The sequence below is a fragment of the Nicotiana attenuata genome, unplaced genomic scaffold, assembly GCF_001879085.1.
Source record: "Nicotiana attenuata strain UT unplaced genomic scaffold, NIATTr2, whole genome shotgun sequence".
NCBI lineage: Eukaryota > Viridiplantae > Streptophyta > Magnoliopsida > Solanales > Solanaceae > Nicotiana > Nicotiana attenuata.
In genome coordinates this window covers 2,428-74,516 of record NW_017672696.1, presented here as the reverse complement: position 1 = coordinate 74,516, position 72,089 = coordinate 2,428, and the positions used below count along the sequence as shown (strand labels likewise).

Genomic DNA, 72,089 nt, shown 5'->3' with positions numbered 1-72,089 from the left:
TACGGTTATTCCTTATGAGTTAGTTGTGATTCTCTTGCTTTGTTCCTGTATATATTGTCATTTGTTGTGTGGTACTTGAGACTGTGACGCACGAGGTTTCTGCCGTGCGGCTGTTGATACTGTGATGCACCAGGTTTCTGCCGTGCAGCTGTTGGTACTGTGATGCACGAGGTCTCTGCCGTGCGGTTGTTGTTGAAGGGTTGCACAAGGTCTTTGCCGTGCTATTGTTGCTATTGATATTTTGCACATGCGGCGTGATAAGGCGGGATATGTTATATGCTTATATGTGGGTTGCGCATGTGGCGGAATAAGGTGGGAACATTATGATGCACGTGTGGCGAAATAAGGCAGCGCTTATTATGTTATTAATTGCACACGTGGCGAAATAAGGTGGGCTATGTCAGGGGTTGATTGTATTGAATTGTGACGGCTTGTGGAGGCATTTCTATTTGTTTAATATTGTAATTGTGGGTTGCTTACCTGTATGATCTTTACCGCTTGGAAGTTGTGAGGAAACATCGTACGTGCGGTCCGTTCTCCTTTTTATGTTCACTAGTTGGTAGAATTCTTGTTAAAAATACTTGCACAAGCATACACGTAGTTGGACACCCCATTAGAGGTGAATTCCTTCCGATTTTGCTAAGGGAGGAGATACGCCCTCATTTATCCATTATATATGTGAGAGTGGCCCTAGTTAGCCAGTTAGTTGTCAGCATGACCATGAGATTGATGGGGCACAGGATGCCAAGTGTTAGGTTTCAGATGCCGGGTCTTCGTGAGGTGGTTTGTCCGAGACTTGGTAAAAATTGTGGAAAGAGTTGAATAAGACCATATGTGAACATCATTGTAGGATATGAGTTATTGACTTATTTTTTCCCTTGCTGTGTTGTGACCTTAGGATTTGGATTGTGATTCTGCCGTCATTTTCGTATCATCATTTATTATATTCTCGTTGTTACTTGTTGTCCTTTTCCCTTATTGTGAGTTGTAGCATTTTTGGTCATTCATCCAGTCTTTACATATTTATATATCGGTTCCATTATTCCTATGATTATACTGTTTATTTGACCGGTAGGTGCCTTGAATGTTCCTCGTCACTACTCCACCGAGGTTAGTCTTGATACTTACTGGGCACCGCCGTGGTGTGCTCATGCTACTCTTCTGCATATTTTTGTTGTGCAGATACAGGTACTCCTACTCAGTTCTGTCAGCCTTGGAAGGAGGCGTATCGGTAGAGACTTCGAGGTATATCTGCTACCTCCGCAGACCGAGGAGTCCCTTTCCAGCTTTCTGTAATAAGTATAGCTCCTTCAGTATTTCTCCTTTGTATAGACATTCTTGAGTCAAAGCCTCTTTTGTATCCCTTAGCTTGTGATTTGTGAGTTTCCGGGTTTCGGGAATTTTGTTAGCTTCGAGAATTGATGTAGTATATGCACCTTAAACACCGTTTTATTTTACTAGTTCAGTTTTATTTACTTTCTTCCGCAATTATGGTTTATCTTCCGCATTGTTAGGCTTACCTAGTCGTAGGGACTAGGTGCCGTCACGACATGTTCACGGAGGGCGAACTGGGGTCATGACAGTCTTGTAGTCCCCAAATGTAAATATCATATCCAGTGGATCTCCCGGGTGTAGTCCCGTAGTCCAACTCGTAAATGTGCAGGGGGATCTCCCGGAATGCAATTCCGTAGTCCCAAAGTAAACATACAGGGGAGCTCTCGGGATACCGTCCAGTAGTCCCAAAGTAAATACGCAGCAACAACAAGAATTCAATCCAATCAATTGCATATCAAAGTGAAGCAGGTAATCCTAACCTATCATGGTTCACGTAATACAAATAAGGCAGTTAAGGCAAATAAAGAAATTTAGTCATGTAGACATGCTTCTCTAGGCTAACAGCAGGTTTAGTTTCCAAACAGTGTAAGCAAGAAAGGAAGAACACAATTCAAGGCTATTTTTAATGGAAAACTGGATTTCCAACAATTAGCACAAGTACGCGCTCGTCTCCTCACGTACGAGGCATTTCAGTTACCACAATATCAATCCTAAGGGGAAAGGTCCCCCACACAAGGCTAGACAAGCCACTTACCTCGAACAAGTGCAAGTCAACCCGAAACCACGCCTTTGCCACGAGTATCCGACTCCAAATGGCCCAAATCTATTCAATTAAATTTCATAATATAAATAACACTTCAAGTAACTGATTCTATAATTAAATTCTAAGCTAATACGCAAATTAGGAAAAAATGACCAAAATGCCCCTCAGGCCCACGTCTCGAAATCCGGTAAAATTTATATTTTCGGAATCCTCATACTCTCACGAGTTCGTACATACCAAGAACACTGAAATCGGAGTTCAATTGACCCCTCAAATACCCCTTTTTAGGTCTCTTAAACCAAGCCCTAATTACCCACTTTTTCACAAGTTTTCCACCACTAATTAGGTCTTTAATCACATAAAAGCGAGTTATGAAGTCAAAAATATTACCTCCAAGTGATTCCCCTAGAATCCCTCTTCAACCCACTTCAAAAAGCTTCAAAATCACCTAACAATGGAGGAAAATAGGCTAAAACTCGCGAAATAACCCTTTTAAAACATTCTGCCCAGGTATTTTAATTCCTTCTTCACGAACGCGGTCAACGCCTCGCGTTCGCGAAGCACAAAAATGTCGTTGACCAAAAGTCCTCTTACGCTAACGCGGCACTGCCCTTGCGAACGCGATGCTTCCACTGACCAACCCTCCGCGAACGCGTTGCACGTCTCGCGAACGCGAAGAACAATTCCACCTCGAACCCAGCTGACCACTTTCTTCTACGCGAACGCGATACCCTTCCCGAGAACGCGATGCTCAAACATTACCACCCTTCGCGAACGCGGAGCCTTCATCGCGAACGCGAAGGGTAAAATCCCTCTGCAACAGCTGAACCAAAAACCTGCAACTTTTAACAACTTAAAATGCTCCGTTGAACACCCGAGGCCCCCAGGACCTCAACCAAAGGCATCAACATATCCTAAAACCTTATTCAAACTTGTACCGATCTTCAAAACACTTCAAACAACATCAATTTCCCCAAAACACATCGGATTCAAGCCTAAGTTTCTAAAAATCTTCCGAATTCCGCTTTTGATCAAAAACCCAACCAAACCATCTCCGAATGACCTGAAATTTTGCACACACATCCCAAATGACATAACGGAACTACTGCAACTTCGGAATTCCATTCTGACCCTCAGATCAAAATCTCACTATCGAACCGGAAACTTCAAAATTCGACCTTTCGGCATTTCAAGCCTAAATTAGCTACGGACCTCCAAAACACAATCCGACCACGCCCCTAAACTCGAAATCACCTAACGGAGCTAACGGAATCATCAGATTTCCATTCCGAGGCCGTCTTCACACTGTTCCGACTACGGTCAACTTTCCAACACTTAAACTCTCATTTAGGGACTAAGTGTCCCAAAACTCTCCGAAACTCAAAATCGAACATCCCGGCAAATCAAAATAGAAGAAATAAACTTGGGGAAAGCAGTTAATAGGGGATCGGGGCGTAAATTCCGAAAATGACCGGCCGAGTCGTTACAGACGTGAGGGCCTAGGCCCAGAGCGGACAATATCACTGGCGGGTTGGGCTGTTTCAGCAAATTGCTCATTCCGTATACTAACAGGGTATATAGTTGTATGGGGTCGTTCGAACAATTGCGTATAACTATAAAAACTATTACATAATACACATAATCTATGTCCATCGGCACAAAAAAATTTCAGCACTGCAAATCATGTTCATATATTCACTTTAAAATGCAGCTAAAACAATCAAAAAAATGTCCAAACTACCATACGATACCAATATGGCATATAACTATACGAATATGGTATACAGTTTTACTGGTTAAATCCCGGCAACTATATGACTATACTACTATTACATAACACACATGCATAAAGTGAAAAATTAAAAAATAGTGTACCACATATTAATATAATAATTTATTTCAAGATATTGTACTATAATACTATTATATAAAACAAACGCATAAAGAAAAAATCAAAATGATTACTTAATACACATGCATAAAGGAAAATTTAAAAAATTCAAGATACTGTACTATTCTACTATTACTAAAGAAAAATCAAACAGTGCACCAATTAAATGTAGCTAATACAACCAAAAAAATATTTCAACTAACATATGATACGAGTATAGTATATAGCTATACCAACAGGGTATACAATTGTACGCAAAGAGTTTAAAAAAGATTTTTTTAATTCAATCATTAAACTGAAATAATATCAATTGTCAATAAAAATTTCAAAAATTCTAAAAAGACCTAATTGTATGAGTATACCATTACATTATATAGTATACTATAATAGTATATCATTCGAATGAACTGTATATCAAAATGGTATATAGTATATTATTTTGGTATACAATACAAACTCTTCTTCGTCAATTCAATGCAATAAATTATACACTATTCAATTGACCAAAATGGTTTGTAATATGTAATTTTGGTATATAGAGGATTGGTTCATTCCTTCAAAAAAAAATTAGTAGTATACTATTGTAGCTAATTATATACTCTTGAATTAATTATTGTATACTAATAGAGTATACAATATTCTATTTTGGTATACAGTACAAATATGTCTTTTTTGCTAGTTCAACTAAATTTCAACCCAAAATTTAAAAATCTACTCTAAAATCTCTACCAAATTGACTCAGAATACAGCCACTAGGGGTTTACATGGACCGGGTTGGTTCGGATTTTATCAAAACCAAATCAAACCAACTATATCGGTTTGGATTGGTACGGTTTTGTCGAGTTTTTCGGGTTTTCGGGTTTTTTTATTACATGAGTATTATTTCAATCTTACTTTGTTAAAATTATAGATAAAGCTTTGAGAAGTGAATATATGTTTAGTAAATATGGAAAAAAATTGACAAACATATGATCTATTAAAATATTTTTATGGGAGAATTTTTTTAGTAACACATGATAGTTATTTTCTTAGTCGTCTAACAATATTTTTTCGTTAATTTACGCTTTCAAGGTTAATACATGAGAGGATTCCAAATATTTCAACATTTTCTAAAGAAAATTCACTATAAAGTCTTAAAAATATAAATAAAATTTATATATTTATATGTCGGTTTGGTTCGGATTTTTTCACTCAATACCAAACCAAGTCAAACCAAACCTAGTCGGGTTTTTTAATCGGTTTGGTTTGGTTTTTCGGTTTGGTGCAGTTTTCCGGTTCGGTTTGAACACCCCTAACAACCACTTCCTCCGGCTAACATTTCGAACATACCCAGTCAGAATCGAATCTAAATAACCAGAAACTCAACAAATGCAATTTATGAGTTTCAAGCTTCAAGGTCCTCCAATGGCAGATTAATGTTTGTCTAAATCATCAAAAAATCATCATTAACACCAAAACTTGCCACAAAGAGTGTCGGCAATTAAATTTATTATTACATACATAACCTCACAAATTTGTAGCAAACTGAAATCTTAGAAATTTTTATTCTTTTTTGAAAGATCTTTCTTTTTTAGTTTTTTTTTTTTTTTTGCTGGGACAAATGATAAAGATAGGAGAGAGCGGTAGATAGATCATATATCTAATGAAAAATTGTAGGGCTATTGGCAAAAGCAAAGAAAGAGAAAGAGCAGAGAAAATGATAAGAGAAGAAAGCAAAATGGAGGAGAAAAATTAGCTTTAACAAGAACTAAACAGGAAGAAGGATTAACGGGGAATTCTTTTGGTTCCATAGGTATATATTGTAATTATTTTTAAAATAAGTAAAGGCGGGTAATTATTTTAGGCAGAATAGGTATATAGCACCATTTGCTCAATGTAATAGGTCAAGTTGGGCCTTGGCCTACCAGAAAATAACTCTTTATCTTCTCTAAGCTAGAATTATAGAAACATGAATTGTATATTTTCAAAATAAGGGAATTGTGCAGTGTAGTGTAGCTTTGGCTCGTCCAAGATGATGAAATAAACTAATTCTCAAGAGTAAACAATGCCATTTCTCCATCAGAACAGTTGTTTCATTTCATGTTGGAGCATCTTATTTGATCTAAAGGGTAAGCTCAAGTATATGATCGTATATAAATGTTTCAAAATCATCAATTTGCTTCACCTTTAATTAAGACATCTAACTATGAGATCCAATAGTTTAGAGTGCGTTACAAGAGCAATTTTCGTTAAATATTGTGCTAAAACAACACACGTAATTTAGTTAAAGGTAAATGCACATAATTGAGTAACACCGGAACCGATATCACTATAAGTCACTAGAACCCGGTTATTACCATTTGAAGTGGCTGTTCTAAAATTCCGTACTCATAAAATTAAAATTCTAGCTTCGACTCTACCACTCCTCCCTTTTCCCTCCATAATTAAGAAATAAAAAGAATTGTTTATGTAATCTAGATTCCTTGATTCCTAAGAATCTCAGAAGTTATAGTTAGTCGATTAGCTTGATGCGTGAAAAGATAACTTGCATTTAAAAGACAATGATTTTCTAAACGGTAGGAGGTGATACAATTAATAAAGACAAGAGACAACCACAAAAAACCAATAAACAACACTTCAATCAATTAATTAAGATAAGAAATGTTTCTTGATTCTTGAATGACTTCCAAACATATTTAAAAATTATCAGATACTTTAACACCATGCATTGTTGTCATGCTGTTTTCCTAGTATTCCATGCATTGCATGCATAAATACGCCAAAATTAAGATAGTGAATGATTGATTACATAATAATGAATCAAACGGTGCATAATTAATTCCACTGGTTATTATGTTTTTAATAGATCATGTCTGATCATGCAACATATGAAATGTAACTGTTATTTTCATGGTTTTGAGATGCGTATTCACTTGGGACTATGGGACGGCATTCCGGAAGATCCTTTACTTTGGGACTACGGAACGGTAAAGGGAGATCCCCTGCACATTTACTTTTGAGACTACGAGGCGGTATTTCGAAAATTTTCGCTGTACATTTACTTTTGACTACGAGATGGTATCTTGGGAGATCCCCCTCTATTTATCCTTGTCTGTTGTACTGTTACTTCTCTGTGAATTTTCTTTTTTTAAATTCCGGTCTTTTATTACATTACAATATTTTCTTTGCCTTAATTATTTTATATACGCCACTGGCTCTGACCTGACATTGTCACTACTCGACCGAGGTTAGGCTTGGCACTTACTGGGTACCATTGTGGTGTACTCTGCACTTGTTTTTGTGTGCACATCCAGGTACCTCCTACCAGTCCCGCTATTAGTTGCGTATTGCCGCTGCTTCGGAGACTTCAAGGTACATCTGCCCACGTCCGCAGACCTTGGAGTCCCCCCTTTATTCCTTTTATGTTGTTCCTCCTTTACTTCTCCTAGTTATTGATGTATAGAAACAGTTAGACAAATCTTAGAAGCTTTTGACTTATGGTGTTCCAGGTCTTGGGGAAATTCTGTTTATATTCGAGAGTCTGTTATTGTATATGTCGAGCGGCATTTCTATCAGTTATTTAATTACCTATTGCTGTTAGTTGTTAAGATTTATATTTTTATTTTTGGTTATTTCCGCAAATGTTAGGCTTACCTAGTCATAGAGGCTAGGTACCGTCACGACATCTCACGGAGGAGGGGGGAATTGGGTCGTAACAAGTTGGTATCAGAGCTCTAGGTTCATAGGTGTCGTGAGTCACAAGCAGGTTTAGTAGAGTCTCTCGGATCGGTACAGAGATGACTGTACGTATCTTCGGGAGGCTTTTCACTTCTTTTGATTCCTTGTCGTGCAAAATTGTTGACTTCAAAATTCTAATCTTCTGTCTTCTATTCTCTCACAGATGGTGAGGACAAGTACAGGCGGATTTGATGACCAGGCACCCGCGCCCCTACTAGAGCCGCGAGAGTCCGGGGCCGAGGTAAAGGTCGAGGACATCCATGTGGTGCAGCCAGAGCATCCACACGAGCTGCTATAGTGGAGCCACTGGTAGCTCCAGACGGAGCGCAGGCAACTGAGACGCCTACTACTACCAGGGGCGGATCCACCCTTATGGTAGGGGTGGTGTGGCACCCGCTCGGTTGGTAAAATTATCATATATTTATGTATAAAAAAACTTAAACTAGGTTAAATATATGATCCTGCTACCCCCATCCGCAAACTAGACAAAGGTGCCATGACCGGTAAACCTTTTTAAAAGCTTTTCTTGTGTGTAAAATTCAAGTTCAAATTTATCTTGAACCTTGTCTGACTTTTCCTTTTCGTTGTGTTTTTTAATTTATTTTTCTCCCAGTCATTTTCCTTTTTTGATACCCCCCAATTTCCTATTTGTCAGTTTATTATTTTTATTTTTTTTCCCTCTATTCTATTACTTTATCTGTGATATTTAGCAAGAACACTCAATAAAGAGCCTCCAAAATTTAAATTTTTTATAATATAAGCATTTCTCTTAATCTCAAATCTTTTAGTTTTCTTCTTTTCAAAATCAAAAAACTTGGGTCTTGATATTTATATTGAGATCAAAATTAATTTATATTTTTTTTTTATTATAACATAAAAATTTGTGTTATTTTATGATTGTTAAATATAATTTAAATCTCTTTAGTAATAAAATTATGATGAATATTCCGCAAGCATTAGATTTATGATTTTAAGTTTTGAGATCTTGTAGTTTATCTAATTCTGCATTTACTTATGGGTATAATTTATCTATTGAAAATGTTTTTATTTTTATTTTTCTTACTCTGACCGGTGGAGTTCCCTTATTAAAGATTTTATTTTACTTGTGCAAATTTATTTTTAGCATACAAAAAAATGTAGTTCCCTTATGAAAATATTGATTTTACTTGTATTATTAATAATAAAGTGTGATTCCTTATTTAAAATGTTAATTATATTTGCTTCTTAATGTCTGAGATGTAATTTTCATACGACAATAATAACATATATACCCAATGAAGTTCCATAAGTAGGGTCTGGAAAATTGATGTAATTTTTATATTTGCAAATAAAGTGCTTATTAAATTACCCAAATAAACTAAAAAAAATGAACCGGACAAACGTTCCAAACAAACTATATATTAGTAGTTATTATAAGGTGTACATTAAAGAAATATTTGGCACCCGCCACCTTTAAATTCTAGATCCGCCTCTGACTACTACACCAGCTCTTCAAGAGACCCTTGCACAGTTCTTGAGCATGTTTAGCACCTTGGCACAGGTTGGACTGATTCCACTTGCTCCTGCCACATCTCAGGACGGTGGAACTCCCGCCGCCCGTACCCTAGAGCAGCAGGTTTAGGTCGAACAGGTTCCAGAGATCACATCGCTGCAGCTGGCAGCTCCAGTTCGGCCCAAGGGTAGGGCAGCAACTTCTGAGGAGGAGGAGCTCAGGCTTGAGAGGTACAAGAAGTACCACCCTCCTACTTTTAGTGGATTGGAGACAGATGATGCCCAGGGTTTTCTAGAGGAGTGTCACCGTATACTTTGCACTATGGGTGGAGTGGAGTCGAGTGGGGTTTCTATTACTACATTCCACCTTAGAGGAGCAACCTATCAATGGTGGCGTGCTAATGAGTTGGGTAGTCCGGCTGAGGCAGCTTCACTTACATGGACTCAATTCTCGGACATGTTCTTGAGGGAGTATGTTCCTCAGAGTCTTAGAGACGCATGGCGCGCGGAGTTTGAGCAGTTGCGCCAGGGTGCTATGACTGTGTCAAAGTATGCAGTTCGCTTAAGTGATTTGGCCCGACATGCACCAGCTTTGGTTGCCACAGTTCGAGAGAGGGTTCGTCGGTTTATTGAGGGACTCCATCCCAGCATCAGGATTAGCATGGCCTGGGAGTTGGAGATGGATGTTTCCTACGGTCCTACCAGTAGGTTGTGGATATTGCTAGGAGAGTGGAGGGTATGCTTTCTCGGGAGAGAAAGGAGAGAGAGGCCAAGAGGTCTCAAGAGTCTGGCACTTATAGTGGTACTCGTGCCCAGCTGCAGTTCGTCATGGTAGGGGCTATGTGAGTCGCCCTGTTCATTCAGCACTTCCAGTAGCCAGTTGTGTTCCAACTACTCTTAGGCCCTAGGAGCCTTATTATGCACCACCAGTATCTAGTGTACCTCCTGTAGGGGGTGCTTCCAGCGGTCAGTCCAGCAGGACTGGCCCGAGCCAACCACAGCAGCCACGCCCTCCGAGAGCTTGTTTTGAGTGTGGCGACACTCACCATATGGTGAGGGATTGCCCCAGACTTAGGAGGGGTGCACCTCCACAGACTTCTCAGACATCGCGTGCTCCACCGGGTCCTCAAACTATGATTACAGCACCAGCTACCACCCCACCTGCTCAGTCAGCTTGAGGTGGAGGTCGGGGACGTAGAAGTCGCCCTAGAGGGGAGGCCAGGCCAGATATTATGCTCTTCCTACTCGTACAGAGGCAGTTGCTTCCAACTCTGTCATTACAGGTGTCACACCTCCTTTTTACACACCACCCTGAAGGATAGTGTATAAGGGAGTTTTTCCATTTTAAGTGACATTATTCGAAATGGGATTATTTATTTATTTTAGAGTCGCCACTTGGGATATGTTTGGCTTTTGGTGTCCCAAGTCACCGCTTTATTTTGAATCCCAAATTGAGGAAAATTTCGACTTTCCTTGTGAAATCTGCGAACCAGAAATTCTGAATAAGGAATTCTGTTAACCCGAGGGAGGGTGTTAGGCACCCCCGGATTCCGTGGTTCTAGCACGGTCGCTTAAGCTATCATAATTGGCTTATTATCTGATTTTAAAACCTGTTCATCCTATAGTGCAATTTTAAAAGTATTCACCGCTTTTAATTAATTTTAAGGAAATTGAACGCCGTTTAAAATATGTTTTTGGATCACGTCACATGAAATGCACCCGGATCCGCGACACATTTTATTCAACGTTTTGGGATTTGGATTTGGGTCACATGAAATGCACACCCGAATTTAGGAAGGTAAAATTATTAAAGAACGCGCCTAAAGTGACTAACGCGTTATTAACTTTGCAGGAGGCCATGAACATTCGCTAAACGGCACGTCCCGAGTTCTAAGGATTTTTAAATGATAATTATTGAGGGCCACGCAATTTGTGAATTTTGTTTGGCGCGGCGCACCTCGATTTATTTTAAAGGCCACCCTAAAAGATGAATTAAATTTTCTATTAAGGAAAGTTGCTAAAATCTAATTAATCAATTATTATTTAAGGTATTTAAGAAAATTCGGGTCTCAAGATCAGGTCCAAATTTAAACAACGGAAGTTTCCATTGCTGAAAATCCCTTAGTTCAAATCTGCTACCTAAATTGAAGGCCCAAAGCTTATATTTAAATTTAAACATGTAGCCTCAATTAAGGTTTTCAGCATCTTGGGCCTCGAAATTGGCCCTAAAATAGATTTAGCCAACTTATGAAAGGCTGATCAAATGTGGGCCTCTGCACAGGCCCAAACGAGAAGGCAGTCTAGAACTGGAACTGGGCCACGCGCCCACGAAATCAAGGCCCAAACCAATTGGAACAGGCTATCAAGCCTTAGCCTACCAGCAAGCCCAAACCAACCTATTTCAAAGCTGTAGTTATTGGTTCAAGTACAGGGGACAATTGAGCTTTCAAGCTACTGATCTTGTTTTCAAAATTAAACTCATCAAATAGGAAAATTGTAGATCTATTCAATTCAATAACTGCCAATTTAATTCCAGATTTTATGTTCTAATCATATCTAAGCTAACGAATTTCTACAAACACTTAGAGAATTCGATGATTAAAATAAACTGATTCACATCGACTTCAGGAAACCTACTACTGAAATGTTATTTTCTGATTTCAAAATCAAAATGCTGGAATTAAAACTAGAGTATAAAGTCATTGGCATATTTATTAGACTTAAAATTCCTATTGAAAACTTACTTAGCATTCAAAATTACAAGACCTATTTGCTTCATATAAGTATGAGCATACATGCTCATTTTAAATTTGCTTTCAATCAATACGTTAATCTAGCTTAAATTTCAAATTATCATAGTAGCCAAAACTGAAATTGACTAAACTACAGCTACTGTTCTACTCATACGATCCTGAAAAAGTCCATATAGTCCAATTAATACAAATAATGTAACGTTCAAATAACTACAACTATAACATGTGTTTGAACTAAAGTAAACTACTAAGAAATTCATAAAAAGGCAGATTGTATTTCATGTTCTCTTCCAATATTGATCGTACACTTGACTCAGGTTTCACATGTCATTTGAAGCTGAAAAAGTACCTGGAAATTGAAGCAAAATGTGATGAAATAAAAATCAGCTCAGCAGCAATGAACAGCAGCAGTGAAACCAGTTTTAAACCCCAAAAATGATATCAAGCAACCCAGGAATTGAATTCAGAGGAGCAGCACCAGTAAACAACCAAAAACAACTTGAATGAACCAAATTAAAACTCAGAAATCAAGCCAGGGACTCCTGAAACTTCAACTACCAAAACACAAGGAATATTCACGCCATTTTCAACCTTATGTAAGCTAGAAGGTTAACTCAGCAACTGGAACTTAAGATCACTCTAAGAATTTGAATTTGAATTGTCTTTTTTGGATTTTCTGATTTCTCTAAGCTCTAGGATTTGAATTTTGAACTTTTTCAGATTTGAAATTTTCTAAAACTTTCTCAGATTTTTCCCTCTCTAAACTTTTTCAGATTTTTAAACTTCTAAAACTTCTCAAAACCTCTTTCAGATTTTTTCCTCTCTAAAACCTGCCTTGCAAGGTAAGGGACTGCCCTTTTATAGGCCAAGTTAGGACAATTTTCAGATTGTTTACTTTTACACCCTTGCCCCCTCTTTAGCTAATTAGTCTCTCAATTCATGCCTTGTTGGCCAAGTAACACTGCCAAGTTCCTGAAATTTTAATTAAAACCCAAGCTAGAAGGTTCTAGGGGGTTCCAATTCAGTTACTGCAAGATTCTCTTTATTAGACTGCCCAATATACCCTAAATTCAACTCATGAATTGCTAACCTAGTGAAACTAACCCCCAGCCCTGTTAACTTGGTCAAAAATTGACCATGGTCAATTAACAAAGACCCTAGCATTTTCAGCAGTAATCAAACAACACGTCAATTAATCAAAAACTTCAAAAATTAAACTAAACCTAATTTTGATCCTAAATTAATCCCTAACAGTTCCAAATTAAACTACTATTGGGCAATTGTCAATAAACAGGAATTTAAGAGAATGAATTTAAACTGATTTAAGACGAACAAAAAGCAAACAACAAAATTTAAACTAACTAAACTAAAAAAAACCTAGAATACTGATTACTGCAGAAAAATAAAACATGGATTAACAGAAGAAAAAAAATAAACATAAAGAAAACAACATAAATGGATTAACAGAAGAAAGAAGATATAGCATAAAGAAAACATACAGAAAAAGAAGAGAAAACTATATTTAAACTAATTTTAACAGTAAAGGAATAAGAGGACTCACTTGTTGCAAGATTGAACAGGACTGGAATTCGATTCAAGTCCCAAAATGATGCTAGTCGTTTGTTCTTTGCCAAGAACAAACGGAAGCATCATTTTGTGACTCAAACCAACCTCTTGACTCAAAAGACTGGGAAGAAGTCGAACACCTTTGAGTCTCTAGGGTTCTGCGCATCTTCAATTTAAAATTTGAGGACTTTGGGCGATATTCGAAGGATACCAGTTAGGGGTTTAGGAAGAGGGAGGTGAGGAGAGTCTGTGATGTGATTTTGGGGAGGTTTGGGAGGTGGCGCCGCCATACACGGCGGAGGCGGCGCTAGGGTTTTGTAGATTCGACGAATTGGGGTGGGATTTGAAAGAAAATGAGGCTGGATTCGTAATGAGGAGGATGAGGAGCAGCTATGGTGTATTTTTGGGAGTATTTGGAGACTTGCCGCCGGCGGAGGCGATTTTCGGTCGGCGGTAGACGGCGGAGGACGGTGGAGGAACGGTGGTATGTATTAGGGTGTTAGAGACGATGGTTTGGGGTGGGGGGGGAGTCATTCAGACATTTTTATACCAAAAGATACCAGCTTCTGAGCCGTTAGATCATGTAACCTCGACGGCTCAGATTTAATGGAACCAAACGACGTCTTTGGCACTTGGGGGGGGGGGGGGNAATTTGAGGACTTTGGGCGAGATTCGAAGGATACCAGTTAGGGGTTTAGGAAGAGGGAGGTGAGGAGAGTCTGGGGTGTGATTTTGGGGAGGATTGGGAGGTGGCGCCGCCGTACACGGCGGAGGCGACGCTAGGGTTTTGTAGATTCGAAGGGATTGGTGGGGATTTGAGAAAAATGGAGGTTGGATTTGGAAAGAGGAGGAGGAGGGGGTGCTGTGGTATATTTTTGGGAGCATTTGGAGACTTGCCGCCGGCGGAGGCGATTTCCGGCCGGCGGCGGACGGTGAGGGAACGATGGTGCTAGGTGGTGTATTAGGGCTGTAAGAGAGATGACCGGATATGGGGGTGGGGTGGGATTTGGACATATATATATCAATAATTCATCAGTTCCTGACCGTTAGATTAAGAAACCTAGACGGTCGGGATTGAATTGGAATTGAAACGATGCTGTTTTGAGGAGTTAGGGGCTGGACCGGGTTGGATCTTGGGTTGGATCAGGTTTTGAACGGGTCTGGGGAGGGATTGGCTTGGGATGGAATCAAATTTGGCCCAAACAATGGGTATTTAATAAGACTGCCATTTTGCTTTTAATTTTTTTTCATTTTCTCTTCTTTTTCTTGTATATTATTATATATTTTGATTTTGTTAAATACAAAATTAAAAATAACAAAGACATGATTTAACTCTAAAATTAAACTAATTAATTTTCAAAAACTAACTAAATCCTATTTTAAAAGAAAACTAAGGAGAAATCAAAAAAAAATTAAAAAATAAAATGCAAAAAGGACTATTTTTGTTATTTTCTTCCATTTTTTGTAATGTTGATTACTAATAGAAGCAAAAATATTAAAATGGGGTCCTAAATGCGAATGCACTTTTTCTGTATTTTTATGAATTTTATCAATTAAAAATGCACACAAAAAATGCAAACAAACACAAATCATGCAATTGAATCCTAAAAATCAAATAATTTAAGGAAAAATCCTAATTTTATGAATTCTATAGGAATAGTTCAAGCGAGGCAAAAATCACGTGCTCACAACAGGTATTGTTCCGGTCTGTCATAGAGATGCGTCGGTTTATTTGATCTAGGCTCCACTTATTCCTATGTGTCCTCTTATTTTGCCCTGTATTTGGGTGTGTCTCTTGATTCTATGAGTTTTCCTATTTATGTGTCTACACTTGTGGGAGATTCCATTGTTGTTGACCGTGTGTATCGATCGTGTTTGGTCGTTATTTGTGACTTTGAGACCAGAGTCGATTTGTTATTGCTCAGTATGGTATACTTTGATATTATTTTGGGTTGGTTGTCGCCCCATTATGCTAACCTTGATTGTCACACTAAGACCATGACGCTGGCTACGCCAGGATTACTGCGGTTAGAGTGGAGAGGTACCTTAGGTTATACTCCCAGAAGAGTTATTTCATTTCTTAAAGCTCAACGAATGGTTGAGAAGGGGTGTGTCGCGTATCTAGCTTATGTGAGAAATGTCAGTATTGATACCGCTACAGTTGAGTCAGTCCTAGTAGTGAGGAATTTCCCTGATGTAGTTCCAGTTGATCTTCCAGGCATGCTGCCCGATAGAGATATCGATTTCGGTATTGATTTGTTTTCGGGCACTCAGCCTGTTCTTATTCCTCCTTATCGTATGGCTCCTCTTGAGTTGAAGGAATTGAAGGAGCAGTTACAGGAATTGCTTGATAAGGGCTTCATTCGGCCCAGTGTGTCACCTTGGGGTGCTCTGGTCTTGTTTGTGAAGAAAAAGTATGACTCTATGCGTATGTGCATTGATTATCGCCAGTTGAACAAAGTTACAGTAAAGAAGATGTATCCATTGCCTCGTATTGATGACCTATTTGATCAGCTACAGGGTTCCAGGGTGTTTTCCAAGATTGACTTGCCTTCGGGCTATCATCAGTTGAAGATTCAGGATCCAGATATCCCGAAGACTGCTTTTAGGACTCGGTATGGTCATTACGAGTTCCTTGTGATGTTATTTGGGCTGACCAGCGCCCCAGCAACATTTATGCACTTGATGCACAATGTGTTCCGACCCTATCTTTACTCTTTCGTCATCGTATTCATTGACGACATTCTAGTGCACTCCCGGACTTGGGAGGATCATGAGTAGCACCTGAGGACTGTGCTCCAGACCTTGAGAGAAAAGAAGCTATATGCAAAATTTTCAAAGTGTGAGTTTTGGCTAGACTCAGTGGCATTTATGGGTCAAGTAGTATCAAGTGATGGGATTAAGGTGGATACGAAGAAAGTGGAATCAATCCAGAGTTGGCCCAGACCGTCCTCAGCTACGGAGATCCGGAGTTTTCTGGGTTTGGCGGGGTATTACCGTCGATTTGTAGAGGGTTTCTCATCTATTGCAGCACCTATGATCAGACTGACCTAGAAGGGTGCTCCGTTCAGGTGGAGAGAGAAGTGTCAGGAGAGCTTTCTAAAGCTCAAGACAGCTTTGACTACAGCCCCAATATTGGTATTGCCTTCAGGTTCAAGATCTTATACTGTGTATTGTAACGCATTGCGGATTGGTCTCCGCGCGGTATTGATGCAGGACCGTGGGGTGATTACCTACGCGTCCAAACAACTAAAGGTGCATGAAAAGAACTATCATGTCCACGACCTTGAGTTAGCAGCTATTGTTCATGCCTTGAAGATTTGGCAGCACTATTTGTACGGTGTCCCTTGTGAGATCTACACCGATCATCGGAGTTTGTAGCATATGTTCAAGCAGAAGGATCTTAACTTGCGTCAGCGGAGGTGATTAGAGTTTCTTAAGGATTATGATATTACCATTTTATACCATTCCGGCAAGGCCAATATGGTGGCCGATGCCTTGAATCGCCAAGCGGAAAGTTTGGGGAGCCTAGCATAGTTACCAGTAGCAGAGAGGCCATTGGCATTGGATGTTCAGGCCTTGTCTAACCTGTTTGTTAGATTGGATATTTCTGAGCCGAGTCGAGTTTTGGCTTGCGTGGTCTCTCAGTCTTCTCTTTATGATCGTATCAGGGAGCGTCAATATGATGACCCCCATCTGCTTGTCCTTAAGGACACGATTCAGCATAGGGATGCTAAGGAGGTCACTATTGGAGATGATGGTGCATTAAGGATGCAGGGCAGGCTATGTGTGCCTAATGTAGATGGTTTGCGTGAGTTGGTTCTCCAGGAGGCTCATAGTTCGCGGTGCTCCATTTATCCGGGTGTCGCAAAGATGTATCAAGACTTGAGGCAGCATCATTGGTGGAGGAGAATGAATAAAGACATAGTGGAATATGTAGCTCGGTGTCTAAATTTCCAGCATGTGAAGTATGAGCATCAATGGCCAAGTGGGTTGCTTCAAAAGTTGAAGATTCAGGAGTGGAAATGGAAGCAGATCACTATGGATTTCGTTGTTGGGCTTCCACAGACTCAGCGGAAGTTTGATGCAGTTTGGGTGATTGTGGATAGGCTGACCAAGTCAGCTCATTTCATTCCTATGATGACTACATATTCTTCCGAGCAACTAGCTCGAGTTTTTATCCGAAAGATTGTCAGACTTCATGGCATGCTAGTATCTATCATCTTTGACCGGGGTATGCAGTTTACATTACGGTTCTGGAGGGCCGTACAATATGTGTTGGGTACTCGGGTTAGGTTGAGCACAGCATTTCACTCTCAGACGGACGGAAAGTCCGAGCGCACTATTCAGATACTTAAGGATATGCTTTGTGCGTGTGTGATGGAGTTTGGAGGTTCTTGAGATCAGTTTTTTCCACTTGTGGAGTTTGCTTACAATAACAGTTATCAGTCGAGCATTCAGATGGCACCGTATGAGGCTCTGTATGGTAGGTGATGTCGGTCTCCAGTGGGTTGGTTCGAGCGGGGTGAGGCTAGGTTATTGGGTACATACTTGGTTCAGGATGCGTTAGGGAAGGTAAAAGTGATTCAGGATCGACTTCGCACGGCCTAATCTAGATAGAAGAGTTATGGGGATCGGAAGGTTCGCGATGTTGCATTCATGGTTGGAGAGCGGGTCTTGCTACGGGGTTTCGCCGGTGAAGGGCGTTCTGAGGTTCAGAAAGAAGGGCAAGCTGAGCCCAAGGTTTATTGGTCCCTTTGAGGTGTTGCGACATGTTGGGGAGGTTGCGTATGAGCTTGCCTTGCCTCCCAGCCTGGCACTGGTCCATCCGATTTTTCATGTTTCTATGCTCCACAAGTATCGCTGCGATCCGTCTCATGTGTTGGATTTCAGCTCAGTCCAGTTGGACAAGGATCTATCTTATGTTGAGGAGCCGGTGGCTATTTTGGACAAGCAAATTCAAGAGCTCAGGTCAAAGAACATTGCTTCAGTGAATGTTCAGTGGAGGGGTCAGCCGGTAGAGGAGGCAACTTGGAGACCGAGCATGATATGCGCAGCCGTTATCCTTATCTTTTCACCACTTCAGGTATGTCTCTGTGCTCGTTCGAGGACGAACGATTATTTTAAGAAGGGGAGGATGTAACAACCCGGCCGGTCGTTTTGAGTGAATTAGCCCTGATATATACTGCTTTTCCCGTATCTTTTTCTGCTTATGTGACTTGCCGGGAGGTTGTTGTTGTGGTTTCGGAGTGATTTGGGAGACTTAGTCCCTAAAACGGAAGCTTAAGTTCTAGGATTTTTACCGTAGTCGAAACTATGTGAAGACGACTCCGGAATGGAGTTTTGTCGGTTCCGTTAGCTCCGTTGGGTGACTTTGGACTTAGGAGCGTGTCCGGACTGTGAATTGGAGGTCTGTAGCTGATTTAGGCTTGAAATGGCGAAAGTTGAATTTCTGGAGATTTTGACGGGAAGTGGACTTTGAGAGCGGGGTCGGATTCCGATTTTGGAGGTTGGAGTAGGTCCGTAATGTTGAATATGACTTGTGTGCAAAATTTGAGGTCAATCCGACGTGGTTTGATAGGTTTCTGCATCGGTTGTAGAGATTTAAAGTTTCAAGTTCTTTAAGTTTGGATTGGAGGGTGATTCGTATTTTTTATTGTTGTTTGATGTATTTTAAGGGCTCGACTAAGTTTGTATGGTGTTTTAGGACTTGTAGGTATGTTTGGTTGAGGTCACGGGGGCCTCGGGTTGATTTCGGGTAGTTAACAGATCATTTTGGACTTAGGAAGATTGGCAGATTTTTGGTGTTCTCCAGTTCTGGTTTCCTTCTTCGCGTTCGCGAGGGGAGTCCCGCATTCGCGAAGAGGAACTGGAGGCAGGTGGCCTTTTTTTGCTTCGCGTTCGTGAAGCACTGAGGTGGTTGGTCTACGCGTTCGCGATGGAGGTCCCATGTTCGCGTAGAGGAAGTGGAGCAGCTGGGACCCTAAGAGCTTGTTCTACGCGTTCGCGTGGTGGAGACCGCGTTCGCGAAGTGATAGCCAGTGGAAGCTACGCGTTCATGAGAGGACACTCGCGTTCGCGAAAGAGGAATTTTGGTCAGTGAATTTTTGTTTTTAGCGAACACGAGGGTGTGGCCGCGTTCGCGAAGAAGGAAATCCTGGGCAGTATTAAATATTTCAAAATCGAGGGTTTGGCCATTTTTATCAAAACTTGAAGTTGGGAGCTCGGATTCAGACAAGGTTTTGAGTGATTTTCAGAGACATCAATTTGGTAATGATTTTACACTTGATTTTGGTTATATCCCACTAATCTATCATTAATTCCATCCTTTAATTTTAGATTTGGGGTGAAAAATTTTTAAAAAATGGGAGAAATTCTTCAACTAAGATTTTGGGTTTTGATTTGGATTTTGACATCGAATTTGGATAATTTTGGTACGAGTGAACTCGTGAGTGAATGCGTGTTCATATTTTGTGACTTTTACCCGATTCCGAGACGTGGGCCCGACTCGACGTTTGGGGTGATTTTCTAATTTCTTGCTTAAGCTTTGATTTCATTAATTAGATTAGTTTCTTATAGTTATATTTATGGTATGTAATTAATTTTGGCTAGATTTAGGCCATTCGGAGTCGGATATTTATGGAAAAGGCATTGTTACCGATTGATTGAGGTTAGTTCGAGGTAAGTGGCTTGCCTAACCTTATGTGGAGGAACTCCCCTTAGGATTTGGTACTGTTATGATATGTGAGCATCGTGTACGTGAGGTGACGAGTGCGTACACGGGCTATTTGTTGTAAAACCTGATTTTTACTGAGCAATAACCTGTTTCATCTTAATTGAGTTATACTAGCATGTGTAGTTATCCTGTTTAGCCTAGAATAACATATCTACGTGCCTTAAATATTTATCTGAACTCTGTGCAGCATGCTTAGCGGATTCCTGCTTCTTTCTTGACTTGTACTTAGTCTAAACTGTATGATTTTTTGCTGTAACTGTTATTTCTATTGTTTTGAGTTGCGTATTTACTGTGGGACTACGGGACGGTATCCCGGGAGATCCCCCTGCATATTTACTTTGGTACTACGGGACAGTAACCCGGGAGATTCCCCTACACATTTACTTTTGAGACTACGAGGCGGTACCACGGGAGTTCTCCCTATACATTTACTTTTGGGACTACGAGACGGTATCTCGGGAGATCCCCCGCTATTTTTCCTTGTGTGTTGTACTGTTACTTCTCTGTGGATTTTCTTTTGTTAAATTCCAGTCTTTTATTACATTACAATATTTTCTTTCCCTTAATTATTTCATATACACTAGTGGGCCCTGACCTGGTCTCGTCACTACTCGACCGAGGTTAGACTTGGCACTTATTGGGTACCATTGTGGTGTATTCATGCTACTCTGCACATGTTTTCGTGCACAGATCCAGGTACCTCCTACCAGCCCCGTTATTAGTTGCGTATTGTCGCTGCTCCGGAGACTTCAAGGTACATCAGCCCGCGTCCGCAGACCTCGAAATCCCCCTCTATCCCTTTTATGTTGTTCCTCCTTTACTTCTCATAATTATTGATGTATAGAAACAGTTAGACAAATCTTAAAAGTTGTGACTTATGGTGTTCCGGGTCTTAGGGAAATTCTGGGTATATTCGAGAGTTGGTTATTGTATATGTCGAGCGGCATTTCTATCAGTTATTTAATTACCTGTTGCTGTTAGCTATTAAGATTTATGGTTTCATTTTTGGTTATTTCAATGTTTGGCTTACCTAGTCGTAAAGATTAGGTGTCATCACGACATTTCACAGAGGGGGAATTGGGTCGTGACGATTTCTCTTACATTTATGGTCAATTAAAGAACCACCATCAAGCATTTATTTCGTAACAGTGTTAATTCCACCAGCTTTTTCTCTCTATTCTTTTTTAATAACTCTATTGACAAAGTCTATTCTATAACTAGTTACGTCTCTGAAAATTTTTTGATAGTAATCAGTACTATGGTTGACTATGGGGATGAGAAATCTTGAGATTTGCCCCGTCAAGGACCAAAAAATTGGAAATATTAAACGGGACACGATAAGACAGCCAAAATTTTAGCAGACCAAGGCTTACTCGTCCCGTCGCATTTACATCCCTAGTTATGATCAAGTTTAGGGTTGGGGATGGAACAACTGAACCCACTGATAATTGATTCCACTCTAAAGTCAAATATGGGTATGTATCATGTGTAAATCCATCAAGTATAATACGTGTTATGGGAACTGTTGTCAAAACAATTGACTTATTCATAATTCAGTGAAAACAATTGACATTTCATTCGTCGTTAATAATCTTGGCCCTTAAGTTCCAATCTCTCTCTATATATATATTACTCATTCATTAAAAAAAGAATGCTTGAATTTGGATATGATCAAATACGTAACTTTCTATGTGAATTCAAATTTTATAGTAAAAGAAACTAAAATAAAAATATTACCATATAAAATAAGACAGAATGAGTACTATATATAGTACCATCTATGATAATTTCTAATGCCATGATAGAAATAAAAATGAGTGTCAGATGGATATGCTTGCTCCAAATCCACCCTACATCCAAGGTCATACTAGTAACATTTCCTCTTCCCAAAATTATAAGTCACTTGTGATACATTGATTATATCGTTAAAACTAGTTAGTTGATCCGCGCTTCGCGTGGTAAGATAATTCATTTTAAAAAAAAAGTTTAATCTTAGAAATAGAGCAAGAAAAATGCACAAATTTTCATACCTTATCCATAAAGGGGTTTTAAGAAAATTGCTTGGCATTCTGGTAAAAAACATTAGAACATGAAATTAAAAGATGAATTTAAATAAACTCAATAATAACTGACCAAAACATCATGAAAAACTACAATATGATAAGTTATTCATGGAGACGGGTACAATTGCCATGAATAAATTAAAATACCAATGAAATATATTGTATGATCTAGCTCCAAAAACAAAGCAAACTATAATAAAACTGCTAACAAACAATCAAATTCTCATAGAGTATTTCTCCATCACAATATTTCATATATATCCCAAAAGTAAGACAACTATCAAAGATAATGAAAACTTCAAATTAGTAAATTAAAGCACTAAAATCAGTAATATAAATTTCAACTTCATAAAGAAAATTATTAACCTCAAAGGAAAAATGGATTGTTGAAGAACTTTCAAAAACTTTTTCCTTTTTAGTGATCCAGGTTATTATTCACGCTAATCGAGCATAAGAAAGCGGAATTATAAGCTAAAATGAATAATTAAAAAAAAAGATGAAAATGACAATTCAATAAGATATGGCTGGTTACAATGGCCGAAGAAGAAATTTGGAAGAAATACGTGGCTAGTAAAGGATTTAAGAGGAAATGAGCAAAAAAGGAAGATGGGTCAAGGGTAAAAAGAAGATCCGTAAGATGATAACTTATTTTATAACTGAAAATTTATGTATGGAATTTGAATAGAAAAACAAAGTTAAATGGATTATGGAATTATAACTGAAATTTGTGCAAAAATTGCCAGAGAATTCAAGTTTAATCATAGCCTAGTATAATTGCAAATTGTAATCGAATTGTATGTCTTAAGTGTTGGAACGGTTACATATAAGGAAAAAAAATAGATGTTTAAAGTATATAAATGAGAGAAAAAAATAAAAAAGTTGACAAAAAAGATAAATATCTTTCCAAGCTTAAGAGAGGTGCCACATAGACATTCCTATTCCCTCTTTTATATAAATACATACATAGATTAGTGATGATGTTGATAGATAAATTTTATCAGGGTTAAGTTAATTAGGTAAAAATGTATTAACTAATTATAATTTAGTGATAATTATATTTATAGATTGGTGTAAATACTAGACAAACGAAGTGAAATCTCTCAAACTTGGTCTACAACCACTTGCATCAAAAGCTTGATGCAACCAGTTTTAAATTTAGCCCCAAAAAGTTATTTTGAATAAAAAATTAAAAAGGCAATCAAAGCTATGGATGTTAGAAAAGTGTTGTTAGATCCAAAAAATTATGCCCACTTATCTTTTTTAACTTTAACTTTATTTTTATTTTTGTGAACTTGTACCATGTAACTTTGGGATTAACTAAATTTATGATTTAACGACAAGTTCTTAGTTAAAGATTTCGGGGAATGTTCGTTCTAAGGATAGTTTATTAATTTAATGGCTGCGATTAGGAAAAGAGTACATAATTGCAACAGTCGTAATCAATTTGCCGATCTGATTAAGTTAAGGCATTTTGGCGGTCCAAAGATTGCGTACCCAACTCACGCTGTACTGCCCTCATGAAAGGTGAGGTAAACTGCGTACCTCGATGAGAAATGATAGATACGGGCACACCATGAAGACGAACGATCTCACGGATATAAATCTCTGCCAATCACTCCGAAGAATAGGAAACTGCCACAGGAATGAAATGCGCTAACTTAGTCAGTCTATCCACAATAACCCATACAGTGTCGAACTTCCTCTGAGTCCTTGGGAGTCCAACAATAAAATCCATGGTGATACGCTCCCACTTCCACTCAGGAATCTCTATCTTCTGAAGCAAACCACCAGGTCTCTGATGTTCGTACTTTACTTGCTGACAATTCGAACACCGAGCTACATATGCAACAATATCCTTCTTCATCCTCCTCCACCAATAATGCTACCGCAAGTCCTGATACATCTTGGCGGCGCCCGGATGAATAGTATACCGGGAACTGTGGGCCTCCTCTAGAATAAACTCACGAAATCCATCCACATTAGACACACAAACACGACCCTGCATCCTCAGAACTCTATCATCTCCAACCGTAACCTGCTTGGCGTCACTGTGCCGCATTGTGTCCCTAAGGACAAGCAAATGAGGGTCATCATACTACCGCTCCCTGATACGCTCAAACAAAGAAGACCGAGCGACTGTACAAGCTAAAATACGGCTGGGCTCAGAAACATCCAACCTCACGAACTGATTGGCCAAAGCCTGAACATCTAATGCAAGCGGTCTCTCACCAACCGGAATATATGCAAGGCTACCCATACTAGCTGACTTCCTACTCAAGGCATCGGCCACCATATTGGCCTTCCCGGGGTGATACAAGATGGTGATATCATAGTCCTTTAATAGCTCCAACCACCTTTTTTGCCTCAAATTGAGTTCCTTTTGCTTGAACAAGTACTGCAAACTCTTATGATCCGTGAACACCTCACACGACACGCCATATAGATAGTGCCTCTAAATCTTCAGCACATGAACAATGGCTGCCAACTCTAAGTCATGAGCTGGATAATTCTTCTCGTGAATCTTCAGCTGCCGCGAAGCATATTGCTTTCCACCCTACATTAACACCGCACCATGTCCGATACGAGATGCGCCACAATATACTGTGTAAGGCCCTGAACCTGTGGGCAATACCAACACCGGCGTCGTAGTCAAAGCAGTCTTGAGCTTCTGGAAGCTCGCCTCACACTCGTCCGACCACCTGAACGGGGCACCCTTCTGGGTCAACCTGGTCATCGGGGATGCTATAGATGAAAACCCCTCCACAAACCGGCGGTAGTAACCCACCAAACCCAAGAAACTACGGATCTCCGTGGATGAAGTAGGTCTAGGCCAATTCTGAACGGCCTCAATCTTCTTAGGATCAACCTGAATACCCTCTGCTGCTACAACGTGACCCAAGAAAGCAACTGAACTCAACCAAACTCACATTTCGAAACTCACATTTTGAAAACTTAGCATATAACTGGTTGTCTCTCAAAGTCTAAAGAACGATCCAAAGATGCTGCTCATGCTCCTCTCGGCTGCGGGAGTAGATCAAGATATCATCAATAAAAACATGCACAAAGGAATCCAGATAGGGCTTGAACACTCGGTTCATCAAATCCATAAATGCTGCTGGGGTATTTGTCAGCCCAAATGATATCACTAAAAACTCATAATGCCCATACCGAGTCTGAAAAGCTGTCTTAGGGACATCAGATGCCCTAATCCTCAACTGATGGTAGCCAGACCTCAAATCGATCTTTGAAAACACTTGGGCACCCTGAAGCTGATCAAATAAGTCATCAATCCTCGGCAATGGATACTTGTTCTTGATGGTGACTTTGTTCAACTGCCGATAATCTATGCACGTCCTCACCGATCCATCCTTTTTCTTTACAAACAACACTGGCGCGCCTTGGGGCGAGACACTGGGCCTAATAAAGCCCTTATCAAGTAAATCTTGCAACTGCTCCTTCAACTCTGGTGGGGTGCGGTATGGAGGAATAGAAATGGGCTGAGTGCCCAGAACCAAATCAATGCAGAAGTCAATATCCCTGTCGGGTGGCATCCCCGGCAGGTCTACAGGAAACACCTCTAGAAACTCCCAAACAACTGGTACAGAATCCATGGAAGGAACCTCCGCACTAGAATCGCGGACATAAGCCAAATAAGCTAGACAACCCTTCTCGACCATGCGCCGAGCCTTCATATAAGAAACAACCCTACTGGTAGAATGACTAGGAGTCCTCTCCACTTTAATCGAGGCAACCCTGGCAAGGATAAGGTCACGGTTTTGGCATGACAATCCAATATAGCGTGATAAGGCGACAGCCAATACATCCCCAAAATAACATCGAAATCAACCATATCGAGAAGTAGGATATCTACACGAGTCACAAGACCCCCTATAATGACCACACGCGAACGATAAACACGATCTACAACAATAGAATCCCCCACCGGAGTGGACACATAAACGGGAGCACCTAAAGAATCACGAGGCATAACCAAATTTGAAGCAAAATAGGATGATACATACGAATAAGTAGATCCCGGATCAAATAATACTGAGGCATCCCTACTGCAAACTAGAACCGTACCTATGATAACCGCGTCAGATGACTCATCCTTAGGACGGGCTGGAAAAGCATAGCATCGGGGCTGGGCCTTACCACTCTGAACTGCATATCGAGGACGGGCCCTGTCTAGCTGGCCTCCACCTCTAGCAGCCTGACCTCTACCTCAGTTTGTCTGACCCCTACCTCTAGCTGGCTGAGCGGGCGGTGGAACACCCGGTGTCGGGACCATGGCACGGGAACCCTGATGCTGAGAACTGCTCGAGGGCAATACCTAGCAATGTGCCTCGGATCACCACAAGTGTAACGAGACTTCGGCTGCTGTGGCTGATGACCCTGAAACTGACCCTAGAGGCCTAAGTAACCACCCTGAAAACTCTGGAGCGGAGGTGCACTGATAGGAGCTGGTGGTGCACTGAAGGCTAGCTGATCGGAATACTGCATATGAGAGCCACGACAACCTGGAGCACCGTGAGAAGCCCTTAGCACTGAATGGAACGGCCTGGGAGGATGGCCTCTACCAAAAGTACCCCAGCCTCCAGATGAGGCCCCACTAAATCCACCGGAGTGACGAGGCCTCTTGTCATACCCCTGACCACTCCCCTAAGCTAAAACCATCTCAACTCGTCTGGCCACATTGGCTGCATCCTGGAAAGAAATCTCGCTCCTTGTCTCCTTAGCAATCTGCAATCTGATAGGCTGAGAAAGTCCCTCAATAAACATGCTCTCTCTCTCTCTCTCTCTCTCTCTCTCTCTCTCTCTCTCTCTCTCTCTCTCTCTCTCTCGGAGGGAAGTATAAGAAGGGCATGACGGGCCAAATCAATAAAGCGGGTCGCGTACTGAGTGACGGATATGCTGCCCTGTTGAAGGCGCTCGAACTGCTTGTGATAGTCCTCTCTTAGTGTAACAGGAAGGAACTTCTCGAGAAATAGCTGAGAGAACTGGTCCCAAGTCAAAGCAGGCGACCCAACTGGTCTGGCCAAACAAAAATCCCTCCACCATTTCTTGGCGGAACCTGACAGACGGAAGGCAGTAAAGTTGACCCCATTAGTCTGCATTATCCCCATGTTACGCAACACCTCGTGACAACTGTCTAGATAATCCTGGGGATCCTCCGAAGATGTACCACCATAGGTAGTGGTGAAAATCTTGGTAAACCTATCCAATCTCCACAAGGCCTCAGAAGTCATAGCTGATCCATCGCCGGTCTGTGCTACAACACCCGGCAGAACTACCCCAACTGGCTGAGCTGCTGGAGTCCGAAATTGGGGAGCTATCTGCTCCGGAGTGTGAGTAGCGGGAGTCTGGACTCCTCCCCCAGCCTGAGAGACGGCTGGTGCTACAGGCAATGTGCCGGCCTGGGCGACACTCTTCATAAGGCCCACTAGACGGACCAAAGCATCCCGAAGTACCGGGGTGGCGATGAACCCCTCTGGAACCTGAGCTGGCCCAGCTGGAACGGTCTGGGCTGGAGCCTCCTCATCAAACTCTACCTGAGGCTCCGCCGCTGGTGCTGTTGCTCGAGCTCTAGGCTGAGCCCTGCCCCTGCCTCGGCCTCTAGCACGGCCTCGGCCTCATCCTCTGCCTCTCGTAGGAGCTGCCACTAGGGGCTCGGGCTGCTGATAAGTTGATTGAGCGGTACGTGTTCTCGCCATCTGCAAAAGAACAAGAGTAGAAAAATCAATTAGCATTGAGAGTTCAAATCGCACGACAAAGAAGAATAGAAGTGAAATTGTTCCTAAACTCTGTAGCCTCTGGGGATAAACACAGACGTCTCCGTATCGATCCCTCAGACTTTACCTAGCTTGTTCGTGAATTGTAAGACCTAGGCAACCTAGTGCTCTGATACCAACTTGTCACGATCCGGATTTCCCACCCTCAGGATCGTGATGGCGCCTAACCTTTCAAAATGCTAGGCAAGCCAACAGATAGAGATTTAAATACGCTAACACTAACCAATTCAATAAATTTTAAACCAAGACAGATTAAAGGAGTGCGGAATCTCATAATAATCTAAGTACTAATACACGACTACCCAAAATCTGGTGTCACAATCCACGAACTTCTAAGAGTCGCTACAAATACTGGCTGAAAGAAACTACAATTGTTCTCGAATTAAAAGAAAACAGGAAAACTATGATAACTGAAAGGGGACTCCAGGGTCTGCGAACGCCGGCAGATCTACCTTGGGTCTCCTGTTGGACTGAAGGCAGCAATCCAACTCTAATAAACACGGTCCAGTACCAAAATCTGCACAGAAAGTGCAGGGTGCAGTATCAATACAACCGGCCCCATGTACTGGTAAGTGCCGAGCCTAACCTCGACGAATTAGTGACGAGGCTAGGACAGACACATATATAAACCTATGCAGTTAAGCAATATACGGGCATAATAACACATAATAGAAATTAAACACATATTAACAGGAGGGGAAAAACATGTTGAGGGGAGTACGAGATCATGAGAATAGAACAGTAAAGAAACACAGCAAAACAAGTGCACGGCATCACCCTTCGTGCTTTTACTCTCGTCCTCACCATAACAAAAAAAATGAATAATGATAGTGAATGTAAAATGGCACGGCATCACCTTTCGTGCTTTACACTCTTCCTTACATGATAATCAATATGCAATGACACGGCATCACCCTTCATGCTTACACTCTTCCTCATATGATAATAAATATGCAACAACACGGCATCACCCTTCGTGATTTACACTCTTCCTCACATGATAATAAATATGCAATGGCACGGTATCACCCTTCGTGCTTTACACTCTTCCTCATATGATAATAAATATGCAATGGAACGGCATCACCCTTCGTGCTTTACACTCTTCCTCACCCAAACAACAAAACAATAACAACGGCGCAATAGAGCCCCATATCAATATTTAGTTTTCCAACGTCAACCTCAACTTCGAGTCAATACTCATCAAATATCCAATTATAGTAAAACATGATAAAAATTGTTCAACATGAAGAATAACCAGTTTAAGCATGAACAATACGAATAAAGAATACAACAATCACAAGAATAAGACACACTCGCATGCTATGACCCGACAAAAACGTATAGGTACTCGTCACCTCACCTATACGTTATACTCAACAACCAAACACATAGCAAGTAGACAACAATGCCTAATACCTCAAGCTAAGGTTAGCCACAACACTTACCTCGCTACCACGGCCAAACTCAAAGCTCAAACACCGCTTTTCCCTTCTCAAGCCTCCGGATCATTAGAATCTAGCAAATTACCAACCAAACAATTCAATTTAAGCCTTAGGAACTACCCACGATTGAAAGAAATTTAAGTTAGGCCATTTTGGAAAAAGCCAACAAAAGTCAACACCCGGCTCGCTTGGTCCAAACCCGAAACTCGGACCAAAACCCGATTACCCATTCACCCCCGAGCCCGGATATACAATTGGTTTTGTGGTCCGACCTCAATTTGAGGTCTAAATCCCCAAATTTCGAAATTCCTAAGTTCTACCCAAAAATCCCCAATTCCACCATGAAAACCCTATATAACAAATTAGCTATTCATAATAGTATGCAAAACTACAATACTAGAATTCAATACCAATAATGAAAATAGAGGAAGAAAGAGGAAAAAAACGTGAAGTTGAATCTTTCTCCTTGCTACAAGCGTGTTCTTGCCTCCCTAAAGTCTTTTCTCTCTTCAAAGTAGTGTCTCTCCCTCAACATCACGTTTTAGGATGCATTTTAGTGACTAGGATTTGTATGAGCCAAATAATCCTTCTCCTATTTCGGTAGGAGAAGCTGGATTTTTTTTTGCTCTGGTCCCGGTCTAGCGAAGTGAACCTCGCTTCGCTGTCCGAGACTTTTCCGCGCAAGTTTGTTCCTACACATAAGAAACACGTAATGAGCATATTTTCACTTCAAAAGCGGTGTGAACTTCCACAACTCACACAAAAATTAATACATAAACTCACTCAAAACATGCACTTTTCACTATTTATCACTTGAGGAAGATTCACTAGCAGCAAGGAGGAAGATTCAACCACGAGTTTTTCTTTTCTTCTTCCTATATTCTATTGTTGGTTATGAATTTTAGTATTGTATTTTCACAAACTACTATGAGTAGCTAATTTATTATTTAGGGTTTTGATGGGACCTTTTATAGGATAAATTCTTGTTATGTTTTTATATAATTGAGCCGCTAGATTTCTCTACTTGTTCAACTACGTGTTTGTTGCTGTTGATTGAATGGCCATCAATTGATTGTGCCTATTTAGTGTGTTGCTTGGAAAAGAGTACATATTTAGGTAGTTGTTGAACAATATCACTCCTAACGTATGTGAGGGATCAATACGGAAGGTTTAAAGGTGAGATTAGGAATAACGAAGCCTTGGTGCGATCTTAGTGAGCGGTGCACTAGTGCCAGCTAGCGTAATTCGGAGGAATACGTTTATTAAATTGTGATAGTTGCTCGAAAGAGAATTACGACACCCGAAGTACTCACGGTCGATAAAGAATACTTAGGCGAAATTATAGAAGACTTAGCGGGAAGGATTTCGACAATTGGAAAAATCATAACTCTAGACCTCCTTAATCTTGTCTCCAACTCTTTGTCTTAGTTGGTAATTTTACTGCTTTCTAGTACTTGTTAGTTAATTAGTCAGAAATAAAATCTCAATCTTTATAATTTAGAAAACTGTTTAAACTTGTCTTCTTGGTGATAGCGAACAATTGTAGCTAAACCTTAGTGATGGGATTCGACTCCGAACTTTTACACCGAATTATATTTACAGCGACTGCTTATCCTTTTTAGGATTAGAGTTGGGCGTGATCAACAAGTATCAACAATCTACTTTTCCCTACATACATAAATTGTTCTAATATTTCCTCCATTACTCAACTATTCACCCAACCATTTAAAATTTAAAAAAAAAAAATCCAATGTACAAAGTATGTTGTGTTCATATAGGATTCGAAGAAGAACTGCATCGTAATGGGTGTGGTGCAGAGAATCTACCTAATGCAACTATTAACGATTGATTTCACTGCTCGATCATGTGAGTCAGTAACTAGATCACAAGAAAAAGTTAAAATTATAGGGAGAAAAAAATATTCCAATAACTTTTGTTCATTTGCTTAAGAAAACGTGTCAAGTGTACACAGCTAGTATTGAGACTGGCAAAGGTCATTCATATAGAGTATGGCAAAGGAAAAAAGCTACCTAAAGGGCAAAAGGTGTAAAAACCGTGTGAAAGCCTAATGGCAATTCCGTAGTTAAATGTATGATAGGCCCTATTTGTTTCTTATTATCTCTTTATATATGTATCTTATTTTTTGATGACGAGGAACGATACAATACATATCCACAGCACACAGCTAAAAGCCCCTGTATTTTTGCAAAATTTCCCTATTTCCCAGCTTCCTCCTCCTACCAAATAGCTTGCTTTCTTATCTCCAAAACTCCTTTTTTTTTTCTTTCTCAGTTTACTTTACAAACCCCAGTTTGTATCTTTGTTCACCCTTCAGTTTCTGCAATGGATGATCGCAAAGAGGTAAAGAATTTTTTTTTTCTGATTTTACTTCATTATTTTCTTGAAAATTCAGAGTTGGAAAACAGTTTCTTGGTTTTCTTTTAATGAAGTTCATCATATACTTTGATTCCTTTTTTGCATTGTCCACATGAACTAGACTATACCCTTTGCTAAAAAATGATTTTTAAAAGCCTTTTTTCCCTTATTTTTCTTAACTGTCTTGGTTTTTTGTGTACTTTTTTGGGAGTGTATGAATCTGAAGTCTAAACTTCTGCTTCTCTGTATCTTTGAATTTAGTGATGAGGCTCTCCCTTTTTTTTTTGGTTAAAGTGTTTGTCTTTTTTGAATCTTGAATGTATTAGACCAACTAGAAAATCATTGTGGTCAAGTTTATTCATCATGTGAACTAAAATATAATTTGGTAAAGATGTTGGGGTTAGAAAAAAATGGGGACTTAGTCAAAATTCTCAATTAGTTACTGGTGTCATGATCAACCTCAGCTGTGTAACTATTGTTTAAACTTTAAGATTAGTCAATCTTTTAGACTTTGAACTGTCACTGTTTGGCACAAGTAGTTTGAAAAATGTTAGGTCAGTGGAAGGCAAAAAATTGTGTACCTAACAGTTGATATCTTCCAGCTGGACCAGTCTATGCATTGCTATTTAAATTAATGTCTATAAATGTAACTCTGGTTATAGGAATGTGGTTACTTAATCAAAATTCTGCTGTCCCTTTTGTGGCAATAAATTATAATTATGAAGTTACTTCCTCTTAGATAAGCATCGTATATAGAAGATCTCAGTTAAGACTCAAGATTGTGTTTAAGTTAGTACTTTATTGTTGCATTTATGAGGAATGATCTTGGAGTTCTCTGGAATTTTACATGTTAATGATTTTTTTTTTCTTTTTGGCAATGTATAAAAATAAGTGGGGTTAGAGGACAGCCCGTTACACTAAGCTCCAGCTATGTGCGGGAAAGGGCCGGACCACAAAGGTCTATTATTATACGGCTGTTTCCACTGCTCGAACCCGTGACCTCCTTGTCACGTGGCAATAACTTTCCAGTTATGCTAATGTCAAGTGGGATTGACAAAAAATATTTTCTTGAACTTACTAACTTAAGAAACAATTAGGAGAATGATTGTTGATATGCAATTAATTAAGAATTTTTTCCATTAAACAGAAGACAGCACCATGGCTATCAGTGCCACAATTTGGAGACTGGGACCAAAAGGGTGTAATGCCAGATTACTCTATGGATTTCTCAAAGATAAGAGAGAATAGGAAACAGAACAAGAGGGATTTGTCAAGAGCAAGTCTTGGAAATGAGGAAGAGCTCATTTCCTCAACTAACAAAAATGCAAATACAGGCCATCATCACTCAGCCCACAGTGATGATCTCCATTTCCATCAAAACCACTCTCCAACTGTAAGTTCTTTGAATTGCCTGTCTTCTTTACCCTTGTACTTTCCTATTTTTGTTTAATATGGTATTGAATACATGGATCAGACAAGTAGTTGGCTGTTATTAATAAAAGAGTGTCACAAATAGTATTTAGTGGGATACATGTGGTGGGGCCATTGAGGGGAACAATGCTGACTAGCAGGTTGCATGCATTGACAACCTTACATTCTACTAATATAACTATAGTACATTTTCTAAAATAATAAACCAGCTCATGAGAACTTTCAGACAATGGAACAACAATTATTGTACGACCAAATATTTATTTATGTAATTCATCCTTTCTCTCTCTTTTTTTTTTTTTTTTTTTTACCTTTTCTTGAGCCGAAGGTCTATCGGAAATAACCTCTCTACCTTCACCAAGTAGGGTAAGGTCTGCGTTTTCTTTTTGATGCATTAGAAGTTCTAGACTTGCAAAATTGAAACCACTTGAACTTTTTAGTAGATACAAAAGGGAATAAAGCTTGTGTCTCTGGTGCGTTGGTTATGGTTAGGTGCCTGATTTTGTTCTAAGAGGTCAGAAGTTAAAACCTCAACTAGCACATATTTTGCCGAATGTCTACCGGAAACAGTCTTTCTACCTTCTTAAGGTAGGGCTAAGGTTTGTGTACACATTACCTTCCTCGGACCCCACCTGTGGGATTACACTGAGTTTGTTGTTGTTTGATCGAATGTGGTTCATATATTAAATGGTGGTTTAAATTGGGCACAAGTGCTGATCTCATGTGGTCCTTGGATAAGTGCCAAACTCACATGAAAAATATAAGCAAGTTGCAAGAAAGTGATGCTTGCCTTATTTGGTAAGCAACTTTTATTGCCCACAAAAATTCTTTGAGCAAGTATCTATCTTTATTTCTCAAAGGCACATGCAGTGGATGGACCCCTTGAAGAAAATTGAAATAAAAATTAAAACAAGAGAAATAAATAGATGGAAAAAAGTGTCTGGACAGAAAGATTGATATATTGCTGATTTAATGTCTCTTGAGTTGAAATATTTATCGGCAACAACCTCTCTATCTTCTTCAAGGTAGGGGTAAGGTCTGTTTTCCACATATATTAGTATGGTATTCTCATTATTGTGTTTTGAATTTTATTTGACAGACAAGAAGAAGCATCTTCAGCTACTTCAACTGCTGTGTGAAAGCTTGAAAGCTCATGAGATTGATTTCTGCATATTTTTCTAACTTCTTTGTAATGACGATGATAATGTGCCTATCGTGAATTTTATTCCCCCTAATGTTTTTGATGAAACGCTGCTGAGAAGTAGAAAGTATTGTGGCTTTTGATGATCAACTCCTTGTCAAGTATAGGAATTGTGAATGTTGATTGTGATTATAATTCTTTTGTCCTCTGTTTCTTTAGTACACCGATTTAAAAAAAAAAATCATTATTACAAGAAAAATAATATTACAATGATTTTGGAGTTTGTTCAAAATTTGGAAGTCGTTTTTCTTTAAAATTCTTTTGGAACAAATTAAAACGTAAAGGTTAAGTTGAAAATTTTCTCAAGCGCAAAAAGGAAAACAACAGTAAAGAAGAAGAGAAAAGCCTATGTCTCTAAAGTTCTTCAAAAACTGGGTATCAGTTAAATTTTTTTTTAAATGTAAATACAAATTCAATTGGTGGCGCAAATCTGAAAATTTTACCTTTTAAAACAAAACTTGGTTTCGGAACATGCTTTTAGTCTTTTTACAAATCAGAACGTAATGGTTAAATTGAAGATCTTCTCATTATTGGATGGATCCGAAGATTTTAACATTAAAAATTCATCAAGCTTTTCCTTTTTCTCTTTTTTGGAGCAGCTATTTTCTTGCCTCACTACGCTTGTCATACTCACACTAATAAATTTCACTTATTTTGAAATTCCCCTCATCGAATTATTCAAATGATAGTTTTACATGTTATGATATTTGTAAAAAGTAGACAGAAAGCGAGTATTTGCCAAAAGGAATTGATTTTCTATTTTATTGTTTTTTAAAATGGAGATGGTTCAGATTAACTCCTCCTTTCCATTTCTACATTGTTCAAGGAAATAAAAACTTGAAATCAAACACTCAAAAATAGGAGTTCTTACTTGTTTACCTTTTCTAAACGAGAGTATTGGAGCTGACCAATTCTAACGGTTATCCAAGATTTGGAAATCACAATTTTAGTCGTCGTTGATTTTTTGGATTTGCACAATGACAAGACCACCTTTTTGTTCTCTCTTTTTTGGTAACTGAACCAATATTTAAGGGGAAGAGCAAAGTCAACATAAACACAACATGCTTAGGGTCGTTGCTCAGATTAGTTATTCTGGTATTATTTTTTATCCACTATTTGGCATGTTGTATTAAAAAAGGCAATTACATAATTTCTAAGAAGAAGGTATAAGTTATCCCAACACTAATTATCCCACCTCCTACAAGGTATAAGTTATTGCGGCACTAATTTTAATCCCGGGATAACTTATAACAGCTTTGCTAACCAAACAAAGTATTAAGGTGGTATTAAAATTTTATACCAGCACTATATCTACTTATACCACATACCAAACGACCCCTTAGTGTATGAGAAACACACTTGGATAATTTTATCGTCTCAAAAGATTAATTTAAATGCGATGTGACCATTCTCATGATTTTCCTTCTTCCCTAGGTGAGTTCTTTAAGTGTTGTCATTTAAAGTTAAGGTCAAAAATTAAACAAATAGGCAAATTAAAACTCATTACATTTGGTTGATTGTTGAGATCCGGTTGTAGTGTGTGCTCAGATCTCCTCTCCACTCCGAAACGGTGACCTGCTCTTAAATATGAGCCTTCTACCACCTTTATAAACAAAAAATATAACTCCTTTAATTAGAGAAACAATTAGGTAATTCTTTTATGACTGAGTAATCTCACGGATCAGTGACGCATGGTTCAAATTTTGGTGGATAAATGAGCCTGTCCCTCCAGCATTCACTTAAATACACGAGATTTGAACCCGTGATGTGGGCCTAATTTTGACAAATAATGCAGTTACTGCTGACTGACTGGTTTTTTATGCTAGACCCTTAAAATTAACAAAGTTAACCTTCATAAAGTGAAAGTCATATATTAAATGGAAGTAGTATTGGGCAGGTTTGGAAGTCATAATGAATTCTGGCGCATTCAAATCTTGTAAATATTTACTTACCTGCATATTCTGAAAAATCTGACGAAAGTTTAATACAGGTTGCATCAAATTAGATGGGAGCCAAACTAGAGATTTGGAAACTCCTATTCCTAGATTCTTGTTTCGGCACGTGGAAAGCCCTGGTTTACGTAACGGAGATTTGACAACAGATTCAACGTAAAATCATCAAAAACACTAAAAGTTCTCATGGAAAATTTTAGCTCCAGTTGGAGGCAACAATGCATATCAAACAAACAAAAATTTTGCAGTTTCAATTACCACTAACTGCTAACTCGCGCAGGCTTTAGATGATACAGAGACGATTGGCCAGTATGTGCGCAGATTCACCATATAGCTTGTCCGTGACAACATGCACAACAAGATTTACTTTGTTCAAACTAGATCTACCTACCGGAAAAAGGACAACTAAACCAAGGGATGCAATCTAGGACAAACCTCAACATGCGATGAGACCCTTTAGTGCTAGAAATCTGCATCAACTGCAGCGTTCAAAGTACAAGTTCTGCAATCACACCTTCTTGATGATTTGGACGACGTCTTCATCTTCTAGTTCATGTTCCTGGTACAGAACAAAGTGTAAAGAACAGCATTCTAATTGCAGAAAATCTAGGAAGGGACAAGCGACAAAGAAACCAGTGGATAAAATGTAATACACGCAGTTCAGAGTACTTACCCTGCCCACCCTCTGAGGTTTGTGTTTTGCACTTGAACCCCAAACCAGCGCACTGCAGCACCCAAGGCACATGATTGTTAAGAAGACAGAAAATATCACATCATACCAAACCTAAATGTTAACATTCTATGACAAACTATATGAAATCAAATGATGTGAGTCAATGGAAAAAGGTCCTCAAAGACAGCATTATGATCATGCAAGTTATCATAATCGCCTTAGTTCAAATGCTGATTTACCAAGTGAGGGGCAATGATAATAAAAGCTTCGACCCAATGGACCAGGAAAGCATAGAAAATCTATTTTAAAACACCACAACAACTACGCTTCAATACGAAGCAAGTTAGCATCGGCAAAGGCTATTTTAGGACTCGTGACTGTAATCCTATCTGATTTGACCTTCATCAAATTATTTCTTTATCTGAAAATAGACTTGAAGGGATAACAATTATGCTTCATCAATCTTTTGACAGATAGACTTCCTGTTTCTCACCATTAAACAAAACCAAACACGAAAAAGAAGGGGGGAAATGGAAATCAGAGTTTTACTGCCACAAATCCCACAAGCTCAATAAGCATTTGACTAGCAGTGGGTGTGATTTTTAGTATGGTGAAGGTTTGTACAGTCCTAACAATTTATGAGTTTTCCAGTAACTAGCTCAAGAAGCATTTGAATTTTTTGAAGAATGTCAAGGAATCTGTCTGGAGTTTGCAGTATCCTGCTCCTTTAGAGTTTCAGAAAATTGCTGGAAACCTCATACCCCACCGGCCCACTCCCTCCCCCCAGCGATGCCCCGTTCTCCTTTCCTTTGCCATATTCAGGCCACAGGAGAGAAGGTCCTTGTCGAAGTATGCACCATTGTCCCTTGACGCACTTCCAATGCCCTCCTCATGTCTCCCTTGGAAATCCCTTTTCCCTTACTTTGTAAAGAAGAATACCATACTTCCAAAAATTGCCATACGTAAACTCATCCTCTTGACAACACATGTGAAGGGTACTTCTAACATCAATATAAGAAAAGTGTAAAAGAAGAACTGTTGAAAGGAACATACTATTTGAATTGTTTAACCATATCCTTGTGGATTCTGTCACAGAAGTCCTCCACTGTCCTCCTCTTTGATGATAGAATTACTGGGTCCTCATAGTCTGGATTCATTCCCTTCGGTTTGGTGTATATACGGGTTAGACTGAGATATTCCCAAATCTTCTCCAGCAAGCCATCAAGATTCCATTCCAAATGAGCACTGCAGGAAATCATATAAAAAGCATTTATGATAAGATTGATATATTCTTAAGTGAAGAGAAGACATGAACTTAAAATGATTCCAGCAACTTCATTTCTCAGAGAATAAGGCAACGAGAAAACACAACAGAGAACCAAAATGGAAGCATAGATGATGAAAGACAGCACTACAGCGATTAACGAAATTTATCAGGCTTGAATTGAGTGTAACAACAACAAAAACAAGAAGCCCAGTAATTTCCCACAAGTGGGGTCTGGGGAGGGTAAGATATAAGCAACCTTAACCCCACCCTAGAAGGATAGAGAGGTTGTTTCCGATAGACCCTCGGCTGGAGAACGGATGACAAAAGTAATGGCGACAAGAAGGAATGAGTGTAACTTGTAAAACTGTATAATAAGAGCTTCTTATATGAGAGTCTTAGTTAGATCCAGTATGGGCGTAGTCATTCTCTACTACAAAATGTAAGTACTACTCTACTAGAAAAAACAAAAAACATGCTCGGTTATTATCTTACTAAAGTTCAAAGAATCTACATATGTTGTGAGTCTAGAAATATTATGAGATATAATTCCATTAATCCTTCTGAATTCCGACGATGTGATGACAGGAAACCTCACAGAGAAGTAAATGTCACCCCCCCCCCCCCCAAAAAAAAGGTGGTTGTGAACCACAAGCAGGAAATGCATAGAACATTCATATCAATCCATAACTTTTGTAAGAGATCCTTAACCCTGAACTCATGAAGTTCAAGCGCCAAGCCTACGCCATGTGATGGAGCCAATCCAATCGTCCAAAAAGATCGAGCCAGCTAACACCTACTTGCCTCTTTACTGGATGGTCACAGTTGAATCAATGTTTAGTAGAACAACTAGTTTAACTGCACACATTACTTCAATAATGCTTTTTCTTATCGGCTACTTATCATATGATGTTTGCCAACCAAACGAAATCTAGGTCTGACCTTACTGGAAATATCAAAAGAAAAAATATTGACTTGAATAGGGTCAAGGGTCAACTACAACGAGAAGAACAATGTGCCACTCAAATGATGAATGGAGGGAATAAAGGGGCATACACAGCGCTAATCGAGATTTTACCGAGATCGCGGAGTCTAATGTATGTTCATCATCAAGAGTCTCAAGCTATATTGAAGAAGTGCATATATTTTATACACTTTATCGAAGTATTAAGAAGTGCACATTTCTATTAGGCTTTCACCAATTTTTGTCACGGGTTCCTATATGTTGTTATCCATGAAGCTTTTATTTACCGAAATCTGTAAATGCTAGATGAAAAGAAAAAAATGAAACTTAAAATAACGGATAACTACCTGATCGGACAATAGTGTGGAAGTTTATCCAGAATCTCCAGCTCTTCCATTGTGATTTGATCAATTTTGTTCACAACATAGATGCAAGGCGTATATACTCTACTGCCTTCAATGACATCAATAAGGTCATCAGCAGTTGCATCATATCTAAGATGAACATCAGCATTATGTATTCTGTATTCGCTGCATATGGCTTTTACGGTGTCGAGGTCCAAATGAGTATTGGTCACTGTTGATGTTAAATTGATCCCACCCTTCTCTTTCTTCCTGAATGTCAGATTAGGTGGTTCCTTGTTCAACCTAATAAAGGGAAGAGCACCAAGAATCATGAATCAATAGGGGGGAAGGAAAAGCAGATTACACAAGGGGAACGCAAACATTCCAACAGTCTATTACCTAATACCAAATCCCTCAAGCTCTTTCTCGATGAGACGTTTGTGAGTAATTGGTTTTATTGCATCAAGAACAATAAGTATACAATTGCATGTCCTTGCAGTACTGATAACCTGTATTTGTCATCAATCACAAGATAAGTGATATTAAGCCCACCAACTACATCTTAATAAAACAAGAAATGAAGGTTGAAGACTCTCAAGGTTTTATGTCATACACCAATAATCACGAGCACACGGCAATTCATTTATACCTATTTATAAAAGTAAAGAGGATGGGGGACAGAAATTTGAGGGAATGTGACTATTGTTGGCCGTGATATGGTGCATTTAGTTGGCATGCAACACCAGATCATCCTCTTTCTTTGTGTAGTTCTACAATAGCTATCATGTCTTCAATTTCGCCAAAATATTCAGGTCCTTCCTTAGCATAGCTATTCATTGAAGGTACAGTTAGGAAGGGGAAATGGCCAATGTAAAGCTGGATGTAACTGTTGGTTTATCAAGAAGTGGGTATATTTGCTTTGAGAGGTGTGCTTTAGTGGTTCCATATACTTCATTCCAATTTTTTATAATTTCATCCCATCTTATTCCAAACTATTTGGCATTTTTTTATTGGAGAAGAAGTTTAAGAAAGAAAGAATTTGATGCATAAGCTTAATATGTAAGAAGTACCAAAACTAACCTTTGACGTTTGTTTTTATATTCAATGGGGCCTACAACAACTCATGTTAATGGTGAATTAGGAATGTAAAAGTTAAATAGTTTCTACATAACTAGATATAGCATAGTTTACTCATTTTGCGACCAAAAAAGGAAAGAGTTGAGCAAATTAGAATGGAGAGCGTATGCAATGTGGAGAAAATACACAGATTCCTGATTGAAGAGAATTCATTTCAGATACCATTTTCTTGGGTTTTAAATGGATCTACTTGTTGTCTTGGATACAGATTCCTTATAAACTAAATCTCTGTTTTCTTATGAAAAAATATATGGTGCTAAAGAAATAATGAGATAGCTAAGAAGCAAAGACAACACTTTACCTGCCTTCCTCTACCTTTTCCATCCTTGGCACCCTCAATAATTCCTGGGAGATCCAACAACTACCAAACAAATTCGGAAAAGGGATGAGCAAGAGAGTTTTATATTAAGCAAAATTACAGAATTAAACATTATGATTTTTTTTTTATAAGTAGAATTAAACATTATGATGCTTGTGAGATGGATAATCCATAAGATGTCAACCACACACATTAAAGAAAAAGAATAAATAAAGATATCAAGAGTAAAAGCTAAGTAGTCTTTCACTGTTCACCATGTGTCCTTATATACAATAAAGTAGATAAAAGAGTTTCGTGAAGTAGGAAAACTAAGTAATACTTCACTGCCTGGCACCTGCAAGGCTGCAACTTTAGTTTTATTTACATCCTCCCAATTACAGGTATCTTTTGTGCGGACTAATGCTTATTTTACTGCTTGCATGGTGAATAACACACCTTTGCCACCAGGCAGGAGCTCTCTCTTAACATGTACAATTAAAAGAAAAGATAAAGGGGGAAATGACGAATGGAAGTTAATGTTGGGTTAATTTTGGGCAAACGGATCAATTCAGCCTTGAGGAGCCCAATGCTATGAATAGATACCCTTTTTTAAAAAAGAAATCAAATTTATTAGAAGATGGTACATAACACCTCACAACTTAATCACCACTTGACAGCCAAAACCAAAGGGCAGCCACATGCACAAAACATCTCGCGTTTATGCAGGGTCTGGGCAAGGCAGCCTACCCAAAGTTTTCCAATAGAATGGTTTCTTACACTGAAAGCATTTTATGTCATTCATTCCACATCCACTTATCTTTGACCATTTTCCTTCTCGAGGAAAGAGCTTCAACATTCGGGCCAGCTTAGCTCACTTGGCTCCAACTATGATATACATTAAAGGGGTGTTTGGTTTACCTCACTAATAGAAATAATCTCAATACAAAATTCTGCTAAGTTAATATCATGTTTGGTTGATTGTAAAAGAAAAGATAAATGCCACATAACTCTATAAAGCAGTTGGTTGGCCTTATTATATTCTGCATTGTTAATACATGCATAAGTTATGGGGTGTGCACAACCAGGCTCAGACACCACGCTTATCAAAAAGATACATGCATAATTTATGTGAAAATATATATGTTAATTTATGCAGAATAGAATGTAGAATAAGAATTCATGTATTAGCCATACATGGATAAGAGTACAACAACAACATACTCAATGTATTCCCACAAATGGGGTTTAGGGGGTAGTCTGTACGCAACCTTACCCCTACCTGGAGCAGGTAGGGAGGCTATTTCCGATAGACCGTCCAAGGCACGCATAATCACAACAGTAAGAAAAAGCAATATAGTAGTGAAAAAGTCATGAAAAGAAGCAGTAACAACAACAAGATAGCAACAAAACCAACGTAGAAGCAACATCAGGTAGTAATAGAAATCTAAGAATAAGACAAAACGAGAATAATACCAAAACTACTGGTATGGAAAGGAAGCACGCTCTACACCCTACTAACATTCCACCCTAATTATCGACCTCCACAACCTCCTATCAAGGTCATGTACTCGGTAAGCTGAAGATGTGCCATGTCCTGCATAATCACCTCTCCTCGATACTTCTTCGGCCTTCCTCTACCTCTCCTAAAGTAACTAAGAGTAACTAAGATGTGCCATGTCCTGCCTAATCACCTCTCCCTTATACTTTTTCGGCCTTCCTCTACCTCACCTAAAGTAACTAAAGTTATCTATCCCTACATTACTATTCACGGTATAAAAACTCAATTTATTGTAATCTCTACATAACTAGTCCGTGAAGAAATGACCAATAAGAGTACATTAAAGGCTCTTCCAGAAAAGGGATTTTCGGCTTCATCAGTGCTTCACACTAATGGGGAAGAATGCTCTCGTAATAAGGCAAGCCACGAATAAAATAGCAAGCAGTGGAGGTTCTTCTAGACAAAACTATACTGATACTCACCCTAGAAAGAATAGCAATAATTGCTTCTACATTAAAAAAGGAAACACAGTCACAACATTTAGCAAGTGATTCTAACATATAAGAGAAAACAATATACAGATGAAACCACAACTCTTTATTCTTGTACTTTTTTTCGGATAAGTGAAACCACATCTTATACCTAGTATAAACATATTCATAATTTAAACATACTCTTCCTTAAAGCTGAGAAAAGGTACACTTCAAGAGACCAACAAGTTAGATAACCTTTTTTATAAGGTAATCAACAAGTCAGATAACTGCCTTCCATAGTTCAGAGTTCACGCCTCCTCTGATTATCTGGATTATATAATTGAAGCTAAGACATTTACAGAAACAACCAGTGGCTAATAAAACCTAGAAGCACATTTCAAGGAAGAAAATCCTCCTTGAGAAAATCTCATTGCAGAGTAACTAGTACAAACTGTATTCAAATTCTCCTTATTTATTATTACAAAAATCTATTTTCAAATATTTCTGGACACAAGTGCGCAAAATTAGTATCTGTATCCAAATAGATCAATTCTTACTCTCATAAAAAAAATAAAAAAATAAAAAAAGCGGTAATCCTTTGAGTTGATAGTTTTATTTGCACAAGTAGCAAACTATAGTGTCTTCTAAAAAATCATGAAGGTTTATGATACCTGGATTTTAGCTCCTCGATACATGATGACACCAGGAATGCACGTTAAGGTGGTAAATTCATATGAAGCAACCTGTCAACCACAGAAGGGCTTGTTAGGAGAAGGCGTAATGAAACCGTCTTGCAACGTGAAGTCCCATCATGTTTTTCCTAGAAGTCAAGCCAACAAAACAGGTTATATTTGCTTGGACAGCCGATTGTAGTAGCAGAAATAACTCGTAATCAAAGGCAATTCACTACCTAGAAAAGAGTTGATTTTGCTTTGAAGATACGGATCTGATAATGATCAATAACTACCTATATATTTTCTTGCCACTACTTTTAAAGTACATTTGGTGGTCCCCAAAAAGTTAGAGCAGAAAAACAATCAACTCGAGAAATAACCGATTTGCTTATTTCTTGACCTACGAGAATCAAAATTAAATGATGAAGCCTTTTCTCCCCTTGAAAAGTAAATTTGTCTCTGATTGGCAGATCAAGTTAAACCTTGTGATAATAAATTAGATCTAACTTTCAAAATAGACAGCATAGTGAAAAGTAAAAACTCTTGCCCCCTTCCATCCATAAAAGAGGGAAAAAGGAAAGAGAAACAAAAATAATAGATAAGGGAAAATGTTATGTAAGAACAACAAACTGTGTTTCCAGAATACAAATCTGAGCAACTTGTACTACTATATTTTAAAGAGATTATAGCTAAGACAGCGCACGTATTCAAATTGACTAAGTTAAGCATTCAAATCGATCAAGTTAGGTACCCTGATTAGGAGACTGTTACATAACTATATTGCCACTTCACCTTCCCTACTCTGTGATAAACTCAAGAATAGACTCACCAACTACCAAATCACTAAGCAAGCTGTGGAATCACAATTTGACATTAAAAGAGTAACTTCCATGTGTAAATGTCCAACTTATATTCAACAAGTTCTATGTTTCGTGCGTAGATCCATCTTTTCAGACTCTAGTTCATGCCGATACTACTACAGTACAGCCCATGACAATGCTACTGTGGCGAAGAAGATCCACATCTACCAATTATATATTTGTAGGTAGGAAATTTATATATCTTTCATGACTCATCAGCACCACCTACTTTTAACAGCGTAACCTACCCACAAAGACTTCAAGCCAATTCTTTTCTGTTGAATGTTATTAGCCACAAAAGCTAAAAGGAAAGAAGAATTCAAGAAAGCATCTTTATGCATCTGTAGAGCTAAAGTATTTACTTCATTGCCCTCATGTTTCAACTATTCTAGAAGATTTCTCACTTTTTATTAAAATTTTCAGTTATGCTCCTTGCTCAAAGATTATATTTCCCAGACTTCATAGAAAAGACAAAAATTTCCTAAAAGAATTATATATGTTCCTTTTTTTACTCTTAAACATTCATTCTGGAGTTCCGTAAATCATTTAGGAAGAGTACAACTCCTTTTTTGAAGGATAAACTTCACTTTGCATCATTGTACTGCTTTCTCATCAATATAAAGTTCGTTACTCATATAAATCTTTTTCCTTCCAAAACCATATGAACTTTCAAACCACAAAATTTTGAAATTCTATCTGCCAAGTCTTATCCTCTTAAAGAGCATATGAGCCAGAGAGATCACACTCATCTCCTCTAAAAGGGGCTGACACAGAGTACAACTGTAAAAGGGGCACATTGAACAAATCTACAGCGTTCAGAAAAACTAAGTGTCGTTATATGGTAAACCCACCGACCACCACCCCCTCCACACCACGGGGCCAACCGTGGCTTTTCCACTTTTTCCCCTTGGTAAGTTGCACCTTGATCTCATGGTTCGAGCTGGAGGTCCCTTCCACTCGACCAACCCTCTTGTAAGAATTCAGCCAAATTTTAATTGGAATGTCATTTAAATATAGTTTACACATGCTTCTCGTAAGCTAATCTGATGCTTGATACTCTGACAAATATATCGGGTGGATATTTATTCATGGTACTGCCTCTACTACAAAAGAGTTGCCATCATTTCCTCATAATTATTCCATGAAAAAGCTGATCTTTCAACTGAAAAGGTTTCCGTAAGCTATTTGACACTTAAAATTCAAACTTCTAAAAAGCTAATACAAAACCCTTTTTCATAATTACAAAGATGACAAAATTTCACCTCTTATCGTACACTATTTTTTATAATGTAAATAATTATATTAATGATGGGGGAAAACCCGTATACAATCCGTATACTAAAAAAGTAAAGAACCTACACTGCAATATGGTTCTCTACAAAAGAAACTCAATCATCTCTATACACATATGGACCTCCTGGGTGAACCAAAAAGAAACTACAAACAAGAGACTGTTTTGCAGTTTTCTTATCTACACTTCTGTTAGTCGAAAGAGAATTCATGAACTAAGAGAATCAAAGTACTAGATAACGCACTTAGAAATCACTGGATGGTTACACACCTCAGAAAAAGTTCCAGTCAATTTGTTCAAGAGTGTCGACTTTCCAACTGAAGGAAAGCCCACTAAACCCACTCTTGCATCACCACTTTTTGTAACATCAAAACCTTCTCCAGCTCCACCACCACCTTTTGATGTAGGAGTAAGAAGCTCCCTTCGAAGTTTTGCCAGTTTTGCCTAGCCATGCATTGCATCACAAAAGTATTAGTTTGTAGTGAAAACTAATTATAAAATAAAATAGTCATAGCAAGTAATTATAATTTTTATGCATGTTAACATTTCAGAGATGAATGAGTGTGCGAAAATAAATACTTGTTTTTCCATGTTTACTGCACATATCTCTAACCAAAGCCTAATGCAGAAATTCTGATATTATACCAATTAGACTTTCGGAAAAGAAAAGAAATCGAGTTTTGGAGTTAGAGATGTGTTATTATGCTGTCAAACCACATCAACAGTTATAGACAACAAGATGTCCTGTGCTAATCTGAGAAGCTCTTGAAGCTCCCTTGGACAGTTTGCGGGTTTTGCCTAGCCATGCATTGCATCACAAGACAACTAGTTTGTAGTATGAAAAGCTAATTGTACTATAAAATAACCATAGCAAGTGAATATAGTAAAATCTCTTCGTATTGATGGTAAATTTACCTAGTTTTTTTAGCATGTTGCTATTTCAAAGATGAATGAGTGCGAGAATACTCGTTTTATCCCACGTTACTGCATCTATGACTAACAAAAAACTAATATCATAATTCTGATACTACACAAGTTGGAGTTTTGGAAAAGAAAAGAAATAGCAAGTTTTGGAGTTAAGAGATGTGTTATAATGATATCAAACCACAGTAACAGTTATATATAGGAAAACTATCCATGCTAATTCGAGCAGCTCTAAACAGAAAATGCCGCCAGTAATGGAAATGAAGTGAACAACAAGAAGTAGGTCAAGCAATTGGAGCCAAAGGGAGTATAGGATTAAAACATAATTCGATGACTTTCTATCACAGAAAGAGTAAGAGGGTGTTTGTCTAAGCTTATAAGCTGTTCAAACTAGCTTATAAGCACTTTTCGGCTTATCTAAGCGTTTGGTAAAGTTAATAGTGCTTATAAGCCAAGTGCTTATAAGTAAAAAATAAGCCAAAAGCCATAAGCTGGTCCACCCCCAGCTTATGAATTTTTAGCTTATAAGCACTTTAATTTTGACCAAGATTTTTACTATTTTATCCTTAAAATATTCCTTTTTAAAATAAAATTCCTACATCGATACTCACAGTCCCAAGTATTTTTTTCAACCTGAACCGGCCTCTTCAAGACTGCAATTCTCATTGACTATTTAAGATAAGCAAATTCTCTATTTCTTTGCATATTTATATCTATGTGATTGTGTATGAATCTTTGAACTGTATGTAACAAATGAGGGCATATCAAATTTTTGGTGTATTATTTTCTTAGTGTTGTGGTGATGAAGACGGTGTTTCTTTCTCTTCAAATATTTTGTCCTATTTTTATTTTTTACCGAGAAACTTTTGTCAATCTATTAATTATTATAACTTATGATTATATGCGTATCATAAAATAAATTATATTTATCATAAAAATTATCTTAGCTAAGCACAGTTGCATTTAAAATAAAATAACAAATAGAATATTTTGTATTTGAATCAATCTTGAATCTAAAATTTTAAAGAAATTATGTCCTTATAAGTGTAAACATTTCTAAGGTTATTTAAGTCATTTTAACAGAAAAAGAGTTTATCGGCACTTTCTTATCAAATACTGCAGCAACTTATCATCAATTTCAGCACTTGTACCCAAATGGAAAAGTTGCTTCAAATTAGCTAATCCAAACGGGCTCTAAATGGAAAAGTTGCTAATAAAGAGGAAAAGAATATTAGAATATATTTTCATAGTAAATGACAGAGGATGCATTATGTAATTCAAGAAGATAAGATCTAAACTAGCATTAAATTTGCGCACTATCTAAATATCTCCTTATATGTCTTAAAGAACCCAGGCGTTTGTAAAACAGATATTCTCATATCAACCAGCATCTAAACTAGAGAAAAAAACTAAAAGCATTGGAAGATTATATATGCACGGTATCTTGACAAACCTAGGGCATTTTTTTTTGGGGGGGGTTGGGGGGGGGGGGGGGGTTGCAATTTTTAGGACATAATATTTCAACCCGATAATTACATTTGGACAACAGAAAGACACTAGACCCATATTTACTAGCATCAACCTATAATATGACATTTTAACAGAAAGCATGATAAGCAAAAGAATAAATTAATTTTTTGGTAAGAAATTATTTTCCAGTTGTTGGTTATGTCTCGTGTATGGTTAAGAGTCTTGATTATTAAGCTGATTGTAGAAAAACAAACAAAGTCCAAATATAAATTTAGAGTGATGTAAGCTCATGACATGTAAACAAATCCAAGAATGTGAAAAATAATACTTCCCTTTGTCTACAATAATGAACATAAAACATAAGCAACCCAACCGCATATCAATGGCCTGACATAAATTTGTGTAACCTCAGAAATTAACCAATCAAATATTTGTGACTGTGCTACCTTTAACAAACCAAGATGATGAGCAGTAGCTTTGTTCTTTTGGGTCTTAGCCATCTGCAAGCAAAGAGACAATTTCTTACTTTCTAGTCATCAGTAATATCTATTTGGCATAAAGAAATAAAGGTGTCATATGGCCAAAGGCATAATTGAGTGAATACAAACTGAAAAAATAAATATCTAGAATATAATGAAAAGAGGTAATCAACTTAGTTTACTCTGCTTCTCTAATAGGTATGATTCAAATATATATAAGAAGAATCGAATAGATCTATTAATATGGATTTTTCCTCTTTGACTTTAGATGAATGAACATTGAAAGTTCCAGATCCACACAGCACGTTCAAAGTCTTAATTTTTTATTATATATAACAATTAACCAAAGCTAATGGTGGATCAAGAAAGCACTCACTAGAGCTGATTTTGTTTTCAAATTAGTTAGGATATAAGAGTGAGGGCAAATGGATTTAAATCTACGAGATATGTTAGGATAGCTCCATTTACGAGTGGACTTAAAAGGTCCAATACTTATTTCTCAGGTTTCAAAATTATTAGGTTTCAAAATTATTGGGTTTCACCAGGACACCTGAAACTTGATTCTCCATCATTTGATGACAGCCACTATGCTTTATGCAACATAATAAACTACCAATTTGGAAAATTATCTCGAGACGGGGTCAAACGAAGCAAAAACTCGCACTAAACCATATAAGTTTATCCAAACCTTGCTATTTAGTAAGTAATACTTATCAAATTATGGACTCAGAATGAGACTTCTTATGACGGTGGTGTCTAGACCAGTTTGCGTGCACCTCGACCTCAGATTATTCCACCTGGTACCTGCTACCTCCTACCAGCAAAATACCAGGTAACTTTGACTACCACAAATGGGAAGAAATCACCTAATTCTATTGAGATTTGAACCAAAGACCTCATAGTTCTACTTGGGACCCAGAATGATATCTTTCCCATTCCATTGCCATTTATTTCTGAAAATATTCCATTATAGAAAATCAAGTATATACTTGTCCTTTTGTTTAGGAAATATAACCATTATCCATTCCCGTTTAATTTTTCTCATTCTGTCTTTTCCATTTCTCGGTTAAAATTTCATTTATTTTTTATGCAAAAAGAATTAAGTTACTCATACAGCTATAAAAAAAGCTTGATACTCTACTCTGAAAATTAACTAATGCACAAAAAATCACCCTTTTTAAAATATCATAAAGCTCTATAACTAAAAATGTCAATTTTTTAAAATAATTAGCAGAAAACTGATACAGTAATAGCTAAAATTGAAATGATTAATTTCATTTAATCATCTGAGTAATATATTTTTTCCAATTTAAACGATATAAAATAATAAATCGAGTGTTTCTTTGATACCTCATCTTCGATGTCTTTGATTTTCTGCATAACGGTCGCCATGGTTTGGTGGATTCGAACTCTCTGGAAAGTTTCGACGGAAGAAAGGGGCAGAGAGAAGAGGGACTCTAAAGTTTAAAGACAGCGCTGAGAATTTAGGAGTTTTCCCGAGTGTGTGCTTTTGAGGTTTAGTGACGGAGAAAATGACAAAAATGATCCTTATATTTGGTGTAGATTTAAAATGGTCTCTTAATATGCTTTTGAGTAGTTCTGATCCCTTAAGTTTGTTAAAATGAACACTTTTGGTCTTCCTAAAAATTTCACTCCTTTCGAGTGATGCGACAAAGTTTGACTTGGTATAAAAACTTATGATTTTAAAAGCTAAAAACTTGTGGGATAATAACTTTTATATGATTATAAAAGTGTAATGATCTAAAATTTCACTTAGTCGTGATGACACATATCCCCAACATGCTAGGTAAAGTAAACAATAAAAAACATAACTCAAATAAAAAAGATTACCATTAATCAATAAATAAAATGGCGAAAATCCATATTACTATTTCAAAGATTGGTAATACAAGTTATAAGCCACTAAGATTTAGGTTTACAATATTGGTCCGAAGAAAATATAATATCTGCTTGAATATACATAAATAGATGTCCAAATCCTAGTCATGAACAAGGTGGTAGCTTCCGGTTGCAACGCGAGTACATCCTTGTTGCTAGCCTTCGACGTCTACAATATCTCAACTCTAAAATCTGCACGCAATGTGCATGTAGAAGTGTAGTATGAGTACATCCGACGTTATGTACTTAGTAAGTATCTTGATTAACCTTGGTGAAGTAGTGGCGAGGTTTTTAAGTCAATGATACTCGCTAATATAACCTGTGCAATTCGTAAGCAAAAAAAATAATAAGAGAAAAGACAAGTAACAGGGAAAGAGCCGAACAAGGGAAATAGCGAGTATGATCAAACATAACAACCAACTCTTTCTCAATAAACGTATACAAGATATCAAATCAAATAGTATGACAACACCCTTCGTGTTTTTACTTCATCCTCACCAAGCATATGTATATATGTCTAATCGAATGGAATGGCAACACCTTCATACTTTTATCTCATCATCATCAAGCATAAGTATAACAACACCAAACAAGGTAGAAGGCGTATAACTAATAATAAAAATAAGGTAGAAGGCATAAATGTAACTACTAATACAAGCAAAGTAAAAGGCATGTAGATAATAATAACAAACAAGGTAAGAGACATGCAAATGACAGTAGTAAACAAGATAGGAGGCATAGATGTAACAACAACAACAAGCTATATACATTATCCTTAATTGGTTTAATGGGTAGGCTTCTTAGAAATTCTTATACTCTACAAGTTTGCGGCCGAACAAGTATTTAAGCACATGCCTTCTTTAGCTGCACTAGTATGGAGAGTAGTGCATTATAGAGTTTCATTAAACGAAAAAAAAATTAATTCGAACATTTTTTTAATATGCGTGAAATTTGGCATCTGACTTAGCTAAAGTTTCTGAAAAATCAACCATTACTAGAGGTAGGCCATCAAACACTCAGCAGACTTAGGCCATTTGCAGTTCTAGTCAACACTGGAAATGTATACAAATACATAAAGAAATTAAGCCAAGCAAAAAAGAAAAAGTAACAGACTTCAAAATGCAAATGGTTGAAAGGACTTTCTTCAGATATCTGAAGTTAGCTTTTATTGTGCTCTATAGATTTGATCTGCTTTTATAGCCTCTCTTTTTCCATTGGCATAATACATCGGCAGCCCATTAAACTTGTCCTCACTTTTCACGATAACACTTAATATTGAGTATGTTCCATTTGAACCTTATAACAAGGTTATTATTGTGTCACTTAGACATAAAAAGACACACGGGCCACCTTGCGTGGGAATCACAGATGTTTAGCGCGTTCGCATTATAAAAAAGACTGACATGGACTATTCCAACGGTAAAAAACCAAACCCCACACTATTTCTTGTTTTATCCCCTTTCTCCATTGTTATCTTCTCACAAGCCCTAATTTCTCTCAATTTTAACTGAGCTAAATTCTTCATCAAGTAGTAAAAATTGGAGCTTTTTTATCCTCAATTTGAAAGAACACCATCCTCCTTAGTCGGATTTTTAACTTAGTCTTTCCTACCAGCGTCTCTTAATTTTTGTTCGAATAATGTCCCAAAATACCGAAAGGGTTAACTGGTGTCGATGTGGTCGTCCGTGTGAACTGAAAATTTCATGGAGTGCTGTTAGCCCAGGAAGAAGGTACTTCGTATGCAAAATTGGCAAAGTAAGTGTATTACGCAAAAAATTCTTTTATACAATTTATTTGTCATTGATTTATGTCAGTTCATTTTTTTTATTTTTTGAAGGACAATGGGGGTATTAATATTTTAGATGGTTTGAGGACGAGTTTCCTGAGCAAGCGAATAGAGTTATATGGGGTTTATTGAAGAGAGTGAATGCATTTGATCGAGAAAGAGATCGAGCAAAAAATGGAGGATCACAGTAGTGTTGTTGTTCTACTCGTGGCCTTAATCATATGGCTTTATTGTGGTTCTTGCTCTTGTTGATGGACGGTTCTATTTGGCTTTGGTCTGTTATGAGTTACTGGGAAAATCGTTTGTAATTTAGGCTGGTTAATGTAGTTAGTATCTTGCGTTGAGATCCTATTTTGTATAATTTCTGGGAATTTTTGCTCTACTTTTGTTTATTGGTGTTGTACTTGGGATGGTAAGGATCATATTTTGCGTAAGATACTGCCTTATCAATGCAATGTATGGTTTTTGTCAAAAAAAAATTGCGATTCTTTAGTGTTTACTGTTGTTGCACTCGTATCAGTTGTTTTTGTTCAGCTAATTTTGTTTAAAAATGTATCGGTTGTTTTTGTTCAAAGATGGTGCAAATCAAATCTAGTTCATTGCAAATGCCTTATGAATGGAATGGAACTTAGTTCAGTTCCAAAAGTTACAAGAAGTACTGCAAATTACAGAAGTGCAAATTACATAAGTGCGTATTACAGAAGTGCAAAAGGAATGGAACTTAGTTCATTGCAAATCAAAGAAGTACTGGCATATTACATAATCCAGTTCAAAAATATAACAGTGAGTGCATCAAACTACATTCAACAAAAAAAGCAAGTTTTAACAAAACCAAGTGCTGCATATTACATAATCTTGATTGGTCTTTTTGGGGCTTGTTTATCCATGATCACTTGAGTTGAAGACTGAGATGGTGCTTGTGGTCCAACTTTGTTTCTTCTATTTGCATTCATTTGGTGCAGTTGCGAAGTAGTAATAGCATCTCTCCTCGTAGAAACTAAGGGTCCACCAAACTATATAGAGAATTAGGTTCTCTATTAGTTCCCACAGAATGCACACACACAACAGTAAGTAAATGACACAATAGAGTTTTACGTCTAAAACTCTCAGCTCACGGGGATTAAAAACCACGATCCACCCTCGTAGGATTTCAACTTCATAACTGAGCAAACTTCCGGCTACAACCTATTGTAACCTAGAAATTAACCTCTTAATCCCTCACTAACTTGTAACCACTCTATTACGAGCCCCTTTGTAATAACTCTATTACAAAGCTTACAACTCGACTAACTCTAGCCAAGACACAATACAAGGTTCATGGTTTTACAAAAGGTTTCCTACATAATGTTGCTGACTAAGCTAAGTAGGAATTATAAGTAAATTGCTTTAACAAAGGTGCAACACTACTAATTACATATAATGACTCGATACGGGAAACTGGTCCTTCGTTATGTTGTTCTTTGTTCTTGATGCCCTTGAAAATCACTTGCTAGATTGACACAACTTGAGAGAATGCTTGATGAATTCTAGGATGTGCAAGTGTGATGTTTTGCCTTTGCTTCATGTTAATATTACGTAAGTGACATCAGTTGAATGATGCAAGCATGTTTGGTACAAGGGCATTCCCCATAAAGTGACTGCTGCACTGTTTGCACTATTGCGTGTATAGAGAAACAGTTGCAGCGACTTTACAGTTGTGGGGGTTGACTGGTGCAGTCAGCAAGGGAATTGGTATCCATCTGTTCCCTCTGTTGTTTCTTTGACTCTGAATTGTTGAACCATGTCCCCGACTTGAGACTTGTTGTTCTTGAGTACTTGAGGATGTGGATTAGGTCCCTTGTCTGGTTCTTAACATTAAGTTTGTTAGATAATCAAAACATAACAGGATGCTTAACCTATCATCTCCCATTCCTTATACATTACCAGAAGAATCTTCCTCAACAGCAGCAGCCCCTTCCCCACCAATAACAGTCTCAAACTCTTCAACTGGAGGCTTTTCAACAGGTTATGATCCATTTATACTGTCTGGACCATCTTCTGGTGTTGCCCTAGATGGATTATTTATTATGTTGTTACTTTCTTCAACAACCTCTGGCCCACATAAATATCCAATTGGGACCATACTATCAGGAATTATCTCAACAACATGTGAAATGTACAAGTCTAAAATACCCTCCTTACCGTAACAAGCAATATTATATAGTTGTTCATCATTTTCCACCAAGACAAATTCTTTGGTATTAGGGTTAAAGACATAAAACACCAACAGTTGCATAACCCAACCCCCTTGTGTAATATTGAAGTTCAAACAGGGAAAAATGATCTTTGTCAATAGAAAACTAATTTATCTCTATATTAGTGACATATTTGGCACCTGGAGATTTAGTGAATATCCTACCATAGTGAAAGCGGACAAGATTGTATTCGTTCACTGACATGCTTTTAACCTAAAGTGAACAAAAAAAAGCAACGCGTGAGCACAGTCAGCAAGATTCGAAGAAAAGAAATGAAAAAAAACCTATTTTTATATCTGCAATTCCCAAAACACCATTACTAACACAATAACCCTAATAAATAACTGAAATCTCAGTAAAAGAGTAACTCGAGACATACCAGTAAAGGAGTAACTCGAGCCAACACTCTTGCTAAAGGCCACCCTAAATAATCGACTTCACAATTTCTTCTGATAAAAAATTGCTAATGATAAACGAAGACGGGAGTGAAATTTGGACGAATTTCGGGTTGTTAGCTTCGATCTTTGATGAGAAGTAGCAGATGATTCCAGAATCTTCTCTAATGGAGCAATCGATTTTGGGAGGGGAAGAGGATAGACGAAGACAGGAATGAGGTTAGAGTTTTTTACTGAGGGGCTGTAAGGATTAAAAATAATTATATGGGGTGGGTAGTTTAATCTTGAGCTCGATTTGTTTGACTTGGAATTACCCGGTACACATGGATCTTACGTGGACAATAATTCCACATGGACTAAACTTATTTGTCGACTATTACACGTTAGCAGCGCTTATATACACGCGCTTGACTTATAAATGCCTGTGTATTTTTTGTGTCTAAGTGACACAATAATAACCTTGTTATAGGGTTCAAATGGAACAGACTCAAGATTAAGTGTCATAGTGAAAAGGAAGACAAATTTAAGGGGCTGCCAATGTATTTTGCTTTTTTCATTCTTTGCACAAACAATTAAATGGACTTTGAATTTTGAAAAAAATGTCTAAAGCTTTCTAGTACTACATTTGATCATACCAAATACCTTATTCTGGTTCCATAGTATTAAATTCTACACATTCAGAAAAATTAGTCAAAAAAAGTGAAATTTGCAGCTTCTTTTCTATCTAGATTTATAAAGTATGAAATTTTAACTGCAAAGAAAGTCTGAAAGAGGAACACTTTATAATTTTACTTCATTATTTAAACTATTTACAATTAATTTTCATGTTATTTAGACTCATAAATTAACATAGATTTATAATTAATTTTCATCAGTACAAAATAAATTTAACACGGATAGTTTAAAATTAACCTGTGACAGAAAATCAAAATTTGAAGGATGAGACATATAAATCGCATCATATGAATGCGACTTCTAAATCGCCTTGAGTGAATGTGTTTATAAATCACATTACTCTACTGATGTAACACTCCATAAATTCGACTTAGGTGTGGATGTGTTAAATGAATATTAGTACGACATTTTAGACATGTGAAGTCCTATCGAAATGGGTATGAGTGAAAATAGTTATTTTGGAATCAAGATGGAGAGTGAGTCGCATAAGTTCGACAAAAATCGACTAAGTTTATGAAAGTTCTGTCTTCCAGCCTGAAAATCTACTAGGAATTTGAGAAAACATAAAACATGAAAGTTGTACCCCTTTGAAATAAATTTCCAATGATATATTGTGGAGCTCAAACGAATCTATGTGCAAAAGGTTGTGCGCATTTTACTGAACGATGCGCAGTATGCGCGCCCAGATGCGCGCCCAGCTAGTCCTGTGCGCGGCCGTGCACTTGTGGCAGTGCTACTGACCTTGGTGCTCGTTTAGGTGCGTGTTTAGGCCTTTAACTGCGTGGAAGCGCACCGGGGGGGTTGTTTTAAAAGCCATACTTCGTCTCTCACCCCCCAAAACATGAAAACTTGCTCTAGAAAGGGAAGCTCTCAAGAACCTAACTTCCTCCAAGGTCCCTCCATCATTCAGGGTAAATTCTAATGATGATTATAAGTTAATTTCAATTCCCCCACACCTTATTAACATGGATAAACTCTTCAAATCATTAGATATTCGATTGAGGCATCATTGTTGAGAAAGAAGCCCTGGGACTCGAATTCAAGAGGATTGAATATCAAAAGGTAATATCTTCACCCTCTAATTGATTATAGTATTTGATTAATGATTATAGACTCTAAGTTCATGAGTTATGAGTTGATGAGTTTGATAGAAAAGCATAAATGGTTATAGTTTTGGGCTGTTGATTGTTGATTATTGATTAAGGGTGTTTTTTATCTTATGGGTGATGAAAAGTGATATTGATTATAGCAATTTGAGATTTTAGAATTTTCTAGGAGCAAAAGAATGGGTTGTAGGGTGTAGAAACACCATTAATATGGGCTATGAAGCTTTATACCCACCGCGTGTTTGATAAAATGCCTAAGTGACCAAAACATGAGTATTATTGCAAATATGGAATCTCTTTGTCACGACCCAAAACCAATTGTCGTGATGGCACCTATCGTGGAACTAGGCCAGCCTCAACTCAACAAACCCAGCACAACAACAATAAGATTGAAAACTTTAACGAAAGCATTTAACATTTAAAGAAAACTTGTTGAAACATAAGAAATCCCAATATACGATACAATCCAACCCTAAACCGGGGTGTACTCAAGAAAACTGGTTGAAACATAAGAAATCCCAATATACGATACAATCCAGCCCAAAACCGGAGTGTCATTGAGTACATAAGCGTCTAGATCAGAATACAATCCAAAATAGTGTCTAGAGAAATAAACTAAAAATACGACAAAAGATAAAAACGGAGAGTCAAGGCCCGTGAACGCCATGCAACTACCTCGATAGTCTCCAAACACTGGAACCTCAACCAGCAACCGCCGCTGCGACCGGTATCGCCTGGATCTGCACACGAGGTGCAAAGAGTAAGGTGAGTACGCCAACTCAGTAAGTAACAAGTCCAAACTTTAGACTGAAAGGTAGTGACGAACTCAACCGCAACAGATATAACAGAAATAATTGTGCAGAAACGTAGGCATGCTTTCAAGTTAAATAGACAGATCAAGGCAATAAAGTAAATACATATCTAAACAAAGTAAGGTATACAACTCAGCTATCTCTACATGCCAATGCACAAAATGTATGAAATGCACCACGTACTCCCACTCTCAAGTGCTCAACCACTCAGTACTGTATATGGCCATCCGGCTCTAGGAAATCCATCCTGGAACATATACAACATTAACTGTAAGTCACCCAGTACCGAGGAAAAAAGGCAATCCAACCCTGTGGAGAAATCCATCTCCATTCAAGTACCGGACAAATCCATGTCCAGAGAAATCCATCCCTCAATAATATCATCCGCGCTCACTGGGGGTGTGTCACAGACTCCGGAGAGGCTCCTAAAACCCAAGCACTATCATAATCATTAATATAACCGCTGCGGCGTGCAGCATGATCCCATAACTATAACTCATAACCAGGCTCTCGGCCTCACTCAGTCATCAATCTCTCCAGTCTCACCCATGGGCTCACAATGTCATGAAAACAAACCCGGAACAATGATATGATGAATCAATAACTAACTGAGACTGAGATATGATATAAAAATGGATGAACATGACTGAGTATGGATATTAATGAAAATAGTGAGATGACAGCAAGAAACGGCCACTAAGGGTCTCAACAATACCGGCATAAAGCCTAAACATGATATCTAGCATGATTTACAGCTCAATTACTTTATCACATGATGAAAACATGGATATCAACAGGATAGAGTCACTAAACGGTGCCATGGAATCTCCTAGGTCACAATTCTCGTGGTGCACGCCCGCACGCCCATCACTTGGCATGTGCGTCACCTCAATACCAATCACATAACACATAATTTAGGGTTTCGAACCCTCAGAACCAAGTTTGGAAGCGTTACTTACCTCAAACCAAGCAAAATCCTACTCCGCGATGCCTTTGCCTCTCAAATCGGCCTCCAAATGTCCCGAATCTAGCCACAAGCAATACAATACGATCAATATCGGCTAAAGGAATCAATTACACAAGAAAAATACCAAATTATAGCCAAAAATCCAAAATCGGCTCAAACCCGGTCCCCGAGCCCACATCTTGAAATCCGACAAAAGTCACAAAACCCAAAAGCCCATTCACTCACGAGTCTAACCATACCAAATTTACTCAAATCCGACAAAATCTCATACAAAACCTCAAAATTTCATCTCCAGAACACTTCCTCTTTTTCCCCAATTCTTCACCCAAATCACAAATTAGATGATAAAATTAAAGATATAATCATGGAATTTAACCAAACAAAGTGAGAAACACTTATCCCAATCAACTCCGCGAAAATCCCTTCAAGAATCGCCCAAATTCGTGATCTCCAGCTCAAAATATGAAAAATGAGCTCAAACCCTCGATTTTGAATTTAACACTGTCTGCCCAGATTTCCTTCTTCGCGAACGAGTCCGTCCTCTCGCGTTCGCATAGACCAACTTGATTGCCTCTCTGTTTTACTCTTCGCGAACGCGACAACTGCTTCGCGAACGCGATGCTTTAACCAACTCAAACCTTCGCGAACGCGATCCTCACCTTGCGAACGCGTAGACCAAGGACCTGGGGTCCCCAGCTGCCTCACTCCTCTTCGGGAACGTGACCCTACTCCCACGTTCATGATGCACACGCATACCATACCTTCGCGTTCGCGTTCGCGTTCGCGTTCGCATCCTCTCCTTCGCGAAGGCGAAGAACAAAACCTCACCACTCATGTCACGACCCCAGTTCGCCCGCCGTGAACTATCGTGACGACACCTAGTCTCTACGACTAAGTAAGCCTAACAAATTGCGGAAAAAGAAACAACAGAATAAAACTAGTCAAAAACTGCGGAATAACATAATGAAACATTTAAGATGTTGCTCGGCATATACAATACAAACTCTCAAACTGAACTACATTTCCCAAAACCCGGAATCTCATGAAATCACAAGCTATGGAATAACTAGAAAGTGTCCTAACTCTAGACTGTCTAAACAAAGAAGAAATACAGAAGGGCTACAATGAAAAGAGAGAGTAGATAGGAACTCCCCGATCTGCGGACGTGGCAGATATACCTCAAAGTCTCTAGAGATCGCTTCGCCTCACTAACGATATGGCTGAGTCGATGTACCTGGATCTACACACGGAAAACATGTGCAGGAAAGGGCATGAGTACAACACAGCGGTACCTAGTAAGTGTCAAGCCTAACCTCGGCCGGGTAGTGACGAGGAAGGTCAGGGCCCTACCGGTTATAAAATATAAAGCAAGGTAAGACAGTGTAAGGTGCAATAGTATAATCAAAATAGTATCACAAAATGAGAAGAAATCAGAGACAAATATACACTCAGTACACAGAAACAACGACAAGGGATCTCCCGGGATCCTGTCTCGTAGTCCCAAACGTAAATACTCGGGGATCTCTCAGTATCCTCAATATGTGTGCTAGGGATCTCTTGGTATCCCGAGGATCTCTTGGTATCCTCAATATATGTACTGGGATCTCTTGGTATCCCGAGGATCTCTTGGTATCCTCAATATATATGCTGGGGATCTCTTGGTATCCCGAGGATCTCTTGGTATCCTTAATATATGTGCTGGGGATCTCTTGGTATCCCGCACTACAGTCAAAATCAATATATGCGCAGGGGATCTCCCGAAATACTCGTCCGTAGTCCCAAATAAAAAGACAACAATATCAAGGAAGGAATCCACAATTTCATTCAAGAGCAAAATAGTATGAAGTAACATAGTATAATGATAAGAATAACAACAATTACAACAGAGAAAATATCGCAGAAAGAATACAGCTCAACACAGAGATAGCAACCGGGGATCTACCAGGATATCGTCCTGTAGCCCCCAAATGTAAATATCCAGCAACCGGGGATCTACCAGGCTACCATCCTGTAGCCCCCAAATGTAAATATCCAGTGGATCTCCCGGGATACCATCCCGTAGTCCAACTTATAGTGCGCGGGGACCTACCGGAATCCCGATCCGTAGTCCCAAATGTAAATACGCAGCAACAACACAAGGATAATCAACTCAAAACCAATTAATATCAAAATGGACAGGTAATTCTAACCTAACATGTTGCACAGAGTTCACATAAACAGTTAAAGCAGATAGGTCAATTAATACACTTAAGCATGCTTCCCTAAACTACGCAGTAGGCTAAAAATACAAGTAATGTTCAAGAAGAAAGAAACATAGTTAATTTACTTAATGAAAAACTGGTTTCCAACAATTAGCACGTGTACGCACTCGTCACCTCACGTACACGGCATTCATATAACAATAATACCAAATCCTAGGGGGAATGTCCCCCACACAAAGTTAGACAAGCCACTTACTTCGAACCAGCTCAATCAAATCTATACCACGTTCTTGCCACGAGTACTCGACTCCAAATAGCCCAAATCTATTCAAAGCAATTGTATAATGTAAGTAAAACTTCAAGTAACTGATTCCACTAATTAATTCTAAGTTAATACGCGAAATTAGGAAAATGACCAAAATGCCCCTCGTGCCCACGTCTCGGAATCGGGTAAAATTTACAAATTCAGAATCCTCATACTCTCACAAGTTCATTTATACCAAAATTATTCCAATCCGACATCAAAATTTGGATCAAAACCCCAAAATTAGGCCTAAGAACTTTTCTCCTCTTTTCCTCAATTTCTCATCCCAAATCCGAAATTAAATGACAAAACTAAGATTAGATTATAGGATTACAACTAGAAAGGGATTAGGAATCGTTACCCACTGATTTCCTCTTCAAAATCCTCCCAAAATTGCCCTCAACCGAGCTCCAAATCGTTTTTCCAAGTTTTGATTTCAAACCCTCGAAATTTTCTATTTCTACCCAGCAAATCCGCTTCTGCGGCCATGGGACCGCACCTGCGGTCCCGCTTCTGCGGAAAAGAAAGGCACCAGCAATATTTCATTAAAATTCAGCTTCCGCTTCTACGACTTACTTACAGCACCTGTGGTTCCGCATGTGCATCCAATACATCGCACCTGCGGCTTCTAGGGCCTGGGCTAATCTCACTTCGCGGTCCCTAAGCCGCTTCTGCGGCGCCGCACCTATGGTCCCATTCACGCAGGTGCGGTATGACAGGTTCAGCCAACATCAAATTTTCCCAAGTTCAATTCAACTTCTGTTAAGCACCCGAAACTCACCCGAGGCCCCCGGGACCTCAACCAAACATGCCAACCAATCCTAAAACATCATTCAAACTTGTTCCAACCTTCGGAACGCTCAAAACAACATCAAAACACCAATTTAACATCGGATTCAAGCCTAAGAACTCCAAAAACTATCAAATTACGCTTTCGATCAAAAAGTCTATCAAACCTCGTCCGAATGACCTGAAATTTTGCACACACGTCACATTCAACACTACAGAGCTATTCCATTCCGACCCTTAGATCAAAATCTCACTATCGAACCGAAAACTTCAAAAATTCAACTTTCGGCATTTCAAGCCTAAATAAGCTACAGACCTCCAAAACACACTCCGAACACGCTCCTAAACCCGAATCACCCAACGGAGCTAACAGAACCAACGGAATTCCATTCCGAGGCCGTCTTCATACTGTTTCGACTACGGTCCAAATTCTAAAACTTAGACTCTCATTTAGGGGCTAAGTGTCCCAAAACTCTCCAAACTCCAAATAGATCCTCCCGGCAACTCACAATAGCAGAAACAAACACGGGGAATGCAGTTAATAGGGGATCGGGCGTTAATTCTTAAAACGACCGGCCGGGTCGTTACATCCTCCCACACTTAAACATTCGTTCGTCCTCGAACGAGCATAGAGACATACCTGAAATAGTGAAAAGATGAGGGTAACGACTGCACATATCCTGCTCGGTCTCCCAAGTCGCCTCCTCGACCGGCTGACCCCGCCACTGAACCTTCACTGATGCAATGTTCTTTGACCTCAGCTTTCGAACCTGCCTGTCCAATATTGCCACTGGCTCCTCAACATAAGATATATCCTTGTCCAACTAGACAGAACTGAAATCCAACACGTGCGACGGATCACTGTGATACCTTCGGAGCACCGAAACATGAAATACCGGATGAACTCTTGCCAAGCTTGGAGGTAAGGCAAGCTCATAAGCAACCTCGCCAACGCATCTTAATATCCCAAAAGGGCCAATAAACCTCGGACTCAATTTCCCTTTCTTCCCAAAACTCATAACGCCCTTCATAGGCGAAACCTGCAGCAAGACCCGCTCTCCAACCATATAGGAGACATCACGAACCTTCCGGTCCGCAAAACTCTTCTGTCTGGACTAGGCGGTACGGAGTCTATCCTAAATTACCTTGACTTTCTCCAAAGCATCCTGTACCAAGTCTGTGCCCAATAATCTAGCCTCGCCCGGCTCGAACCAACCCACCGGAGATCTACACCGCCTACCATATAAAGCCTCATACGGTGCCATCTAAATGCTACACTGATAACTGTTGTTGTAGGCAAACTCCGCCAATGGTAAGAACTGATCCCAAGACCCTCCAAACTCAATCACACACGCACGGAGCATATCCTCAAGAATCTGAATAGTGCGCTCAGACTGCCCGTCCGTCTGAGGGTGAAATGCTGTGCTCAACTCCACCCGAGTACCCACCTCATGCTGTACGGCCCTCCAGAACCGTGATGTGATATCTGAAATGATGGAAACAGGAATACCATGCAGACGGACAATCTTTCGGATATAAATCTCCGCCAACCGCTCCGAAGAATAGGTAGTACTCACAGGAATGAAATGCGCGGACTTGGTCAGCCGATCCACAATCACCCAAATGGCATCGAACTTCCTCAAGGTCCATGGGAGCCCAACTACAAAGTCCATGGTGATCCGCTCCCACTTCCACTCCAAAATCTCTATCTGCCGAAGCAATCCACCCGGTCTCTCGTGCGCATACTTTACTTGCTGACAATTGAGTCACCGAGCTACAAACCCAACTATATCTTTCTTCATCCGCCTCCACCAATAGTGCCGACTCAAATCCTGGTACATCTTCGCGGCACCCGGATGGATTGAATACCGCGAACTATGGGCCTCCTCTAGAATCAAGTCCCGAAGCCCATCAACATTGGGTACACAAACCCGACCCTACATCCTCAATATCCCGTCATCACCGATAGTCACATCTCTCGCATCGCCATGCAGAACCTTGTCCTTGAGGACAAGCAAATGAAGGTCATCAAACTGACGCTCCCAGATACGATCAAACAAGGAAGACCGAGAAACCACACAAGCAAGGATCCGACTGGGCTCCAAAAGGTCCAATCTCACAAACTGACTGGCTAAGGCCTGAACATCCATCGCCATGGGCCTCTCCGCTGCTGGTAAATAAGCAAAACTCCCCAAACTCTCTGCCCGACGACTCAAAGCATCGGCCACCACATTGGCCTTGCCCGGGTGATACAAAATAGTGATATCATAGTCCTTCGGCAGCTCTTACCACCTCCTCTGGCGCAAAATTAGATCCTTCTGCTTGAACAGATGCTGCAAACTCTGGTGATCCGTATAAATCTCACAAGGCACACCGTACAAGTAATGACGCCAGATTTTGAAGGCATGAACAATAGCAGCTAACTCAAGATCGTGGACAGGATAATTCTTCTCATGTACCTTCAACTGTCTGGACGCGTAGGCAATCACCCTACCGTCCTGCATCAATACCGCTCCAAGGCCAACCCTCGAGGCATCACAATATACAGTATAAGACCCCGAACCGGCAGTATCAAAACTGGGGCTGTAGTCAAAGCTGTCTTGAGCTTCTGAAAGCTCTCCCCACACTCTTCCGTCCACTGGAACGTAGCACCTTTATGGTGATACACTGGGCCGAATGAAACCCTTATCAAGCAATTCCTGCAACTGCTCCTTCAACTCTTTCAACTCAGGAGGAGCCATACGGTATGGAGGAATAGAAATGGGCTGAGTGCCCGGCAACAGATCAATGCCAAAATCAATATCTCTATCGGGCGGCATGCTCGAAAGGCTAGCTGAAAACACATCAGAGAAATCCCGTACTTCTGGGACTGAATCAACTGTAGGGGTATCAATACTAACATCTCTCACATAAGCTAGATATATGTCACACCCTTCTCAACCATACGCCGAGCCTTAAGAAATGAAATAACTCTACTGGAAGTATGATCTAAGGTACCCCTCCACTCTACTCGCGGTACACCTGGCATAGCCAGCGTCACGGTTTTGGCGTGACAATCAAGAATAGAATAATGGGGTGACAACCAGTCCATGCCCAAGATAACATCAAAATCTACCATGCTGAGCAACAATAAATTGGCTCTGGTCTCAAAACCACTAAGAGCAACCAAACACGACCCATAAACGCGGTCCACAACAAGAGAATCTCCCACAAGAGTAGAAACATAAATAGGGGAACTCAAAGAATCCCGAGATACACCTAAATACAGGGCAAAATAAGAAAACACATAAGAATAGGTGGAGCCTGTATCAAATAAAACCGATGCATCTCTATGACATACCAGGACAACACCTGTGATGACAGAATCGGAGGCAACTGCCTCGGTACAGGCAGGAAGGGCATAATATCTGGCCTGGCCTCCCCCTCTGGGGAGACCTCTACCTCTCCGACCTCCACCTCTAGTTGGCTGAGGAGGTGGGGTAGCAACTGGTGCTGAAATCTTAGCCTGGAAACTCTGCGGAGCACGCTGTGACTGAGAAGTCTGTGGAGGTGCACCCCTCCCTAGTCTAGGGAAATACCTCACCACACTCAAAACAACCTCGTGCTTGACGTGGCAGTGGGAACTGTGCGGTACGGGTACTCTGAGACCCCTGAGCACCTGAAACACTGTGCGAAGCCCGAAATGCAAACTGAGCTGGCTGACCCACAAAACCTCTACCATGCCGTACTCTTCCTCCAAAATAAGGGCCAGTGGATCTCTCCGGTCTACAAGGTCTCCTCGCCTCCCTATACTCTCTCTCCTGACCTCCTGTGTCCTCTACTCGGCGAGAGATCCTCACCACCCGCCGAACTGGGACCATAGGCTGTGTTGCCATGGCACCTGGGACCTGACCAATGAGAACTCGCTGCTCTGGAGTGGGGGCAACGGGAGTCTGGGTCCCTCCTCCGATCTGTGAAGTAGTTGGTATAACCTGAATTAATCCCGCCTGAACTAATGTACCAAACATGCTCACGAACTGTGTTAAGGTCTCCTGAAGTGCTGGAGTAGTAGTAGCAGTAGGCGTATCAAGCGTCTGGGCTCCAGCTGGAACTGCTGGCGGCTCCTCTATAGCAGCTCGCGCAGATGCTCTAGCTACACCACGTACGTGTCCTCGGCCTCTACCCCGGCCCCGACCTCTAACGGCTCTCGCAAGGGGCGCGGGTGTCTGGTCATCTCCAGTAGCACGTGTTCTCACCATCTGTGTGAGAATGGAAGACAGAGGTTTAGGATTGTGATGTCAAAAATCTCGCACGACAGGGAAATCAAATAAAGTGGAATTTTTCCTAACGGTTACATAGCCTCTCATAGATAAGTACAGACATCTCCGTACTGATCCGCGAGACTCTAATAAACCGGCTTGTGATTCATGACTCCTATGAACCTAGAGCTCTGATACCAACTTGTCACGACCCCAGTTCGCCCTCCGTGAACTATTGTGACGGCACCTAGTCTCTACGACTAGGTAAGCCTAACAAATTGCGGAAAAAGAAACAACAGAATAAAACTAGTCAAAAACTGCGGAATAACATAATGAAACATTTAAGATGCCGCTCGGCATATACAATACAAACTCTCAAACTGAAACTACATTTCCCAAAATCCGGAATCTCATGAAATCACAAGCTATGGAATAACTACAAAGTGTCCTAACTCCAGAGTGTCTAAACAAAGAAGAAATACAGAAGGGCTATAATGAAAAGAGAGAGTAGATAGGGACTCATCGGTCTGGGACGTGGCAGATATACCTCAAAGTCTCTAGAGATCGCCTCGCCTCGCCTCGCTAATGATATGGCTGAGTCGATGTACCTGGATCTGCACACGGAAAATATGTGCAGGTGATACGCTCAAATTACACTTTAATTAAATAGTGTAAGGCGGTCGGTGTCAAATATAATAACCTAACAAGGTTGGGGTCGAATCCCACAGGGAATAGGCATGAAAAGGTTACTCGAGTAGTGTGCTACTTAACTTGGGTCGTAATTCTATTCCGTTAATTGTAACAAGAGTATGATATGATTGTGATTTAAAGAGAGAACTAATTGTAACGTTGAGAATGTAAATAATTTGATTAAGGAAACCAAGGTTGTGTCCCCTTTAATGAATATGATATATTTCTAATGGAAGGTTCTTTAGATATGCAAATGATTTCTAAATGACTACCCAATATTTTCCAATAGTTGGTAGTATTTCCTCTTTATGATTTTTCCAAATATAAAAGAGTTGCAATTAAGAACAATCAATATATGCCAAATAAAACCCACTTATTCCTGAGCGATTCTATTAAACAAGGTTTAAAGCCTTGAGTATTTGATATTTACTTCTACCAAACTCTAACTCACTTTTCCAAGTAAAGAAAGAATTTAATGGCACTTGTTAATGTTTGCAACCACCAACAATAAATGAAGAATGAGGAATAAATATATATCAACCAACCATTATACATATATTCAATGTTAAACACCCATTAACATAACACCCATTTAGGGTCCACAACCTTAGTATTTAAAGTTAGCTACTCATGTTAAAATACAAAAAGATGAGAATATTAAATGTCATAAAGCTTACAAAGTGCAAGATTCTTCACTCCTAAAGCTTCCAAAAGAGAGGAATATTAAAGACTTGGAATGTAGCTTAAAAACAAGACAAGATGCCCCCACAAAACCCCAATAAATTTATTTATAGTGGGTCAAAACTCGGGACCAAAATCGGACAAAAATACTCTTCCAGGTCAATTATGCGACCGTATATCTGTCGCATAACAGACATGCGGTCCGCATTCTCTTCAAGGCCATCGCATCTTCGAACCCTAGTTTCCAGGCATTCGTCACATTTAAGTTATGCTGTCCGCATTTCTGATTTGCGATCGCATTTGTCACCGCATTTTCCACCTTCAGCAACTTTCACAACGAGTTTGCGATCCATTATACGACCCGCAAACCTGTTATGCGGTCGCATAATGGACCGCATTTCTTGCACTTGACTTTGGCCAACAGACTGTTGGGCTTTGCTATTCCTTTGAGCATTATGCGGTCCGCATGTTGGATCTGCGGTCCGCATTTTCACATCTGCGATCGCATTTTGCTCTTTTCTTGTCCTTTTGCGACTTTTTGATTTCATTTCCATGTTCTTAGGTCCTTAAACCTCACACACTGCAAAAACATTAAAATTACATAAGTATAAAAGATAATTGCATTTAAAACAAGCTAAAATCTAAGCAATTTGTATTAAATGTGCCGAAATTCTCCGGCACATCAACACCCCAACTTAAACTCTTGCTTGTCCTCAAGCAACAAAAATGACACTATCCTATTCTAGACTTCATCTAAACGATATGAAATAATAGTGACCACGGACGGTGTTAGTTGTCAGTACTACAAGCATGCACTTTCGTTTATTTACCCTTCCTGAATCATCATTGTTATTTACAAAGAAACTAATCAACTTGTGAAACTTTGAGCCTTGACCAATTTGACAAAATGTTACTCTCAGCTGAGTGCACTTGCATTCAACTTCAAGAACTCAACTTCTGTCCAACCTCACAACTCATGTGCCCTCACTAGAAAATAAGTCCCAAACTCACAATATTTACAATGACAACAAAAGGGAGGGATTCACAAAGACACTCACTCTCAAAAAAGAGTTTCAAGTGTTACAACATGCCATCCCATAGGCTTGCCCTTATTTTAATTCATTGCTTTATTCTAAGAATGTTCGGTTGGAGATCGCATAAGGACTTTTTAGGCTTGTAATGTAGGTTTAGGGAAGGGTCGAATAAACAACACCCTCCTTGAACACTACTCACATTTTTCTTTCTTGTTGCTCTTTGCTTCTTTTTAAACCACATAGCCCTCATTAGCCCCTAATTTCCAACACTGAACCACCTTAAATACCTCTCTAATTTTCTTCAAGGCTCCATATTTATATATATACATACATCTCTTTTTCTTTTCTTTTCTTCTTTTCTCTTGTATTATCTTTTTTATTTTTTATTTTTCTTTTGGAGCATGAATAATTTCATATGAATACCTTGAGGTACACTTGCCTACACTCACTGTACAACCTTGCCAATTTCCGTCTTGACACCACACCCCCAACTTAGGCTTTTAGCCTCATTCTCGATGTTTAAGGAGGGACGGGTTCAAAAGAGGGAATTATTTTACAAAAGGGGAAAGGTTTGTAATGAGGTGGCCAAAGAAAAGGTTAAAGGCTCAAATGGGGTAACTAGTGATAATATCTATACAATGGGTAGCTTGAAAGGCTAACTGGTTTTCCAATATCACAAAGACTGCCTAAGGTCATTTCTCCAACCAAATGTAATTATCATTAGCATCGAAAGACCAACCGGGCAAGTTCTAGATGGCAGAAGTAAACACAAGAATTATTTATACAAAGACTCACACATACGGCACACGAACTGTTTGACTCAACATAGTTTTAGCCCTCGAGTCAACACTTGGAAACTCGAAGCTTTCATCATATTTACATGTATGACTCTAGGTAAACATAGAGTCAAAGAGCGAGCCTCAAGTTCACACAGTTGATTTCATTTTCTTTTATATTAATGGAAGGGTATAGGTTATTTACAAGCATACATGCTTGAAACTAGACAATTACACCAAACCAGTCAAAATGTTTCATTCTACTGCCCTGGTTCTACTATTACACTCTTGGAAAAGAACCCGGTGAAGGAAAACCAAGGGGGATTTATTGCTAATTACTAAAGATGAACATACAACTATCTACTTATTTTTGGTTTTTTTTATATACAAAGATAACCTATGTACAAAAACCACACAACACAAGTATATACAGAATCACAACACAGGTATCTGCAGAAGTTTGCTTATATAACACAAAAACATGTACAACAGTTTAATTCACAAAAAATTTGTACAAGGCTATCCCACCCCCAACTGAAAACATGCATTGTCCCTAATGCAAGATAATGGAAGACAGAGTTTAGGGGCTCCCTGAGGCGCACTAAGCGCTATGGGAGTCGGAAGCTGGCTGAATGATGGTGGGGTCACCCTCTGATGCTGAAGCTGGGACCGATGAGAGCTCGGCCTGAGGAGTGACCTCCACTGATGGAGGAGGGATCTCCGACTAGCCCGAAACTGGAGCTGGGGCCTGTGAGCTGCTAGCCTCGTCTGCTGATGGCTGAGTGGTCGATGGATTTGCTTGGACGACCATGTCTGCTAGCGAATGCTCTATTGCCTTCTGAACATCTGCTTGTTCCTCCTCCACAATTGTAGGGGCAGCAATTTGCTTGCCTTTCTCCTGAGGACCCGCATCTTCCTCGGATGATAACTCCTCCTCAGTCTCTCCCTCATCTGTTTCCCCACCTTCGGACTCGGCAGAGTGTCCGGAATCATCCTCAGAAGGGATGTCAATGTGTGCAAGGGAAGCTGTAGTCAGGGAAGCCCCGACAGTCTGAGGTGCAGGAGCTGTCATCAAGGTGGAGAAGTCAAGATCTAATCCAGCCACGGCTGTGCCCGCTCCCTGCTCACCTTCCTTGGTCATAAGAGAGGATAGATCAAAACTCAAGAGTCTGCATCTTGTGGAGTTCAGTCTTCATTGTGGCAACATCATCACGGAGCTTTGGCAAGTCGCCAACCTCACCCCGCTCTATCTTTTCAATCCGCACTTCAAGCTGCTTCAGGCGATCCCCATAAGATGTTTGTTGCTGTTGGAGAGCCGTCACGGAGGACTGGATGGGAGTCAATGCTTGCCTGATGAGGGTGGGGAGGTTCTTCAGAAGCTGGTCTACCTTAGCATTTGCATGCTGAGCTAGGAGACCGAGCATCGAAACAGCTGGCATTGTGGCAGAAGGCTGAGCAATGGTGGCCTGAGAGGTGGGCTGTGAAGTGGAAGTGGAAGCCACTGTGGCCTGAGGAGTAACAGGCATCTGGGGGTCTGGAATCTCTGTATCAAAGCACTCTAGGTCTGAACCTCTGGGGGAGCAACAACTACCGGTGGCACCGCGTCATTAATGCGCGTGATATCAATATCCTTCTGTGCTTTCCCCATCTTGTCAGTATGTGGCATTGAAGGGACCTCTACAACCTTACAGAGGGATGTGATCAAGCATGGGAATGGCAGTGACGTGGCTATCTGGTTGGCTCAGACCCCTATCTCTCGGGAGATAATGTCACCCACATCAATCTTGATCCCAGTCATAATGCAGGCAATGAGGAGAGCTTTCTCAATGCTGATATCAGTTTCATTTCGGGACGGTATCAAGCGAGAGGTGATAAAGCTGAGCCAGAATCGACCCTCTCGTCTGATATGCTCCTTGTATATTATATGCAGGGGGTTAATCCAAGCGGGGGTCCCCTTAGCTATCACTGAGGCAATCCAAGCACGCTCATTATCTCTGTTGGCCCATTTGGCATCGTACTCAGCTGTGCCCGGACTCCAGTCTGGGAAGTAGAACTCATTGATAGTTTCATTGCTACAAAACACCTACTTCCCCTGAACCAAGACAGTGTCACAGAATATTTTGTTTCGCTTGTGGTGAGGTGTTCTGGAGGCTCCATAAGATGCATAGCATTCTGGCACTAATGTTTCATTGTAATCATTAGGCAGCTCAGTGAAGCACTCCCAGTTTCTAGCCTTTATGTTCTCCAGAATGTGAGGGTATTGCTCTTTCAGCCCGTTCAGACTCAGTTGCTTCTCATCAAGGATTTTCCGCTTCGTGAGCCCTTCTCTATACAGCTCCCTAGAGCCTTCAACCCCAAATCAGAGGTGGAAATCATCTCCCCTTTTTCTTCTTGCCTCAGCTTGTAGGTCAACTGATGGAAAGGTCTCCTCCTCATCAGACTGGGAGGGATGCACAGCAGTAGGTCGAGATGTTTCAGGTCGGGCATGCTTGGCTTGTTATGCCTGACCGCTGGTGGAGGCCCTTTTCTTGGAAGATAGATATTTCTTGGGAGCCATATCTATAGAGGAATGAAATATGAGCAACATAGCAGATATCAGGAAAAAAATATACAAAGAAATTCAAGTATGCGATAGGCTATG

General features: G+C 39.3%; 2 protein-coding genes across 2 annotated transcripts; one reads left to right on the top strand and one right to left on the bottom strand.

Annotated features, from left to right (window-relative positions):
- Nucleotides 1-31,691: 31,691 nt before the first annotated feature.
- Nucleotides 31,692-34,698, top strand: LOC109214158. Its single transcript, XM_019378050.1, has 3 exons — nucleotides 31,692-31,913; nucleotides 33,076-33,321; nucleotides 34,459-34,698. The coding sequence occupies exons 1-3, from the start codon at nucleotides 31,896-31,898 to the stop codon at nucleotides 34,504-34,506; spliced, it is 312 nt and encodes a 103-aa protein (XP_019233595.1). The 5' UTR covers nucleotides 31,692-31,895; the 3' UTR covers nucleotides 34,507-34,698.
- A 1,964-nt stretch (nucleotides 34,699-36,662) lies between these two features.
- LOC109214157 (developmentally-regulated G-protein 3) lies at nucleotides 36,663-50,382 on the bottom strand. Its single transcript, XM_019378049.1, has 10 exons — nucleotides 50,212-50,382; nucleotides 48,829-48,882; nucleotides 46,259-46,432; nucleotides 43,835-43,906; nucleotides 41,196-41,255; nucleotides 40,157-40,266; nucleotides 39,761-40,060; nucleotides 38,239-38,430; nucleotides 37,186-37,237; nucleotides 36,663-37,071 (listed from the first exon to the last, which is right to left on the bottom strand). The coding sequence occupies exons 1-10, from the start codon at nucleotides 50,251-50,253 to the stop codon at nucleotides 37,021-37,023; spliced, it is 1,107 nt and encodes a 368-aa protein (XP_019233594.1). The 5' UTR covers nucleotides 50,254-50,382; the 3' UTR covers nucleotides 36,663-37,020.
- Between the last annotated feature and the right edge of the window lie 21,707 nt (nucleotides 50,383-72,089).

Coding starts and splice junctions, on each gene's coding strand:
- LOC109214158 (XM_019378050.1), top strand. Junction 33,322..34,458: donor ATCAAAACCACTCTCCAACT/GTAAGTTCTTTG, acceptor TTTATTTGACAG/ACAAGAAGAAGCATCTTCAG.
- LOC109214157 (XM_019378049.1), bottom strand. CDS start 50,253: ATGGCGACCGTTATGCAGAAAATCAAAGACATCGAAGATGAG. Junction 48,883..50,211: donor TCAAAGACATCGAAGATGAG/GTATCAAAGAAA, acceptor CTTTGCTTGCAG/ATGGCTAAGACCCAAAAGAA. Junction 38,431..39,760: donor CCACACTATTGTCCGATCAG/GTAGTTATCCGT, acceptor GATTTCCTGCAG/TGCTCATTTGGAATGGAATC.